This window comes from Oncorhynchus mykiss, chromosome 17 (assembly GCF_057628025.1).
Source record: "Oncorhynchus mykiss isolate SJ-2025 chromosome 17, ASM5762802v1, whole genome shotgun sequence".
Taxonomy (NCBI): Eukaryota; Metazoa; Chordata; class Actinopteri; order Salmoniformes; family Salmonidae; genus Oncorhynchus; species Oncorhynchus mykiss.
This window is the reverse complement of record NC_143038.1, coordinates 35,799,177-35,869,276: the sequence shown is the minus strand read 5'-3', so window position 1 is coordinate 35,869,276 and position 70,100 is coordinate 35,799,177. Positions and strand designations below refer to the sequence as shown.

The 70,100-nt window shown below is 42.8% G+C and overlaps 6 protein-coding genes across 11 annotated transcripts; 1 reads left to right on the top strand and 5 right to left on the bottom strand.

The window, feature by feature from the left end:
• Positions 1-2,504: 2,504 nt before the first annotated feature.
• LOC110494068 (acidic mammalian chitinase) lies at positions 2,505-6,358 on the bottom strand. Its single transcript, XM_021568764.3, has 11 exons — positions 6,324-6,358; positions 5,878-5,907; positions 5,531-5,732; positions 5,090-5,146; positions 4,840-5,005; positions 4,501-4,625; positions 4,239-4,362; positions 3,896-4,081; positions 3,561-3,683; positions 3,090-3,228; positions 2,505-2,932 (listed from the first exon to the last, which is right to left on the bottom strand). Exons 1-11 carry the CDS (start codon positions 6,346-6,348, stop codon positions 2,649-2,651), a joined length of 1,461 nt encoding a protein of 486 aa, XP_021424439.3. The 5' UTR covers positions 6,349-6,358; the 3' UTR covers positions 2,505-2,648.
• An 8,147-nt stretch (positions 6,359-14,505) lies between these two features.
• LOC149975931 (acidic mammalian chitinase-like) lies at positions 14,506-18,499 on the bottom strand. Its single transcript, XM_090205430.1, has 11 exons — positions 18,359-18,499; positions 17,913-17,942; positions 17,565-17,766; positions 17,129-17,185; positions 16,877-17,042; positions 16,500-16,624; positions 16,240-16,363; positions 15,912-16,097; positions 15,577-15,699; positions 15,105-15,243; positions 14,506-14,940 (listed from the first exon to the last, which is right to left on the bottom strand). The coding sequence occupies exons 1-11, from the start codon at positions 18,396-18,398 to the stop codon at positions 14,678-14,680; spliced, it is 1,455 nt and encodes a 484-aa protein (XP_090061556.1). The 5' UTR covers positions 18,399-18,499; the 3' UTR covers positions 14,506-14,677.
• Positions 18,500-27,808: 9,309 nt separating this feature from the next.
• Positions 27,809-31,728, bottom strand: LOC100301636 (gastric chitinase). Its single transcript, NM_001160474.1, is given in 11 exon segments — positions 27,809-28,244; positions 28,409-28,547; positions 28,868-28,990; positions 29,205-29,390; positions 29,533-29,656; positions 29,793-29,917; positions 30,216-30,381; positions 30,470-30,526; positions 30,906-31,107; positions 31,256-31,285; positions 31,691-31,728. Coding segments are annotated over 11 exon segments (1,440 nt in total). The 5' UTR covers positions 31,716-31,728; the 3' UTR covers positions 27,809-27,981.
• Positions 31,729-39,201: 7,473 nt separating this feature from the next.
• Positions 39,202-41,393, top strand: LOC110494065 (uncharacterized). Its single transcript, XM_021568761.3, has 2 exons — positions 39,202-39,495; positions 39,829-41,393. The coding sequence occupies exons 1-2, from the start codon at positions 39,309-39,311 to the stop codon at positions 41,034-41,036; spliced, it is 1,395 nt and encodes a 464-aa protein (XP_021424436.1). The 5' UTR covers positions 39,202-39,308; the 3' UTR covers positions 41,037-41,393.
• Positions 41,394-41,605: 212 nt separating this feature from the next.
• Positions 41,606-45,014, bottom strand: LOC110494066 (uncharacterized). The gene is made up of 2 exons (XM_021568762.3): positions 44,357-45,014; positions 41,606-43,157 (listed from the first exon to the last, which is right to left on the bottom strand). The coding sequence occupies exons 1-2, from the start codon at positions 44,580-44,582 to the stop codon at positions 42,274-42,276; spliced, it is 1,110 nt and encodes a 369-aa protein (XP_021424437.1). The 5' UTR covers positions 44,583-45,014; the 3' UTR covers positions 41,606-42,273.
• A 9-nt stretch (positions 45,015-45,023) lies between these two features.
• Positions 45,024-67,534, bottom strand: zc3h11a (zinc finger CCCH-type containing 11A). Of its 6 annotated transcripts, none has more exons than XM_021568759.3 (19): positions 66,833-67,534; positions 66,074-66,120; positions 64,732-64,802; positions 62,356-62,482; positions 62,118-62,237; positions 61,587-61,710; positions 61,177-61,359; positions 60,718-60,807; positions 54,079-54,159; positions 53,867-53,974; positions 53,669-53,743; positions 53,205-53,303; positions 49,533-49,595; positions 48,825-49,355; positions 48,625-48,692; positions 47,942-48,521; positions 47,656-47,825; positions 46,950-47,134; positions 45,024-46,827 (listed from the first exon to the last, which is right to left on the bottom strand). In XM_021568759.3, exons 4-19 carry the CDS (start codon positions 62,407-62,409, stop codon positions 46,599-46,601), a joined length of 2,760 nt encoding a protein of 919 aa, XP_021424434.3. In that variant the 5' UTR covers positions 62,410-62,482; positions 64,732-64,802; positions 66,074-66,120; positions 66,833-67,534; the 3' UTR covers positions 45,024-46,598. The 6 variants fall into 6 exon arrangements, with proteins under 6 accessions (XP_021424434.3, XP_021424432.3, XP_021424433.3 ...); XM_021568757.3 differs by having other exon boundaries at positions 64,732-65,327; positions 66,833-66,955; XM_021568758.3 differs by having other exon boundaries at positions 64,732-65,290; positions 66,833-66,951.
• Positions 67,535-70,100: the final 2,566 nt, after the last annotated feature.

Here is a 70,100-nt window from a genome sequence, read left to right as displayed (position 1 = left end):
GAGCTTGTTGTCATTGCAGGCAATCTCAACGCTGTGCGTTACAGGGAAGACATCCTCCTTCCTCATGTGGTACCCTTCCTGCAGGCTCATCCTGACATGACCCTCCAGCATGACAATGCCACTAGCCATACTGCTCGTTCTCTGCGTGATTTCCTGCAAGACAGGAATGTCAGTGTTCTGCCATGGCCAGCGAAGAGCCCGGATCTCAATCCCATTGGGCACGTCTGGGACCTGTTGGATCGGAGGGAACTTGCAGGCGCCTTGGTGGAAGACTGGGGTAACATCTCACAGCAAGAACTGGCAAATCTGGTGCAGTCCATGAGGAGGAAATGCACTATAGTACTTAATGCAGCTGGTGGCCACACCAGATACTGACCGTTACTTTTGATTTTGACCCCCACTTTGTTCAGGGACACATTATTTCATTTCTGTTAGTCCCATGTCTGTGGAACTTGTTCAGTTTATGTCTCAGTTGTTGAATCTTGTTGTGTTCATACAAATATTTACACATGCTAAGTTTGCTGAAAATACACGCAGTTAACAGTGAAATAACCTTTTTTTTGCTGAGTTTATAACAAAATATTCCACTCATTATCTGAATTTCATTCATACACATATGATGTTCTTGTCATTTGTTAACAATACAATTAACTATCACTGGCCTAAACCCACTCTAATTCACATACCGCCCCAACAGATCCACAGATCACGTAATCAATCGCACTCCGCACTGCCCTTTCCCACTTGGACAAAAGGTACACCTATGTGAGAATGCTGTTCATTGACTACAACTCAGCGTTCAACACCATAGTGCCCACAAAGCTCATTACTAAGCTAAGGACCCTGGGACTATACACCTTCCTTTGCAACTGGATCCTGGACTTCCAGATTTGCCACCCCAGGTGGTAAGGGTGGTAAGGGAAGCCAAAAACACGTCTTCCATGCTGATCCTCAACACTTGGTCCCCTCAGGGTTGCATGCTTAGTTCCCTCCTGTACTCCCTGTTCACCTACGACTGAGTGGCAAAACACGACTCTAATGCCATCATTAATTTTGCTGACGACACAACAGCGGTAGGCCTGATAACCGACAACGATGAGACAGCCTATAAGTAGGAAGTCAGAGACCTGGCAGTGTGGTGCCAGGACAACACCCTCTCCCTTAATGTGAGTAAGACAAAGGAGCTGATCATGGACTACAGGAAAAGGCAGAGCGAACAGGCCTCCATTAACATTGACGGGGCTGTAGTGGAGCGGGTTGAGAGTTTCAAGTTCCTTGGTGTCCACATCACCAACAAACTATCATGGTCCAAACACACCAAGACAGTCATGAAGAGGGAGCGACAACACATTTTCCCCCTCAGGAGACTGAAAAGATTTGGAATAGGTCCCCAGATCCTCAAAAAGTTCTACAGCTGCACCATCGAGAGCATCTTGACCGATTGCATCACTGCCTGGTATGGCAACTGCTCGGCATTTGACCGTAACGCGCTACTGAGGGTAGTGCATACATCCCAGTACATCACAGGGGTCAAGCTTTCTGCCATCCAGGACCTGCATACTAGGCGGTGTCAGAGAAAAGCCCAAGAAATTGTCGAAGACTCCAGCCACCCTAGTCATAGACTGTTCTCTCTGCTACCGCATGGCAAGCGGTACCGGAGCGCCAAGTCTAGGTCCAAAAGGTTCTTTAACAGCTTCTACCCCCAAGCCATAAGACTGCTAAATAATTAATCAAATGGCCACCATGGACTATTTACATTGACCCCCCTTTACCCCTCCCTACATGAGCAAATTATCTTGACAGTACCAGTAACCAGGAACCCTGCAAATTGACTCGGTACCGGTACCCCTTTTTTATAGCCACGTTATTATTTTATTGTGTTACTTTTAACTTTATAAATATTTTCTTAACTCTTTCTTGAACTGCATTGTTGGTTAAGGGCTTGTAAATGAGCATTTCACTCTAAGGTCTACCTACACCTGTTGTATTCGGCGCATGTAACCAAGAGTTTGATTTGATTTGAAATAAAACAATGTGCATGTCAAGTTATATTCAAATTCTGTAAAGAAAATAACATTTACTATATATTCTTTCTTTTCAGCATTTCAAAAATAACAGTTTTGAAATGTGTGTCTTGTATTTTTGAATTTGGATTAAATGGTAGTTAAAAAGACAAATGGTGAGCATATCATTACGTCATGTTAATGATGAGTCAGTCTAAGCACTGCGCGGTTTATACCGTGTCTGTCAGCCTGGTAAAGTTTGACTGCAGTAAAGGACTTATATTTTACTGCGATTCTCTGTGGTGGAATGAATTGTATAAAAACGAAACTGACAAAAGGTGTTTGAGGGAATCAGTTTGAGAACAGCGAGGAGCAGAATTTCTAATCTTGTTCAGATAATGACTAGCTATGTGGGATACAAGGTGATTCTGCTCAAAGTGCAATGAAGTTGACCTCAAACCCACACAGAGCGGAATAAATACAATTCATGAGACAATAGGATGCATTCATATGTTGGGAGTTTATTGGAGTGGATCTGACATGTTACATGGAGCTGATGTTAGAATAGGACATGACAACAGTGGCCCTAACAAACACATAACCTTCAGACCCAGCTCCTTCATTAATAAGGGGAATTCTGGTTTCTTAGGCCCAGTTGCAGCACTTGCAGCTGGCGTCGAACACCAGGCCGGCAGCACACTGCTGGTCATAGGTCTTGCCCTGGCTACAATTGTAGAAGTGGTTGGAATTGGTGGGGTCAGGGTATATTCCGTCAGCCTTCCCGGCGCAGAAGCCAGATCCGCTGCTACTACTGCCACTGCCACTGCTGCCACCGCTGCTGCTGCCACCTTGACCGCCGGGCTGTGGGGGGTTAAGTGGGTGCTGGGTAGGGGTTACTGGGGCGATGGGGACCGTACGGGCGGCACAAGCTGGGAGAGATGGAGGACATAGGAGTGGGGGAAGGGGGTTGAGAGAATTTTTGATAATTTCAACTACATTTCTACTACTATTTGAGAGAGTGATAGAGAGGATTGCTGTTGAATGTTTGTGTGTGCATGCAGGCATGCATGTGTCTGTGTCACTCACCGGCTCCGGTTCCCAGTCCAGACTTGAGGGTGTTGATCAGTGGGTATCTGCCCTGTCCACAGAAGGTTCCAGAGAAGTCATCCAGATCCAGACTCCACACCATGGCTCCTCCGAAGCCAGTGTTCTTCAGCCACTCGATCTGTAAGGGAGACAGAGAGGGGAGAGGAGGGGAGAGGAGGGTTTACTTAACGGGGTGAAATTGGATAAATATGTATAGGTGATAGAACTTCATCATTTGCCCTATGTTGCTCAGTTGGTAGGGAATGGATCTTTCATTGACAGGATGGTGGATTCGATTCTCACTGGGGTCACCTATAACAAAATGTATGCACTCACTACTGTAAATCACGAAGATAAAAGCTACTGTTTAATTCCTTATATTATTAGGCTTATTGTACAGAGTAGGATGCTACGCCATTACCTGCTAGTTATATCTTTCCTTCAACAGACAAACACCCCACAAACACAGACCTTGTCCTGGTAACTCTTGACGTTGTCATATCCAACCCAGATGTTCTGCTGGGTGTAGGCGTAGGGCACCATCTGGGCAGAGTCCCAGGCCTGGGTAGCTCCCTGCTTCAGTAAGGTGCAGATCTAATGACACACACACAATTACGTTAGGGTTGCAAGTTGCATGATTCAGGAAGCTGCAGATGTAATCACTCAAAAACATACACAAGGTCTGTGTCCAAAATGACACCCTGTTCCCCAGGACAATACCTTTGACAAGAGCACACAAGTAGTGCACTGTGTAGGGATTGGAATAGGGTGTAATTTCGGACCTATCTTAATCCTGTGACAATTACCTCGTAGTAGGCCAGGAAGCCAGACTGTCTGGTGAATGGTCCGGCCGGGCCGGGGCCATTGGCGGGAGCGCCCACTCCAGTGTTAGAGCCACTGGCCAGCTGGAAGGTGTGGCCGTAGGTGGGGAATCCAACCAGGAGCTTCTCAGCGGGGGCACCACTGCTCTTCCAGTACTTCATAGCATAGTCCTGAGAACACACAGAGTATGTTGTAGTGAGAACTGGAGAGAGAATAATTATTATGAAATGTGGAACTCACTCTCAGCTCAAAACTAAATAGGCAGGAAGAGATAAATGAGCCGAGGAAGAGAGAGAGGAAGAGATGGGCACGGAGAGAGAGACTCACCACATCGAAGTAGATGTAATCTCCCTGATCAGCTGGTCCTCTGTAGAGAGGGCTGTTTTCTCCAGTGCTGTGTTCCCAAGATCCATGAAAGTCATAGGTCATCACATGCAGGTAGTCCAACACACTGAGAGGGAGAGAGAAAGAGAGGGAGAAAGAGAGTTTCCAATATAACAAGAAGTATTTGATAGATCATGCATGTTTTAATGTACACATTTTTCCTAAGAAATAATATATGAATGAGATCCAGTGTGTATGTACTGACGATCCAATCTCGGCGATCTGGTATCCGGAGTCGATGGTTCCCTTTCCGGCAGAAACAGCTGCAGTCAGCATCAGACGAGGACGGTTGGTGTTCTTTCCTTCAGCCTCAAAGGCAGCCATCAGCTCCTAGAGGGAGACAGTGCACAGAGGGATGTTTGTGTTCATTTGGGTGTTCAAGCGTTCATTCTTGTCTGTGTGTTCATTTGTGTGTGCATGAGCTATTTTGTGCGTGTGTGTGTGTCTGTATGTGTGATTGTTAATCTGCGTGTGTGGGTGTTTATTCATGTGTTTGTTCATTCGTGTGTGTGTGTGTGTATGTGTATGGGTGTTTGAGTCTAACCTGCAGCAAGGTGGTGAATCTGGCCTTGTCTGCGGGTGGGGAGCCTCTGGATCCGGGATACTCCCAGTCAATGTCCAGGCCGTCAAACTGGTACTGTCTCAGGAACTTGATAACGCTGCTGATGAACGTCTGGCGGTTGGCTGCACTGGACACCATTGCTGTGAACCTGGGTACACACACACAGCTCAGACACAGGGTGTGTGTGTAAATGTGTGTGTGCACTTGCATATTTATACGCATCTCCACTTACGGCTGAGTGCCAAAATTCCATCCTCCAATGGCTAGCAGAGTCTTCAGGTTGCTGTTCCTGTTACCAAATACAAGACTTAGGGTTATTACTGGCTTAGGCGTGCATGTGTGTACCACGGAAGGCTGCTGAGGGGAAGAAAGCTCATAAAAATTTCTGGGATGGTGGAAATGGAATGGCATCAAACACATAGAAACAATGTGTTTCACATATTTGATACCATTCCACTAATTCTGCTCCAGCCCTTACCACGAGCCCGTCCTCCACACTTAAAGTGCCACAAACCTCCTGTGGCGTGTACATGCCTGAATGAGAAAGTGTTTGCCTGCATTTGTCTATGTGTGTGCGTGCCTGCATGCATGCATGCGTATGTGCATGTGTGCATGCCTGCTTGAGTGTGTGTTTGTGTGTGAGTGTTTGTGCATGTGTGTGTCTCTCTCTCACTGGTTCTTGAGAGCCTGGAACTGTCCGTAGAGTTTCTCATCGTCCCATTCGTAGGTCTTGATCTCGTTGTTGGCCATGCCGGCAAAGGCATAGATCAGATGGTCACAGAGACAGGGGTCCACGTTGGTGGGGAAATACTTGCCTGCTCCTGGCCGGTACTGGCCCCAGTTAGTGAAATAGCAGGATAGGATGTAGGAGGATCCTATGGAAGGGTAGTAGTAATGTTAGAGTTTGGAGTTAGGCAGTTTTAGTCATGGTTGTCATGCTCTGTAAGTTGAGTTATTGTTCTCTGATTGGCTATTTAACTAGCTGCTAGCTAAATGTAAATGAAATGTACTTAAACTTACCTAGCTGTGCATGCAGCAGGAGAGCCAGTCCTAGAGAGGGAGAAAAGGAGAATGGTGAGAGAAAGCGAGAGAGACAGAAGTAAAGAAAGGAGAAAGACAAAGGGAGAGATTTTATTTTACTTTTTAAAAAGTCAACATAATTCAGAACTGTAATGATCATGATATAAAGTGCAGTTATTCCCCTCAGACATGAATATAGATGGGTCATGGTGCTGGCAACCTCAGTCCTTAGAAACAGACATTGAACACAGTAGCATTGACAAAATGCATAGCTAGAGGACATTCGTCAGTGGCCAATTCTCTCCACAGGGAGCCAAAGCCTTAGCATAGAGCATAGTCTCTGAATGTTGCTAATTGTCATTACAATGAAAATGTAAATAACATGTTTGAAATAAAGACCAATAGTACAGTTATACGCTAAGTAAGTCAAAATAAATTCCACTTACCAACGCAGATGAGTAGTTTGCCCATGGTTGCTCTGTACATTGCTCCTTGGGCTGCTGAACCCTTTTATACTCTCAACGACCACTCCTATCTCACTCATATATCTATGACTTTCCCATTCCGCAGCAAAACTCAATCAATCTCAGTCACTTGTTTGAACAAGGGTTTCCACTGCCTTAACAAAAACACTGATAAACTTCATATGTCCTTGTTTTAAGAAATGATAAGCTGACAATTATTATATACTTGTGGAGATTGCTTATTGTTCCTCTATATATTTGTATATGTATATATTCTTATTCCAATCCTTTACTTAGATGTATGTGTATTAGGTAGTTGTTGTGGAATTGTTAGATAACTTGTTAGATATTGCTGCACTGTCAGAAATAGAAGCATTTTGCTACACTAATAATAACATATGCTAACTATGTGTATGTGACCAATACATTATAATTTGATTGAGATTGACCTAGATAGATGTAAAGAATATGGTGACCATTCTACCAAGTCAAGCGCAAGGTTGAGATGTCCCCATAATTCATTTCTCTATCTTTTGTTTCAGTTGTACTAGCAGTGGGCTGAAGATTGGGGGAAGTGAGAGATATTGTTATCCACGTCGGCACCAACGATGTTAGGATGAAACAGTCAGAGGTCACCAAACGCAACATAGCTTCAGCGTGTAAATCAGCTAGAAAGATGTGTCAGCATCGAGTAATTGTCTCTGGCCCCCTCCCAGTTAGGGGGAGTGGTGAGCTCCACAGCAGAGTCTCACAACTCAATCGCTGGTTGAAAACAGTTTTCTGCCCCTCCCAAAATATAGAATTTGTAGAGAATTGGCCCTCTTTCTGGGACTCACCCACAAACAGGACCAAGCCTGGCCTGCTGGGGAGTGACGGACTCCATCCTAGCTGGAGGGGTGCTCTCATCTTATCTACGAACAAAGACAGGGCTCTAACTCCTCTAGCTCCACAATGAAATAGGGTGCAGGCCAGGCAGCAAGCTGTTAGCCAGCCTGCTAGCTTAGTGGAGTCTGCCACTAGCAGAGTCAGTGTAGTCAGCTCAGCTATCCCCATTGAGACCGTGTCTGTGCCTCGACCTAGGCTGGGCAAAACTAAACACGGCGGTGTTCGCCTTAGCAATCTCACTAGAATAAAGACCTCCTCCATTCCTGCCATTATTGAAAGAGATCCTGATACCTCACATCTCAAAATAGGGCTACTTAATGTTAGATCCCTCACTTCCAAGGCAGTTATAGTCAATTAACTAATCACTGATCATAATCTTGATGTGATTGGCCTGACTGAAATATGGCTTGAGCCTGATGAATTTACTGTGTTAAATGAGGCCTCACCTCCTGGTTACACTAGTGACCATATCCCCCGTGCATCCCGCAAAGGCATTTACGATAGCAAATTTCAATTTACAAAAAAAAATGAAGTTTCGTCTTTTGAGCTTCTAGTCATGAAATCTATGCAGCCTACTCAATCACTTTAGCTACTGTTTTACAGGCCTCCTGAGCAGGCCTCCATATACAGCGTTCCTCACTGAGTTCCCTGAATTCCTATCGGACCTTGTAGTCATAGCAGATAATATTCTAATTTTTGGTGATTTTAATATTCACATGAAAAAGTCCACAGACCCACTCCAAAAGGCTTTCGGAGCCATCATCGACTCAGTGGGTTTTGTCCAACATGTCTCTGGACCTACTCACTGTCACTCACAGTCATACTTTGGACCTAGTTTTGTCCCATGGAATTAAAGCTGTGGATCTAATTGTTTTTCCTCATAATCCTGGACTATCCGACCAACATTTTATTACATTTGCAATCGCAACAAATAATCTGCTCAGACCCCAACCAAGGAGCATCAAAAGTCGTGCTGTAAAATTTCAGACAACACAAAGATTCCTTGATGCCCTTCCAGACTCCCTCTGCCTACCCAAGGACCTCAGAGGACAAAAATCAGTTAACCACCTAACTGAGGAACTCAATTTAACCTTGCGCAATACCCTAGATGAAGTTGCACCCCTAAAAACTAAAATAATTTGTCCTAAGAAACTAGCTTCCTGGAATACAGATAATGCCCAAGCTCTGAAGCAAGCTTCTAGAAAATTGGAACGGAAATGGCGCCACACAAAACTGGAAGTCTTCCGACTAGCTTGGAAAGACAGTACCGTGCAGTATCGAAGAGCCCTCACTGCTGCTCGATCATCCTATTTTTCCAACCTAATTGAGGGAAATAAGAACAATCCGAAAAGTATTTTTGATACTGTCGCAAAGCAAACTGAAAAGCAGCATTCCCCAAGAGAGGATGGCTTTCACTTCAGTAGTTATAAATTCATGAACTTCTTTAAGGAAAAGATCATGATTATTAGAAAGCAAATTACGGAGTCCTCTTTAAATTTGCGTATTCCTCCAAAGCTCAGTTGTCCTGAGTCTGCACAACTCTGCCAGGACCTAGGATTAAGAGAGACACTCAAGTGTTTTAGCACTATATCTCTTGACACAATGATAAAAATAATCTTTGCCTCTAAACCTTCAAGCTGCATACTGGACCCTATTCTAACTAAACTACTGAAAGAGCTGCTTCCTGTGCTTGGTCCTCCTATGTTGTACATAACAAACGGCTCTCTATCCACTGGATGTGTACCAAACTCACTAAAAGTGGCAGTAATAAAGCCTCTCTTGAAAAAGCCAAACCTTGACACAGAAAATAGAAAAAACTGTCAAAATGTTTTGGAAAAGCTGTTGCGCAGCAACTCACTGCCTTCCTGAAGACAAACAATGTATACGAAATGCTTCAGTCTGGTTTTAGACCCCATCATAGCACTGAGACTGCATTTGTGAAAGTGGTAAATTACCTTTTAATGGCGTCAGACCGAGGCTCTGTATCTGTCCTCATGCTCCTAGACCTTAGTGCTGCTTTTGATAGCATCGATCACCACATTATTTTGGAGAGATTGGAAACCCAAATTGGTCTACAAGGACAAGTTCTGGCCTGGTTTAGATCTTATCTGTCGGAAAGATATCAGTTTGTCTCTGTGAATGGTTTGTCCTCTGACAAATCAACTGTAAATTTGGGGTTCCTCAAGGTTCCATCTTAGGACCACTATTGTTTTCACTATATATTTTACCTCTTGGGGATGTCATTCGAAAACATAATGCTAACTTTCACTGCTATGCGGATGACACACAGCTGTACATTTCAATGAAACATGGTGAAGCCCCCAAATTGCCCTCACTAGAAGCCTGTGTTTCAGACATAAGGAAGTGGATGGCTGCAAACTTTCTACTTTTAAACTCGGACAAAACAGAGATGCTTGTTCTAGGTCCCAATAAACAAAGAGATCTTCTGTTGAATCTGACAATTAATCTTGATGGTTGTACAGTCATTTCAAATAAAACTATGAGGGACCTCGGCATTACTCTGGACCCTGATCTCTCTTTTAATGACCATATCAAGACTGTTTCAAGGACAGCTTTTTTCCATCTATGTAACATTTCAAAACTCCGAAACTTTCTGTCCAAAAATGATGCAGAAAAATGAATCCATGCTTTTGTTACTTCTAGGTTAGATTACTGCAATGCTCTACTTTCCGGCTACCCGGATAAAGCACTAAATAAACTTCAGTTAGTGCTAAATACAGCTGCTAGAATCCTGACTAGAACCCCAAAAATGTGATAATATTACTCCAGTGCTAGCCTCCCTACACTGGCTTCCTGTCAAGGAAAGGGATGATTTCAAGGTTTACTGCTAACGTACAAAGCATTACATGGGCTTGCTCCTACCTATCTTTCCGATTTGGTCCTGCCGTACATATCCACAAGTACGCTACGGTCACAAGACGCAGGCCTCTAATTTTCCCTAGATTTTCTAAGCAAACAGCTGGAGGCAGGGCTTTCTCTAATAGAGCTCAATTTTTATGGAATGGTCTGTCTACCCATGTGGCAGATGCAGACGCAGTCTCAACATTTAAGTCTTTACTGAAGACTCATCTCTTCAGTGGGTCATATGATTGAGTGTAGTCTGGCCCAGGAGTGTGAAGGTGAACGGAAGGGCTCTGCAGCAACGAACCGCCCTTGCTGTCTCTGCCTGGCCTGTTCCCCTCTCTCCACTGGGATTCTCTGCCTTTAACCCTATTACAGGGGCTGAGTCACTGTCTTACTGGTGCTCTTTCATGCCGTCCTTAGGAGGGGTGCGTCATTTGAGTGGGTTGAGTCACTGACGTGATCCCCCCCATCCTTGGGTAGAGATCTTTGTGGACTATACTCGGCCTTGTCTCAAGATGGTAGGTTGGTGGTTGAAGATATCTCTCTAGTGGTATGGGGGCTGTGCTTTGGCAAAGTGGGTGGGGTTATATCCTTCCTGTTTGGCCCTGTCCGGGGGTATCATCGGATTGGGCCACAGTGACTTCTGACCCCTCCTGTCTCAGCCTCCAGTATTTATGCTGCAGTAGATTATGTGTCGGGGGGCTAGGGTCAGTTTGTTATATCTGGAGCTCTTCTCCTGTCTTTTCCGGTGTCCTGTGTGAATGTAAGTATGCTCTCTCTAATTATCTCTTTCTCTCTTTCTTTCTCTCTCTCTTGGAGGACCTGAGCCCTATGACCATGCCTCAGGACTACCTGACATGATGTCTCCTTGCTTTCCCCAGTCCACCTGGCCGTGCTGCTGCTCCAGTTTCAACTGTTCTGCCTGCGGCTATGGAACCCTGACCTGTTCACCGGACGTGCTACCTGTCCCAGATCTACTGTTTTCAACTCTCTAGAGACAGCAGGAGCGGTAGAGATACTGTTAATGATCGGCTATGAAAAGCCAACTGACATTTACTCCTGATGTGCTGACCTGTTGCACCCTCGACAACTACTGTGATTATTATTATTTGACCATGCTGGTCATTTATGAACATTTGAACATCTTGGCCATCATCTGTTCTAATCTCCACCCGGCACAGCCAGAAGAGGACTGGCCACGCCTCATAACTTGGTTCCTCTCTAGGTTTGTTCCTAGGTTTTGGCCTTTCTAGGGAGTTTTTCCTAGCTACTGTGCTTCTACACCTGCATTGCTTGCTGTTTGCGGTTTTAGGCTGGGTTGCTGTACATCACTTTGAGATATCAGCTGATGTAATTTTTTGTTTATTTTAAATGACACTGAAAAAACAACATAATACAAAAACAACCGTAAATCTACATGCAGTGCAGAAAGCAACTACACACAAACATAGTCAAGATCCCACAAACTAAAAGTGGAAAAAAAGGCTGCGTAAGTATGATCCCCAATCAGAGACATCGAGAGACAGCTGCCTCTGATTGGGAACCATACCCGGCCAACAAAGAAATAGAAAAACTAGAATGCCCACCAAAATCACACCCTTATCTAACCAAATAGAGAAATAAAAAGGCTCTCTAAGATCAGGGTGTGACAACTAGAGGGTAAGGGGCAAGGGGTCTATTTAAAATTGAACATCAGGCTTGAGACAAATGTCACGTTCTGACCTTAGTTATTTTGTTATGTCTTTGTTTTAGTATGGTCAGGGAGTGAGTTGGGTGGGTTGTCTATGTTCGTTTTTCTATGATTTGAGATTGCTGTGTTTGGCCTGGTATGGTTCTCAATCAAAGGCAGCTGTCAATCATTGTCCCTGATTGAGAATCATACTTAGGTAGCCTGGTTTCACTTTTGAGTTGTGGGTGTTTGTTTTCAGTGTCAGTGTCAGGTCCACACGGTACTGTTTCGGTTTAGTTATTTCACGTTGTCGTTTATTGTTTTTGTTTCAGTGTTCACGTTTCTTATTAAATATCAAGATGAACATTTACCACGCTGCGCTTTGGTCCTCTCCTTCATCCAACAGCCGTTACAACAGACATGTATAACCTCATGGTCTGCCTAGCAAAAATGTTGGTCCTTGGTGTAGCGTAATTGATAATAGTAATAATGTACTACAATGCAGCCATATAACAAGTAATTATTAAGAAATCAAGTGTACTTTTCAGCATGTTACCATATTTGTTTTAGTGTGTTGGAATCTGTTATTATTACTAATAGTTATGATTTATCGAAAAAAGAAAAAAAAACAATTGTCAGAAAAAAGAAAAAAAAATCATTACAGTCACAATCAGGTGAACTTGTTTGTGCTGGTGTTGCTGTAGCTATACCATGAATTGTTCAAAAGGAGTTAAGTGCTCTGATATCTACCTTATCACATTTAACGCAGTGTATCAGTCCTTATAAGTACCTAGAATCCAATCAATGCCTAAGTTGATATCTTGGTTGAAGGATAGCATGTGCACAGCATACTCTGAGTAAGCGTTTTGCTGTCTGCAAAGTTTTTAACACATACAAACTCTGCCTTCTTTGCCCAACGCAGGAAATGAATCAGGAAATAGTCCATGTCAAAGCATTGCCTGAACAGCGATGTGAAGCCTGAAAAGTCAGATTAAAAGTCTGATGACATACCGAATACACAACAGCTGTCTCTGATTTGTTGGCGAGGGGAATTCTTAGTAATTTATTGGTAGCAAGAAGTGATATGATTGGTTGTCGCAACCCAAAATATTATAGGCTCAACATTGTCAGTGGGTGCCATACGGGCTCTGGATGTGCTGTCACACACCTTTTGTGCCAGGGGGGAAGCTCGTTCCGATGGCGAGGAATTGTCTCATGGATCAGTTCAATTAAATCATGCCTCCCCTGCACATCTGGTGGTCAACCAATAACTCGTGCTGACTACAGATTAGAATGTTGCATATTCAAATATGTTGGGGTGAAGGTTTTTATAACCTCCGCCCTGGCTTAAGCTATGTAGCTTTTATTCCTTTTATTGTATTATTCTTGTTTTTGTTTTATGGTCTTTGCTGTAGCACAGTGTCCTTCAGTTTTTTGAATTGCGGGAGACTTTAAAAACAGCTTCTATCTCAAGGTCATCAGACTGTTAAATAGCCATCACTAGCCGGCTACCACCAGGTTACTCAACCCTGCACCTTAGAGGCTGCTTTCCTATATACATAGACATGGAATCACTGGTCACGTTAATAATGGAACACGAGTCACTTTAATAAGGTTTATATATATATAGATATATATATATATGTACACTGTATTCTATTCTACTGTATTTTAGTCAATGCCACTCCGACATTGCTCAACCTTATATTTTTCTTAATACCATTCTTTAACATTCTTTTACCAGCCGATACGCGGAGCTGATATGTACCGCACCGGGCTATTCACCCGCCCTGGGGACACCGTGCGCTCCACAGCATAACACGGTGCCTGCCAGGTCTCTCTCGCCCCCGGCGAGGAGCTTCGGTATTTAAATATGAATTTCTATTGGGCACAACATTATCCGAAGCTCAACCAAAACAAACTGCAAATGCAGCCTACAAGTTTGTAGAGTCACTAACTTGAAGTAGTCATTGCATGCTTGGAATATGGGACCAAATACTAAACTTTTGACTACTTTAATACACATAAGTGAATTTGTCCAAATACTAGACACATTCAAATGGGTAGACTAGATACATACAGTGCTTTCATTTCTAAGCGGTAAAACAGATACTGTATGTATGAAAATACCCTCAAATAATAAGTGACATTGTGTACTGTCACCTCATTTAAAACATTTGATCTCAAATTGAGTACAGAGCCCAATTAAAAGTTTTAGCTTCACTGTACAAATAGAAATGCAGGAGAGTGTATGTGTGTATTTTATACCAAGGTGTGAACACTACGATTTACAATTATGAATGTTTAGTTGCACTTTGCACCTTGGTCTCACCTTGGAAATCACAGATTTCACATTAAGTTGAAGTACTTTTCTATTTACTGTTGTCTATATGTTGTTTATGTCAGTGCTTTAACTGTCATGGTAATGATGAGTCAGTCTAAGCTCTGTGTGCTTTGTACTGTGTCTGTAAGCCTGGTAAAGTTTGACTGCAACAAAGGACTTAACTTTTACTGCAATTCTCTGTGGTGGAATGAATTGTATGAAACTAAACTGACAAGGGAATAAGTGAGGGAATCAGTTGAGAAGGCAAGGAGCAGAATTGCTTGTCTTGTTCAGATAATGACTAGCTATGTGGGATGCAAGGTGATTTGTAGATTACTGATTTTTTGCAGTCAAAGTGCAATGAAGTTTAATAACTAAAACCCACACAGTGTGGATGAAATAAAGTGACAGAGACAGCAGGATGAATTTATATGGTGGATGTTTATTGGAGTGGATTTTAAATGTTAAGTGGAGCTGATGTTAGAATGGGCCATGACATCAGTGGACCTAACAACCACAAAACCTTTAGACCCAGCTCCTTCATGACATACGAGAGGGGGAAGGAAACATTAATAGGGGGGGACCGTGGTTTTTTTAGGCCCAGTTGCAGCACTTGCAGCTGATGTCGAACACCAGACCGGCAGCACAGTGCTGGTCGTAGGTCTTGCCCTGGCTACAATTGTAGAAGCTGTTCTTATTGGTGGGGTCAGGGTACATGCCGTCAGCCTTGCCGGCGCAGAAGCCAGATCCCCCACTGCTACTGCCACTGCTGCCCCCTTGACCTCCGGGCTGTTGGGGGTTGAGTGGTTGCTGGGCAGGTGTCACTGGGGCAATGGGGCCCGTACGGGCGGCACAACCTGGGAGATATGGAGGAAATAGGAGTTGGGGGAATGTAGAAGAGAAAGGGGGTTGAAATCTGTTCAACTACTATTTGAACCCAGGTCTGGCTGAGATAGTGAGAGAGGGTTGTTGTTGAACGTTTGTGTGTACAAGCAGGCTTGCGTTTGTGTCTGTCTCTCACCAGCTCCGGTTCCCAGTCCAGACTTGAGGGTGTTGATCAGTGGGTATCTGCCCTGTCCACAGAAGGTTCCAGAGAAGTCATCCAGATCCAGACTCCACACCATGGCTCCTCCGAAGCCAGTGTTCTTCAGCCACTCGATCTGTAAGGGAGACAGAGAGGGGAGAGGAGGGGAGAGGAGGGTTTACTTAACGGGGTGAAATTGGATAAATATGTATAGGTGATAGGGCAAATGATGAAGTTCTATGTTGCTCAGTTGGTAGGGAATGGATCTTGCAATGACAGGATGGTGGATTCGATTCTCGCTGGGGTCACCCATTACAAAATGTATCCACTCACTACTGTAAATCACGAAGAAAAAAGCTACTGTTTAATTCCATATATTATAAGGATTATTGTAACAGAGTAGGATGCTACGCCATTACCCCTTAGTTATATCTTTCCTGCAACAGACAAACACCCCACAAACACAGACCTTGTCCTGGTAACTCTTGATGTTGTCATATCCAACCCAGATGTTCTGCTGGGTGTAGGCGTAGGGCACCATCTGGGCAGAGTCCCAGGCCTGGGTAGCGCCCTGCTTCAGTAAGGTGCAGATCTAATGACACACACACAATTACGCTAGGGTTGGAAGTTGTATGATTCAGGAAGCTGCAGATGTAATCACTCAAAAACATACACAAGGTTTGTGTCCAAAATGACACCCTGTTCCCCAGGATGATACCTTTGACAAGAGCACACAAGTAGTGCACTCTGTAGGGATTGGAATAGGTCCGAAATTACACCCTATCTTAATCATGTGTCAATTACCTCGTAGTAGGCCAGGAAGCCAGACTGTCTGGTGAATGGTCCGGCCGGGCCGGGGCCAGTGGCGGGGGCGCCCACTCCAGTGTTAGAGCCACTGGCCAGCTGGAAGGTGTGGCCGTAGGTGGGGAATCCAACCAGGAGCTTCTCAGCGGGGGCACCACTGCTCTTCCAGTACTTCATAGCATAGTCCTGAGAAGACACACATTATGTGGTAGTGAGAATTTTTAAGAAATGTTTTACTCCCTCTCAGCTCAAAACTAAATAGGCAGGAAGAGATAGGTGAGCAGAGGAAGAGAGAGAGGAAGAGATGGGTACAGAGAGAGAGACTCACCACATCGAAGTAGATGTAATCTCCCTGATCAGCTGGTCCTCTGTAGAGAGGGCTGTTTTCTCCAGTGTTGTGTTCCCAAGATCCATGAAAGTCATAGGTCATCACATGCAGGTAGTCCAACACGCTGAGAGGGAGAGAGAAAGAGAGAGAGAAAGAGTTTCCAATATGCCAAGAAGTATTTGATAGATCATGCATGTTTTAATGTACACATTTTTCCTAAGAACTAATATATGAATGAGACCCAGTGTGTATGTACTGACGATCCAATCTCGGCGATCTGGTATCCGGTGTCGATGGTTCCCTTTCCGGCAGCCACAGCTGCAGTCAGCATCAGACGAGGAAGGTTGGTGTTCTTTCCTTCAGCCTCAAAGGCAGCCATCAGCTCCTAGATGGAGACAGTGCACAGAGTGATGTGTGTGTTAATTTGGGAGTTCAGGTGTTCATTCCTGTCTGTGTGTTCATTTGTGTATGCATGAGCTATTTTGTGTGTGTGTGTGTGTGTGTGTGTGTGTGTGTGTGTCTGTATGTGCGATTGTTCATCTGCGTGTGTGTGTGTTTATTCATGTTTGTTCATTTATGTGTGTGTGTGTGTGTGTGTGTGTGTGTGTGTGTGTGTGTGTGTGTGTTTGAGTCTAACCTGCAGCAAGGTGGTGAATCTGGCCTTGTCTGCGGGTGGGGAGCCTCTGGATCCGGGATACTCCCAGTCAATGTCCAGGCCGTCAAACTGGTACTGTCTCAGGAACTTGATAACGCTGCTGATGAACGTCTGGCGGTTGGCTGCACTGGACACCATTGCTGTGAACCTGGGTACACACACACACAGGTCAGACACAGGGTGTGTGTGTAAATGTGTGTGTGCACTTGCATGTTTATATGCATCTCCACTTACGGCTGAGTGCCAAAATTCCATCCTCCAATGGCTAGCAGAGTCTTCAGGTTGCTGTTCCTGTTACCAAATACAAGACTTAGGGTTATTACTGGCTTAGGCGTGCATGTGTGTACCATGGGAGGCTGCTTAGGGGAAGAAAGCTCATAAAAAATATCTGGGATGGCGGAAATGGAATGGCATCAAACACATAGAAACAATGTGTTTCACATATTTGATACCATTCCACTAATTCTGCTCCAGCCCTTACCACGAGCCCGTCCTCCACACTTAAGGTGCCACAAACCTCCTGTGGTATGTACATGCCTGAATGAGAAAGTGTTTGCCTGCATTTGTCTATGTGTGTGCGTGCCTGCATGCATGCATGCGTATGTGCATGTGTGCATGCCTGCTTGAGTGTGTGTTTGTGTGTGTGTGTTTGTGTGTGTCTCTCTCTCACTGGTTCTTGAGAGCCTGGAACTGTCCGTAGAGTTTCTCATCGTCCCATTCGTAGGTCTTGATCTCATTGTTGGCCATGCCGGCAAAGGCATAGATCAGATGGTCACAGAGACAGGGGTCCACGTTGGTGGGGAAATACTTGCCTGCTCCTGGCCGGTACTGGCCCCAGTTAGTGAAATAACAGGATAGGATGTAGGAGGATCCTATGGAAGGGTAGTAGTAATGTTAGAGTTTGGAGTTAGGCAGTTTTAGTCATGGTTGTCATGCTCTGTAAGTTGAGTTATTGTTCTCTGATTGGCTATTTAACTAGCTGCTAGCTAAATGTAAATGAAATGTACTTAAAACTTACCTAGCTGTGCATGCAGCAGGAGAGCCAGTCCTAGAGAGGGAGAAAATGAGAATGGTGAGAGAAAGCGAGAGAGACAGAAGTAAAGAAAGGAGAAAGACAAAGGGAGAGATTTTATTTTACTTTTTAAAAAGTCAACATAATTCAGAACTGTAATGATCATGATATAAAGTGCAGTTCTTCCCCTCAGACATGAATATAGATGGGTCATGGTGCTGGCAACCTCAGTCCTTAGAAACAGACATTGAACACAGTAGCATTGACAAAATGCATAGCTAGAGGACATTCGTCAGTGGCCAATTCTCTCCACAGGGAGCCAAAGCCTTAGCATAGAGCATAGTCTCTGAATGTTGCTAATTGTCATTACAATGAAAATGTAAATAACATGTTTGAAATAAAGACCAATAGTACAGTTATACGCTAAGTAAGTCAAAATAAATTCCACTTACCAACGCAGATGAGTAGTTTGCCCATGGTTGCTCTGTACATTGCTCCTTGGGCTGCTGAACCCTTTTATACTCTCAACGACCACTCCTATCTCACTCATATATCTATGACTTTCCCATTCCGCAGCAAAACTCAATCAATCTCAGTCACTTGTTTGAACAAGGGTTTCCACTGCCTTAACAAAAACACTGATAAACTTCATATGTCCTTGTTTTAAGACATGATAAGCTGACAATTATTATATACTTGTGGAGATTGCTTATTGTTCCTCTATATATTTTTATATGTATATATTCTTATTCCAATCCTTTACTTAGATGTATGTGTATTAGGTAGTTGTTGTGGAATTGTTAGATAACTTGTTAGATATTGCTGCACTGTCAGAAATAGAAGCATTTTGCTACACTAATAATAACATATGCTAACTATGTGTATGTGACCAATACATTATAATTTGATTGAGATTGACCTAGATAGATGTAAAGAATATGGTGACCATTCTACCAAGTCAAGCGCAAGGTTGAGATGTCCCCATAATTCATTTCTCTATACTTTGTTTCAGTTGTACTAGCAGTGGGCTGAAGATTGGGGGAAGTGAGAGATATTGTTATCCACGTCGGCACCAACGATGTTAGGATGAAACAGTCAGAGGTCACCAAACGCAACATAGCTTCAGCGTGTAAATCAGCTAGAAAGATGTGTCAGCATCGAGTAATTGTCTCTGGCCCCCTCCCAGTTAGGGGGAGTGGTGAGCTCCACAGCAGAGTCTCACAACTCAATCGCTGGTTGAAAACAGTTTTCTGCCCCTCCCAAAATATAGAATTTGTAGAGAATTGGCCCTCTTTCTGGGACTCACCCACAAACAGGACCAAGCCTGGCCTGCTGGGGAGTGACGGACTCCATCCTAGCTGGAGGGGTGCTCTCATCTTATCTATGAACAAAGACAGGGCTCTAACTCCTCTAGCTCCACAATGAAATAGGGTGCAGGCCAGGCAGCAAGCTGTTAGCCAGCCTGCTAGCTTAGTGGAGTCTGCCACTAGCAGAGTCAGTGTAGTCAGCTCAGCTATCCCCATTGAGACCGTGTCTGTGCCTCGACCTAGGCTGGGCAAAACTAAACACGGCGGTGTTCGCCTTAGCAATCTCACTAGAATAAAGACCTCCTCCATTCCTGCCATTATTGAAAGAGATCCTGATACCTCACATCTCAAAATAGGGCTACTTAATGTTAGATCCCTCACTTCCAAGGCAGTTATAGTCAATTAACTAATCACTGATCATAATCTTGATGTGATTGGCCTGACTGAAATATGGCTTGAGCCTGATGAATTTACTGTGTTAAATGAGGCCTCACCTCCTGGTTACACTAGTGACCATATCCCCCGTGCATCCCGCAAAGGCAGAGGTGTTGCTCACATTTACGATAGCAAATTTCAATTTACAAAAAAAAATGAAGTTTCGTCTTTTGAGCTTCTAGTCATGAAATCTATGCAGCCTACTCAATCACTTTAGCTACTGTTTTACAGGCCTCCTGAGCAGGCCTCCATATACAGCGTTCCTCACTGAGTTCCCTGAATTCCTATCGGACCTTGTAGTCATAGCAGATAATATTCTAATTTTTGGTGATTTTAATATTCACATGAAAAAGTCCACAGACCCACTCCAAAAGGCTTTCGGAGCCATCATCGATGTCCAACATGTCTCTGGACCTACTCACTGTCACTCACAGTCATACTTTGGACCTAGTTTTGTCCCATGGAATTAAAGCTGTGGATCTAATTGTTTTTCCTCATAATCCTGGACTATCCGACCAACATTTTATTACATTTGCAATCGCAACAAATAATCTGCTCAGACCCCAACCAAGGAGCATCAAAAGTCGTGCTGTAAATTTTCAGACAACACAAAGATTCCTTGATGCCCTTCCAGACCCCCTCTGCCTACCCAAGGACCTCAGAGGACAAAAATCAGTTAACCACCTAACTGAGGAACTCAATTTAACCTTGCGCAATACCCTAGATGAAGTTGCACCCCTAAAAACTAAAATAATTTGTCCTAAGAAAATAGCTTCCTGGAATACAGATAATGCCCAAGCTCTGAAGCAAGCTTCTAGAAAATTGGAACGGAAATGGCGCCACACAACACTGGAAGTCTTCCGACTAGCTTGGAAAGACAGTACCGTGCAGTATCGAAGAGCCCTCACTGCTGCTCGATCATCCTATTTTTCCAACCTAATTGAGGGAAATAAGAACAATCCGAAAAGTATTTTTGATACTGTCGCAAAGCAAACTGAAAAGCAGCATTCCCCAAGAGAGGATGGCTTTCACTTCAGTAGTTATAAATTCATGAACTTCTTTAAGGAAAAGATCATGATTATTAGAAAGCAAATTACGGAGTCCTCTTTAAATTTGCGTATTCCTCCAAAGCTCAGTTGTCCTGAGTCTGCACAACTCTGCCAGGACCTAGGATTAAGAGAGACACTCAAGTGTTTTAGCACTATATCTCTTGACACAATGATAAAAATAATCTTTGCCTCTAAACCTTCAAGCTGCATACTGGACCCTATTCTAACTAAACTACTGAAAGAGCTGCTTCCTGTGCTTGGTCCTCCTATGTTGTACATAACAAACGGCTCTCTATCCACTGGATGTGTACCAAACTCACTAAAAGTGGCAGTAATAAAGCCTATCTTGAAAAAGCCAAACCTTGACACAGAAAATAGAAAAAACTGTCAAAATGTTTTGGAAAAGCTGTTGCGCAGCAACTCACTGCCTTCCTGAAGACAAACAATGTATACGAAATGCTTCAGTCTGGTTTTAGACCCCATCATAGCACTGAGACTGCATTTGTGAAAGTGGTAAATTACCTTTTAATGGCGTCAGACCAAGGCTCTGCATCTGTCCTCATGCTCCTAGACCTTAGTGCTGCTTTTGATAGCATCGATCACCACATTCTTTTGGAGAGATTGGAAACCCAAGGACAAGTTCTGGCCTGGTTTAGATCTTATCTGTCGGAAAGATATCAGTTTGTCTCTGTGAATGGTTTGTCCTCTGACAAATCAACTGTAAATTTGGGGTTCCTCAAGGATCCATCTTAGGACTACTATTGTTTTCACTATATATTTTACCTCTTGGGGATGTCATTCGAAAACATAATGTTAACTTTCACTGCTATGTGGATGACACACAGCTGTACATTTCAATGAAACATGGTGAAGCCCCCAAATTGCCCTCACTAGAAGCCTGTGTTTCAGACATAAGGAAGTGGATGGCTGCAAACTTTCTACTTTTAAACTCGGACAAAACAGAGATGCTTGTTCTAGGTCCCAATAAACAAAGAGATCTTCTGTTGAATCTGACAATTAATCTTGATGGTTGTACAGTCGTTTCAAATAAAACTATGAAGGACCTCAGCATTACTCTGGACCCTGATCTCTCTTTTAATGACCATATCAAGACTGTTTCAAGGACAGCTTTTTTCCATCTATGTAACATTTCAAAACTCCGAAACTTTCTGTCCAAAAATGATGCAGAAAAATGAATCCATGCTTTTGTTACTTCTAGGTTAGATTACTGCAATGCTCTACTTTCCGGCTACCCGGATAAAGCACTAAATAAACTTCAGTTAGTGCTAAATACAGCTGCTAGAATCCTGACTAGAACCCCAAAAATGTGATAATATTACTCCAGTGCTAGCCTCCCTACACTGGCTTCCTGTCAAGGAAAGGGATGATTTCAAGGTTTACTGCTAACCTACAAAGCATTACATGGGCTTGCTCCTACCTATCTTTCCGATTTGGTCCTGCCGTACATATCCACAAGTACGCTACGGTCACAAGACGCAGGCCTCTAATTTTCCCTAGATTTTCTAAGCAAACAGCTGGAGGCAGGGCTTTCTCTAATAGAGCTCCATTTTTATGGAATGGTCTGTCTACCCATGTGGCAGATGCAGACGCAGTCTCAACATTTAAGTCTTTACTGAAGACTCATCTCTTCAGTGGGTCATATGATTGAGTGTAGTCTGGCCCAGGAGTGTGAAGGTGAACGGAAGGGCTCTGCAGCAACGAACCGCCCTTGCTGTCTCTGCCTGGCCTGTTCCCCTCTCTCCACTGGGATTCTCTGCCTTTAACCCTATTACAGGGGCTGAGTCACTGTCTTACTGGTGCTCTTTCATGCCGTCCTTAGGAGGGGTGCGTCATTTGAGTGGGTTGAGTCACTGACGTGATCCCCCCCATCCTTGGGTAGAGATCTTTGTGGACTATACTCGGCCTTGTCTCAAGATGGTAGGTTGGTGGTTGAAGATATCTCTCTAGTGATATGGGGGATGTGCTTTTTGACAAAGTGGGTGGGGTTATATCCTTCCTGTTTGGCCCTGTCCGGGGGTATCATCGGAATGGGCCACAGTGACTCCTGACCCCTCCTGTCTCAGCCTCCAGTATTTATGCTGCAGTAGATTATGTGTCGGGGGGCTAGGGTCAGTTTGTTATATCTGGAGCTATTCTCCTGTCTTTTCCGGTGTCCTGTGTGAATGTAAGTATGCTCTCTCTAATTATCTCTTTCTCTCTTTCTTTCTCTCTCTCTTGGAGGACCTGAGCCCTATGACCATTCCTCAGGACTACCTGACATGATGTCTCCTTGCTTTCCCCAGTCCACCTGGCCGTGCTTCTGCTCCAGTTTCAACTGTTCTGCCTGCGGCTATGGAACCCTGACCTGTTCACCGGACGTGCTACCTGTCCCAGATCTGCTGTTTTCAACTCTCTAGAGACAGCAGGAGCGGTAGAGATACTGTTAATGATCGGCTATGAAAAGCCAACTGACATTTACTCCTGATGTGCTGACCTGTTGCACCCTCGACAACTACTGTGATTATTATTATTTGACCATGCTGGTCATTTATGAACATTTGAACATCTTGGCCATCATCTGTTCTAATCTCCACCCGGCACAGCCAGAAGAGGACTGGCCACGCCTCATAACTTGGTTCCTCTCTAGGTTTGTTCCTAGGTTTTGGCCTTTCTAGGGAGTTTTTCCTAGCTACTGTGCTTCTACACCTGCATTGCTTGCTGTTTGCGGTTTTAGGCTGGGTTGCTGTACATCACTTTGAGATATCAGCTGATGTAATTTTTTGTTTATTTTAAATGACACTGAAAAAACAACATAATACAAAAACAACCGTAAATCTACATGCAGTGCAGAAAGCAACTACACACAAACATAGTCAAGATCCCACAAACTAAAAGTGGAAAAAAAGGCTGCGTAAGTACATCGAGAGACAGCTGCCTCTGATTGGGAACCATACCCGGCCAACAAAGAAATAGAAAAACTAGAATGCCCACCAAAATCACACCCTGATCTAACCAAATAGAGAAATAAAAAGGCTCTCTAAGATCAGGGTGTGACAACTAGAGGGTAAGGGGCAAGGGGTCTATTTAAAATTGAACATCAGGCTTGAGACAGATGTCACGTTCTGACCTTAGTTATTTTGTTATGTCTTTGTTTTAGTATGGTCAGGGAGTGAGTTGGGTGGGTTGTCTATGTTCGTTTTTCTATGATTTGAGATTGCTGTGTTTGGCCTGGTATGGTTCTCAATCAAAGGCAGCTGTCAATCATTGTCCCTGATTGAGAATCATACTTAGGTAGCCTGGTTTCACTTTTGAGTTGTGGGTGTTTGTTTTCAGTGTCAGTGTTTGGTCCACACGGTACTGTTTCGGTTTAGTTATTTCACGTTGTCGTTTATTGTTTTTGTTTCAGTGTTCACGTTTCTTATTAAATATCAAGATGAACATTTACCACGCTGCGCTTTGGTCCTCTCCTTCATCCAACAGCCGTTACAACAGACATGTATAACCTCATGGTCTGCCTAGCAAAAATGTTGGTCCTTGGTGTAGCGTAATTGATAATAGTAATAATGTACTACAATGCAGCCATATAACAAGTAATTATTAAGAAATCAAGTGTACTTTTCAGCATGTTACCATATTTGTTTTAGTGTGTTGGAATCTGTTATTATTACTAATAGTTATGATTTATCGAAAAAAGAAAAAAAAACAATTGTCAGAAAAAAGAAAAAAAAATCATTACAGTCACAATCAGGTGAACTTGTTTGTGCTGGTGTTGCTGTAGCTATACCATGAATTGTTCAAAAGGAGTTAAGTGCTCTGATATCTACCTTATCACATTTAACGCAGTGTATCAGTCCTTATAAGTACCTAGAATCCAATCAATGCCTAAGTTGATATCTTGGTTGAAGGATAGCATGTGCACAGCATACTCTGAGTAAGCGTTTTGCTGTCTGCAAAGTTTTTAACACATACAAACTCTGCCTTCTTTGCCCAACGCAGGAAATTAATCAGGAAATAGTCAATGTCAAAACATTGCCTGAACAGCGATGTGAAGCCTGAAAAGTCAGATTAAAAGTCTGATGACATACAGATTACACAACAGCTGTCTCTGATTCGTTGGCGAGGGGAATTCTTAGTAATGTATTGGTAGCAAGAAGTGATATGATTGGTTGTCGCAACCCAAAATATTATAGGCTCAACATTGTCAGTGGGTGCCATACGGGCTCTGGATGTGCTGTCACATACCTTTTGTGCCAGGGGGGAAGCACGTTCCGATGGCGAGGAATTGTCTCATGGATCAGTTCAATTAAATCATGCCTCCCCTGCACATCTGGTGGTCAACCAATAACTCGTGCTGACTACAGATTAGAAGGTTGCATATTCAAATATGTTGGGGTGAAGGTTTTTATGCCCTCAACCCTGGCTTAAGCTCTGTAGCTTTTATTCCTTTTATTGTATTATTCTTGTTTTTGTTTTATGGTCTTTGCTGTAGGACAGTGTCCTTCAGTTTTTTGAATTGCGGGAGACTTAAAAAACAGCTTCCATCTCAAGGTCATCAGACTGTTAAATAGCCATCACTAGCCGGCTACCACCAGGTTACTCAACCCTGCACCTTAGAGGCTGCTTTCCTATATACATAGACATGGAATCACTGGTCACGTTAATAATGGAACACGAGTCACTTTAATAAGGTTTATATATATATATATATATGTACACTGTATTCTATTCTACTGTATTTTAGTCAATGCCACTCCGACATTGCTCGACCTTATATTTTTCTTAATACCATCCTTTAACTTTAGATGTGTGTGTATTGTTGTGAATTGTTAGATACTACTGCACTGTTGGAGCTAGGAACACAAGCATTTCGCTACACCCGCAATAACATCTGCTAAATATGTGTATGTGACCAATAAAATTGGATTTGATTTGATGGCACTGTAAATCCCATGTATTGTTTTTATTAATCTTACTATTATTTAGGAGTTAGGGACATTAGATCACAGGTGTGGAGGACAGCACATATGTGGAGGACAGTACAGGTGTGAAGGACAGCATAGGTGTGGAGGACAGCACAGGTGTGGAGGACAGCACAGGTGTGGAGGAAAGCACAGGTGTGGAGGACAGCACATGTTTGGAGTACTGCACAGGTGTGGAGGACAGAGGTCTAGGTGGTGGAGTAGAACGTAGAGGAACGGAGGACAGCAGACTGACTGATGCGTGTTGAGGTGTGGACTGGATGCTGGCAGATGGGGTGGGAGCTCCAGGTGCTCCTTGAAAGTAATATTATTGGCAGAATGTTTTTTTGTGTTACTCCTAGCTGGCTGAGAGACAGATTCTCAAGTTTTTTTCATGTTTTTCATGCTTTTGTATTGCGGAGCGCTGTCCTCAGATAAGAAGTTAACTTCATTAGGGTAGGGTGCACTATTTTCACCGGATGAAAAGCGTGCCCAAAGTAAACAGCCTGCTACTCAGACCCAGAAGCTAGGATATGCATAATTTGTAGATGTGGGTAGAAAACACTCTAATATTTCTAAAACTGTTAAAATGATGTCTGTGAGTATAACAGAACTGATTTGGCAGGCGAAAACCTGAGAAAGATCCATCCAGAAAGTGGGATTTTTTTAGCGCTGGCAGCGCTGGACTAAGGAGCTCTGGCGCCTCTGGAATGAGGGGCTCTTGCGTCTTTGGACTGAGGGGCGGGAGCTCTGGCAGCGCCGAACAGGCGGGAGACTCCGGCTGCGCTGGAGAGGAGGGAGCACCTGTAGGGATGAGACGGAGAGACAGCCTGGTGCGGGGGGGGGGGGGGGGGCTGCCACCGGAGGGCTGGTGCGTGGAGGTGGTGACGGATAGACCGGACCGTGCAGGCGCACTGGAGCTCTTGAGCACCGAGCCTGCCCAACCTTACCCGGTTGAATGCTCCCGGTCGCCCTGCCAGTGCGGCGAGGTGGAATAGCCTGCACTGGGCTATGCAGGCGAACCGGGGACACCGTGCGCAAGGCTGGTGCCATGTAAGCCGGCCCAAGGAGACGCACTGGGGACCAGATGCGTAGAGCCGGCTTCATGGCACTTGGCTCAATGCTCACTCTAGCCCAGCCGATATGCGGAGCTGGTATGTACCGCACCGGGCTATGCACCCGCACTGGGGACACCGTGCGCTCCACAGCATAACACGGTGCCTGCCAGGTCTCTCTCGCCCCCCGGCGAGGAGCTTCGGTATTTAAATATGAATTTCTATTGGGCACAACATTATCCGAAGCTCGACCAAAACAAACTGCAAATGCAGCCTACAAGTTTGTAGAGTCACTAACTTGAAGTAGTCATTGCATGCTTGGAATATGGGACCAAATACTAAACTTTTGACTACTTTAATACACATAAGTGAATTTGTCCAAATACTAGACACATTCAAATGGGTAGACTAGATACATACAGTGCTTTCATTTCTAAGCGGTAAAACAGATACTGTATGTATGAAAATACCCTCAAATAATAAGTGACATTGTGTACTGTCCCTCATTTAAAACATTTGATCTCAAATTGAGTACAGAGCCCAATTAAAAGTTTTAGCTTCACTGTACAAATAGAAATGCAGGAGAGTGTATGTGTGTATTTTATACCAAGGTGTGAACACTACGATTTACAATTATGAATGTTTAGTTGCACTTTGCACCTTGGTCTTGTCTGTTGTTTTACATTTTTGGAAATCACAGATTTCACATTAAGTTGAAGTACTTTTCTATTTACTGTTGTCTATATGTTGTTTATGTCAGTGCTTTAACTGTCATGGTAATGATGAGTCAGTCTAAGCTCTGTGTGCTTTGTACTGTGTCTGTAAGCCTGGTAAAGTTTGACTGCAACAAAGGACTTAACTTTTACTGCAATTCTCTGTGGTGGAATGAATTGTATGAAACTAAACTGACAAGGGAATAAGTGAGGGAATCAGTTGAGAAGGCAAGGAGCAGAATTGCTTGTCTTGTTCAGATAATGACTAGCTATGTGGGATGCAAGGTGATTTGTAGATTACTGATTTTTTGCAGTCAAAGTGCAATGAAGTTTAATAACTAAAACCCACACAGTGTGGATGAAGTAAAGTGACAGAGACAGCAGGATGAATTTATATGGTGGATGTTTATTGGAGTGGATTTTAAATGTTAAGTGGAGCTGATGTTAGAATGGGCCATGACATCAGTGGACCTAACAACCACAAAACCTTTAGACCCAGCTCCTTCATGACATACGAGAGGGGGAAGGAAACATTAATAGGGGGGAACCGTGGTTTTTTTAGGCCCAGTTGCAGCACTTGCAGCTGATGTCGAACACCAGACCGGCAGCACAGTGCTGGTCGTAGGTCTTGCCCTGGCTACAATTGTAGAAGCTGTTCTTATTGGTGGGGTCAGGGTACATGCCGTCAGCCTTGCCGGCGCAGAAGCCAGATCCCCCACTGCTACTGCCACTGCTGCCCCCTTGACCTCCGGGCTGTTGGGGGTTGAGTGGTTGCTGGGCAGGTGTCACTGGGGCAATGGGGCCCGTACGGGCGGCACAACCTGGGAGATATGGAGGAAATAGGAGTTGGGGGAATGTAGAAGAGAAAGGGGGTTGAAATCTGTTCAACTACTATTTGAACCCAGGTCTGGCTGAGATAGTGAGAGAGGGTTGTTGTTGAACGTTTGTGTGTACAAGCAGGCTTGCGTTTGTGTCTGTCTCTCACCAGCTCCGGTTCCCAGTCCAGACTTGAGGGTGTTGATCAGTGGGTATCTGCCCTGTCCACAGAAGGTTCCAGAGAAGTCATCCAGATCCAGACTCCACACCATGGCTCCTCCGAAGCCAGTGTTCTTCAGCCACTCGATCTGTAGGGGAGAAAGAGAGGGGAGAGGGTTTACATAACAGGGTGAAATTGGATAAATATGTATAGGTGATAGGGCAAATGATGAAGTTCTATGTTGCTCAGTTGGTAGGGAATGGATCTTGCAATGACAGGATGGTGGATTCGATTCTCGCTGGGGTCACCCATTACAAAATGTATGCACTCACTACTGTAAATCACGAAGAAAAAAGCTACTGTTTAATTCCATATATTATAAGGATTATTGTAACAGAGTAGGATGCTACGCCATTACCACCTAGTTATATATTTCCTCCAACAGACAAACACCCCACAAACACAGACCTTGTCCTGGTAACTCTTGACGTTGTCATATCCAACCCAGATGTTCTGCTGGGTGTAGGCGTAGGGCACCATCTGGGCAGAGTCCCAGGCCTGGGTAGCGCCCTGCTTCAGTAAGGTGCAGATCTAATGACACACACACACAATTACGTTAGGGTTGGAAGTTGTATGATTCAGGAAGCTGCAGATGTAATCACTCAAAAACATACACTGGGTTTGCGTCCAAAATGACACCCTGTTCCCCAGGATGATACCTTTGACAAGAGCACACAAGTAGTGCACTCTGTAGGGATTGGAATAGGTCCGAAATTACACCCTATCTTAATCCTGTGTCAATTACCTCGTAGTAGGCCAGGAAGCCAGACTGTCTGGTGAATGGTCCGGCCGGGCCGGGGCCAGTGGCGGGGGCGCCCACTCCAGTGTTAGAGCCACTGGCCAGCTGGAAGGTGTGGCCGTAGGTGGGGAATCCAACCAGGAGCTTCTCAGCGGGGGCACCACTGCTCTTCCAGTACTTCATAGCATAGTCCTGAGAAGACACACATTATGTGGTAGTGAGAATTTTTAAGAAATGTTTTACTCCCTCTCAGCTCAAAACTAAATAGGCAGGAAGAGATAGGTGAGCAGAGGAAGAGAGAGAGGAAGAGATGGGTACAGAGAGAGAGACTCACCACATCGAAGTAGATGTAATCTCCCTGATCAGCTGGTCCTCTGTAGAGAGGGCTGTTTTCTCCAGTGTTGTGTTCCCAAGATCCATGAAAGTCATAGGTCATCACATGCAGGTAGTCCAACACGCTGAGAGGGAGAGAGAAAGAGAGAGAGAAAGAGTTTCCAATATGCCAAGAAGTATTTGATAGATCATGCATGTTTTAATGTACACATTTTTCCTAAGAACTAATATATGAATGAGACCCAGTGTGTATGTACTGACGATCCAATCTCGGCGATCTGGTATCCGGTGTCGATGGTTCCCTTTCCGGCAGCCACAGCTGCAGTCAGCATCAGACGAGGAAGGTTGGTGTTCTTTCCTTCAGCCTCAAAGGCAGCCATCAGCTCCTAGATGGAGACAGTGCACAGAGTGATGTGTGTGTTAATTTGGGAGTTCAGGTGTTCATTCTTGTCTGTGTGTTCATTTGTGTATGCATGAGCTATTTTGTGTGTGTGTGTGTGTGTGTGTGTGTGTCTGTATGTGCGATTGTTCATCTGCGTGTGTGTGTGTTTATTCATGTTTGTTCATTTATGTGTGTGTGTGTGTGTGTGTGTGTGTGTGTGTGTGTGTGTGTGTGTGTGTGTGTGTGTGTGTGTGTGTGTGTGTGTGTGTGTGTGTGTATGTGTATGGGTGTTTGAGTCTAACCTGCAGCAAGGTGGTGAATCTGGCCTTGTCTGCGGGTGGGGAGCCTCTGGATCCGGGATACTCCCAGTCAATGTCCAGGCCGTCAAACTGGTACTGTCTCAGGAACTTGATAACGCTGCTGATGAACGTCTGGCGGTTGGCTGCACTGGACACCATTGCTGTGAACCTGGGTACACACACACACACAGGTCAGACACAGGGTGTGTGTGTAAATGTGTGTGTGCACTTGCATGTTTATATGCATCTCCACTTACGGCTGAGTGCCAAAATTCCATCCTCCAATGGCTAGCAGAGTCTTCAGGTTGCTGTTCCTGTTACCAAATACAAGACTTAGGGTTATTACTGGCTTAGGCGTGTATGTGTGTACCATGGGAGGCTGCTTAGGGGAAGAAAGCTCATAAAAAATATCTGGGATGGCGGAAATGGAATGGCATCAAACACATAGAAACAATGTGTTTCACATATTTGATACCATTCCACTAATTCTGCTCCAGCCCTTACCACGAGCCCGTCCTCCACACTTAAGGTGCCACAAACCTCCTGTGGTATGTACATGCCTGAATGAGAAAGTGTTTGCCTGCATTTGTCTATGTGTGTGCGTGCCTGCATGCATGCATGCGTATGTGCATGTGTGCATGCCTGCTTGAGTGTGTGTTTGTGTGTGTGTGTTTGTGTGTGTCTCTCTCTCACTGGTTCTTGAGAGCCTGGAACTGTCCGTAGAGTTTCTCATCGTCCCATTCGTAGGTCTTGATCTCGTTGTTGGCCATGCCGGCAAAGGCATAGATCAGATGGTCACAGAGACAGGGGTCCACGTTGGTGGGGAAATACTTGCCTGCTCCTGGCCGGTACTGGCCCCAGTTAGTGAAATAACAGGATAGGATGTAGGAGGATCCTATGGAAGGGTAGTAGTAATGTTAGAGTTTGGAGTTTGGCGGTTTTAGAGTCAGGGTTGGCATGTTCTGTAAATCGAGTTATTGTTCTCTGATTGGCTACTTACCTAGATGCTGGCTACATTTAAATGAAATGAACTTTAAACGTACCTAGCTGTGCATGCAGCAGGAGAGCCAGTCCTAGAGAGAGAGAAAAGGAGAATAGTGTGAGAGAAAGCCAGAGAAATAAAGAAGGGAGGAAGAGAAAGGCAGAGGTTTTGTGTTATATTAAACTTTTTTTAAAGTCAACATAATTCAGAACTGTAATGATAATGATATAAAGTGCAGTTCTTCCCCTCTGACATGAATATAGGTGGGTCATGGTGCTGTCAACCTCAGTCCTTAGAAACAGAATTTGACCACAGAAGCATAGACAAAATGACAGTCGTCAGTGGCCAATTCTCTCCACAGGGAGCCAAAGCCTTAGCATGGAGCATAGTATGTCTGAATGTTGCTAATTGTTATTACAATGAAAATGTAAATAACATGTTTGAAATAAAGACCAATAGTAAATAAGCTAAATAAGCCAAAATAAATTCCACTTACCAACGCAGATGAGTAGTTTGCCCATGGTTGCTCTGTACATTGCTCCTTGGGCTGCTGAACCTTTTTATACTCTCAACGACCACTCCTATCTCACTCATATCTCTATGACTTTCCCATTCCGCAGCAAAACTCAATCAGCCTCAGTCACTTGTTTGAACAAGGGTTTCCACTGCCTTAACAAAAACACTGATAAACTTCATATGTCCTTGTTTTAAGACATGATAAGCTGACGATAAAAAAAAGCAGGTCTGTTTTCGGTGAAATTGACAACCATAAAGATGGGTCCATTAGCCACCCCTTAGACTCTTCAGTATATCCTCTACGACTATCCCCTGCACCCTAGCTAGCACCTTTCTCCTACCACCAAACCCCCTATATACTTGTGGAGATTGACCTTGAAATGGGATAGATGTACAGAATCTGGTGACCATTCTACCAACTCAAGCTCAAGGTTGAGATGTCACCATAATTAATTGATCTTATGTTTCAGTTCTTCATGCAGTGAGTTGAAGGTTCGGGGGAAGTGCCTAGGGGATAGGAATAAAAGGTGTGACTTGAGGGTAAGGGGCAAGGGGTCTATTAAAAAATCAAGCATCAGGCTTGAGACAGACCTGTTTCACCTCATGGTCTGCCAAGCATAAGTTTTGCTACTTGCCGTAGCGTAATTGATAATCGTTATAATGTATCACAATGCAGCCATATAACAAGTAATTGTTAAGAAATCAAGTGCACTTTTCAGTGTGTTACCATATTTGTTTGAGTTTATTGGAATCTGTTATTATTACTGATAGTTGTGAGTTATCCACAATGTGGATAAATCAGTCTGATAGCCTTGAGATAAAAGCTGTTTTTTCAGTATCTTGCCATTAAAAAAAAGACACTGTACAGCAAACTAGAAAACAAGAATGATACAATAAAAGGAATAAAAGCTACATAGCTTAAGACAGGTGTGAGAGCACAATGTCAAAAAAACTATTGTGAACAAATAAAAATATTTTTACATTACAGAGTCACAATCAGGTTAACTTTTTGTACTGGTGTTGCTGTAGCTATACCATGAATTGTTCAAAAGGAGTTAATTGCTCTGATATCTACCTTATCACATTAACACAGTGTATCAGTCCTTATAAGTACCTTGAATACAATCACTGCCAAAGTGGATATCTTGGTTGAAGGACGGCATGTGCACAGCATACTCTGAGTAAGCGTTTTGCTGTCTGCAAAGTTAACGCATGCAAACTCTGCCTTCTTTGCCCAGCGCAGGAAATGAATCAGGAGCTAGTAGATGACAAAGCAATGCCCGAACAGCGACAAAAAGCCTGGGAAGTCAGATTAAAACTCTGATGCCATACCGATTACAGCTGTCTCTGATTTGTTGGCGAGGAGAATTCTTAGTAATATTTTGGTAGTAAAATTGTTATTTGATTGTCACACACCTTTTGTGCCAGGGAGGAAGCACGTTCCCACGGCGAGGAATCATCTTATGGAACAGTTCCATTAAACCATGCCCCCCCTGCAGATTTGGAGGTCAACCTAGACCTTGTCTTGCAACAGTAGTGGGCCTGACTCAAGATTAGAAAGTTGCATGTTCAAATCATGATGGGGTCAAGGTTTTTATGCTCTCACACCTGGCTTAAGCTATGTAGCTTTTATTCCTTTTATTGTATCATTCTTGTTTTATAGTTTGCTGTACAGTGTCTTTTTTTTTTAATGGCAAGATACTGAAAAAAACAGCTTTTATCTCAAGGCTATCAGGCTGTTAAATATCCATTACTAGCCGGCTACCACACGTTTACTCAACACTGCACCTTAGAGGCTGCTAAACTCAGCAAAAAAAGAAATATCCTATAACTGTCAATTGCTTTTATTTCAGCAAACTTACTAGATTTGCAAGTTCTGGAAGTGAGATGTTACCCCACTCTTCCAACAAGGCACCTGCAAGTTCCCGGACATTTCTGGGGGGAGTGGCCCAAGCCCTCCCCCTCCAATCCAACAGGTCCCAGACGTGCTGAATGGGATTGAGATACGGGCTCTTCGCTGGCCATAGCAGAATACTGACATTCCTGTCTTGTGTCGTGGAAATTTCCTGTATTACCAAATCATGAGAGAGCAAACCACACACAAGTCAGAGTTATCATAAAGTCCATCTTTAATTATATGAGCTTCACCATAGCCCTGTGACTCTGAGATCAATTCAGTGTCTATAAATGAATTCTCTGAGAGTGTCAACATAATGGCAACAGATCCTTTATAGCAAAGACACACCCAGCTAAACTCACATGACAAATAACAGATCTTAGGAACATTACACAAAGAAAGATTTTACTTCAGAGAGGAGTATCCCATAGCCAGACAGCATTGGCTATAAATTATCGTTCAGTTTGCCCTCTTAGACGAAGTTCTTATCTCGTTCTTGGTACCACTTAGGACCAAAACATTACTTCGTCCAATGGCATACAGTGGGGCAAAAAGGTATTTAGTCAGCCACCAATTATGCAAGTTCTCCCACTTAAAAATTTGAGAGAGGCCTGTAATTTTCATCATAGGTACACTTCAACTATGACAGAAGATTTTTTTTTTAAATCCAGAAAATCACATTGTTAACCTAACCAGGAAAACTTTGGACACTATAAGGTATGACTGATTAATCAGTTGTAAAAAGGTTTTATGAGGGCTATGATGGGACCAATTTTTCCTAATCAGGTCACATGTTTTTTGTTAAAAATGAAACAATGTCCTATACTTGTGGGGATGAAAACCCTGTCAAACTGCAGCAACCTTATACTTGTTCATATGAATTAAATTTAGACTAGAATAGGAGGGTGGATTTCCTCTACCCAGACACAGAGACAATAGAACTCACAGGGCTGAGCTTGATTTATGTATGTTTGCATCATGCAGGCCTATACAACTGTAGGCCTCATAAAACATTAACACATATGTCATCACTATTATGTTGATTAATTAATTCCAGTTCATCATTTTGGATTGAAAACATATAGGCAGCCTAGCCAGCACAATTTTGAATATAAACCAAATTTGATCACATTCACATTTTCTCCTGACACACAAATGGAATATAAATACATAACACGACCAATTACTTACCCTGACCAAATGGACAGCGCGCATTGGATGTATGCAGCTGCTCTTATTAGTAGCCTACAGTTGATCAGACTGAAAAATTGTCTCGTTTTCATCCCATCCCATGTCAGATCTCTAATGTTTAGGTGTAGCCTAGGCTGCTGTAACGTTCATGTAATGAGTGCTTGCTTGTGTCTGTCTGTGATTATGTGTTATAATCTTTGCAAAATAAATAGTGGTGTGAAAAGCCTCAAGTAGAGCGCACGTGAATAAATGCGCTGCGTCAGAGTCTTTCGGTTACTGGCCAACGCTCTAACCTGTCTTTCAATTACTGGCCCAACGCTCTAACCTGTCTTTCAATTACTGGCCCAATACTCTAACCTGTCTTTCAATTACTACCCAACGCTTTAACCTGTCTTTCAATTACTGGCCCAATGCTCTAACCTGTCTTTCAATTACTGGCCCAACGCTCTAACCTGTCTTTCAATTACTGGCCCAATGCTCTAACCTGTCTTTCAATTACTGCCCAACGCTCTAACCTGCCTTTCAATTACTGGCCCAACGCTCTAACCTGTCTTTCAATTACTGGCCCAATGCTCTAACCTGTCTTTCAATTACTGGCCCAACGCTCTAACCTGTCTTTCAATTACTGGCCCAATGCTCTAACCTGCTGCCCCAAATAAGCATCTTGAAAATATCCCTGTTTCTCCTTACTTTCTTGTTGTGTTAAGCAGTTTGAATAACCAGACTTTTGCCATGATCGATGCGGCGTTTTCCCAGAAGCTTGAATCTGATGTGGGCATTTATATCCTCCCTGCTTTGTTTTGCCATTTAGCTGAACGATCACTGTACCCCCATTTCGCCCAAGACTTTCCAAGAAACAGACAAGGCCTGCAATACAAGCAGATTGATGAACTGCTCCATGTTAACCAGCTATACTTTTGATAACAATTGTTATTGAATGTCCTAACCTTTGCATCATTCTTCATGAATCTGATCTCAGGCAGAGGTCAACCCTCGGTTTTAATTCACACTTTTTCCATGTACCCCAGAGAGTGAAAGGGGTTCTTCAACAAAAAAGTCAACAAAATTTGCGGTAGTGTTGGCGACGAAAACAGCACACTTGAGCAGCTAGATAGCTAGCTACTGAAGTTAGCAAGGCACATTTTAATAAATTACACTAACTGGACGCAAAATTAAAGTTCTAAAACCAAGAAAACTATTTATAATCTACCTCCTCCATCTCCTGTAATTTGAAGAAACTAATTTGAATTGAATAGTGTCCCAAAAATGCTCAACTATCAATTTTCAATCTCTATCCAATAATGTAATCCCCCATAATGCTCGGTGGTACAACCCCAATTCAACACACTAGGTTAATTCTCTGATCCTAATACTATGATTGGATGAACAACATATCAGTTCATACTGATTGGTTGTTTGGAGGTCATCCTCTGGAAGTGGTCATAATTACCATGTAGGTCCATGGAAGGGGCTGAGGCCTATGAGCCTCCTAGGTTTTATATTGAAGTCATTGTACCCAGAGGAGAACAGAAAATCGCTGTCCTCCGGCTACACCATGGTGCTACCCCAGAGAGTGCTATTGAAGTTACTATAGACCTTCATTACAAAACAGTGTGTTTTAATCAATTATTTTGTGACATTTGAATCAATATAGTTTTATCTAAAAAGGATAGCTTTTTAGTGTTTCGCTATTTTATTTTTATAAAATTTCACAGAGGATGATGGTCCTCCCTTCCTCTTCTGATGAGCCTCCACTGTATTGGCATGGGGTCTGGGGTTCCGTGAGTAGCTTTTGACAATTGTTTTGGGTTCTTCATGTCTTACTCATTGATTTGAAGAAGTTTGGGCCGGATGCTGGGTACTATATTTACTGAATATAATATTATGTGTCGCTCAGAGTGAAAACAATGAATGTGTCGATGATGTGGAGAGTGGAGTGCTACTGTCAGGGTCAGAGCCGCTAATTGACAAGGAGAGCACGGACAAGGAAAAGCAAAAGACATGACAACCACAAATTTGCTCCCCCTGAAATCACCCAGTCAAAGCCATGCTCCTTATTGTTGCAAGGCATGTGGGAGGTATTTTCATGTTTAAAAAAACAAATTTAATATGAGGAAACATTGTGGGTATTGCATCAACTCTGAGAAAGCATTCTGACAAAATGTTTAAAATCCCACACCTTGGAGAAACCACATAGCTGTCATGTGTGCAGTAAATGTTTCCTTACAGAGGAATACCTTCAAAGACATACAGTATGCCAATACATACAGGGGAGAAATAATTTCATTGCCATGTGTGTGGCACTCACTTTACCTGGAAGGGACACTTGGCAGAGCATTTCAGGAAGTTACACCCAGAAGAGAAACCATTCCACTGCACGGTAGGTAGTAAATGTTTCAAACATGCTAGTATTTTGAAGGATCATATGAAATTACACAAGGGGATACACCATATACATGCTCCCAGTGGGCTGCAGCTTCATATCTCAGAGTCAACTAAACATCCACCAGCTAGTTCACACAGGGGAGAAGCCTTTTTGCTGCAATGTGTGCAGCAAATATTTCCCTATGATGGGATACATTAACATACACTACATATGAGGATACACACAGGAGGGAAACATTTTGTTGCCATGTTTGCCATAAAGGCTTCCATCCAAAGGCACACCTGACAGAGCATATGAAGAAGACAAGACACAAGGGTGGAAGTGCTCTATGAGGGGAACATAGTTCAGGCAGAATATCTGAAGAAACAGTTTAGCAATGTAGGACATTCCCCTCATGTCACTTCTGTTAGTCGAATGAATCGAATGTATTGATATATGTGGGCAATTGATATGTGTTAGAGTATTTCTTGACTTCTATTTGACACTATATCAATTTATCACAAAGCATAGTACATTTGTACTGTTTTGGCATATCCAAGGAAGACAATATCAAACAGGGTAAACGTCCATGGTTGAACTATTGGTGTCATTCATAAGAAAACTGCAAATATTGACACTCCTGTCCATATATAAATAAATAGGCCTAGATATGTTCTTCTGCAACTATCTTTTAACAGATGACTTTATCCAACAAGGAGAAGGCTGCACAACACAGGGCACAGATAAATGCTGATCCAAAAGAGGAATACTTTGCCAAGAGAACAGCATGGTATTATTTTCATGAATTTCATTGTACACTGAGTGTACAAAACATTGGGAGCACCTTCCTAATATTGCGTTGCAACCCCCTTTGCACTCAGAACATCCTCAATTCGTCAGGACATGGACTACAAGGTGTTGAAAGTTTTCCACAGGGATGCTGGTCCTTGTTGACTCCAATGCTTCCCACAGTTGTATCAAGTTGGCTGGATGTCCTTTGGGTGGTGGACCATTCTTGGGACACATGGGGAAATTGTTGAGCGTGAAAAACGCAGCATTGTTGCAGTTCTTAACACACTCAAACAGGTGCCCCTGGCACCTACCATACCCTGTTCAAAAGGCACTTAAATATTTTGTCTTGCCCATTCACCCTCGAAATGGCACACATACACAAACCATTTTTCAGTTGTCTCAATGTTTAAAAATCATTTTTTAAACATGATTGCCCTAGATTTAACAAGTGACATCAATAAAGAATCATAGCTTCCACCTGGATTCACCTGGTCAGTCTGTCATGGAAAGAGCAGGTGTTCCAAATGATTTGTACACTCTTATGCCTGATCATGAACTACCACGGCTATCTTCAGCACCAGTGAGAGACAGAGACATCAGTTAGCTACAGAGGGTCAAACAGCAATTGCAACAAAACAAAAGAAAGGGAGGGACATTACCAAAATGTTGAGAGGTAAAATAAAATGAAAGCAAGTGAGCGAGCGAGCGAACATAAGAGTAGAGGGGGGAAACTATTTTGAGAGAAAAAACGTCAATAAGTTCTTATGAAAACATGAAAATTGTGGGATTGAATTCTACTGTATGTTATAAACCACAATGCGTTTATGGTGCAAAAACTAACCTTGGGAATATGAACTTGACATGGCCAGAAAAGGTGAGGAATGTATCTGCAATGGTTATGATATATTCGAGAAATTTGACATTACAGTATTCAGACGTGCAATACTTCAACCACTTAAAACGGTGCTTAGGCATGGTCTAACGTTTGCAGGAGGATAAGCACATTCTCACCTCAAGTTTTTATAAATTCCAACTTTTGCGTGAAAACTGGCGCACGCATGTTTTGTGCGTATGTATGGCGTTTATAAAAATAGGCACCTGGGTAGAAAATGTGTTGTTCAGTCTCATCCATAGATCAGATCACACGAACCTAACAGTGCAGAGGCCTGGCATGCCTGCACAGTAGGTGGCGGTAATACAAATACTTTCAACGTCGTGTAGGCTACATCACTGACTGACTCAAAGGGAGCAAATATACAGCCATTGGAGCAAACCCTTATCGCTTCTCTGTATGATATCAATGGTATACACTTTACTGTATCGGACATAAGAGGTCAACTGCTTCTTTAGAAAATGTCTAGACTACAGTTGTTACACCTATTTGTCAGTGAGCGGCTAAGAGCGGCTGCTGCTGAAATATTTGGGGCCGTGGAAAAAACAATAACGGATTACCAGGAAGAAATCTCCCGTTCAAAGGAGGACAACGACCGTTTACGATCGCTGTTCGATATCGCTTTCCAACCTCAGTTACCGAAAGCAGGTTTGCAGTTTATTGATTTTATTTTCTTTAACTAAAGCCACATTCCGTCTATCTATGTCTGATGTGCCTTCCAAAGGGCTTAGCAGTGGAGAGAGTGTGTATTCAAATTTAATTTAGGATTGCTATGGCAAAGACATTTTCTTTTAAAGCTATACATCAAGTCTCATACACAAAAACAAATGTTTATTTTTGTGATGATTTGGTCACAGAAATCAAGGGAAATTACCAATAAGCATCTGGAACTTGTGTCAGGGCATATAGTCTAATGATATTTAGATTGTATGTCTCATGTCAGCATATGTGAGTTAGCTATGTTTTTGTTCTTCCCTCCAGACCCACTCCATCTCACTCTCTCCAAAGAGCTTCTCCCTGAGCATCAGCACCATGAGCAGGAGTGGAGCCCCAGTCTGGACCAGGGGGACCCAGAACCCACGCAGGTTAAAGAGGAACCAGGGGAGTTTGGGACCAGTCAGAGGGAGGAGTTAATAACCAAAGACTCGATTTTGAGGGACTGTAATCAGAAACCACCTGAGCCACATCTTTACCACATCCAAATAGTGGAGAACAGAGAAAGGGACTCACTATCGATCAACACAACAGGAGAGATCAAAACAGAACCTGGTGAAGAGTGTTATGGAGGGTCTCACTGGGAACCAACCAGTGACTCTCAGTCCCTCTCTGCAGTAAATCCTGACAGTTCTGCAGCTCAGACTGAAAACAGTGAAAGTGACGATGGGGTGGACAGTGGAGGACTACCATCAGGGCTACAACCATTACAATCAAACAACACCCAAACCACTTCTCAAGATAATAAGATGTTTCCATGCCGTACGAAATCACGCCGCCAAAGACTAGCCACACCGTGTTTTTGCAAAGTGTGTGAAAAGTCTTTTGACTTCATAAATCATTTAATCAATCATGTGCGAATGCATGCAAAGGATAAAGATCATGTCTGTGGTGTATGTGGAAATGGCTTTGAGTCCACAGACAGCATGCTGGATCACCTGCTAACACACATTGGAGCCAAACCTTTTTGCCAGATGTGTGGTAAATGTTTCACTAATAAGGCGAACCTGAAAGTGCATATTGTGAGGGCTCATGCCGGTGAGAGACCATTTGAGTGTCCTGTGTGTGGAAAACGCTTTCAAACATCATTCATTTTAAAAACACACCAAGTCATTCATACTGGGGAGAAACCATTTCAGTGTCAAGATTGCGGTAAACATTTCAGTCGAAAAGGAAGCTTGCAGATGCACCTGAGGACACACACAAAGGAGAAGCCGCATCGTTGCCATGTTTGTGGAAAGGGCTTCCCTGTGAAGAGATCCCTGACCACACATATGACAAGTCACACAGGGTTGAAACCGCATCGCTGTGAAGAATGTGGCAAGGCCTTCGCTGTGAGTGAAGCCCTGACAGTGCACATGAAGACTCACCTAGAGGAGAAACCGCATCCATGCCATGAATGCAGCAAACGCTTCAATCGGATGGGATCCCTTAGAAGGCATATGAGCTTGATTCACAAACCGGAGAAATCGTGATATGCGTGGGGAAAATGTATCGGTTTAAACTAGATTTGAAAAGTACTAACTGATATCTAGAATTATACACATACTGTATCGCAGAAGTCACTGCTTTAGGTTGAAAAAGGTAGACAATAATGAATGCATGAACTTGCATAACATCGTGGGGAGCCACAGAGTGGTGTGTCTAACAAAGACCTGTTACTGGATTAATTCAAATTGCATGTTTTGAAAATGTGTATGTGACTGCTTGAACTGAAAGACCTTCCATGTGTGGTTTGAGAAGGAGGCTCTTTGTTGAAATATTGAAATATGTCAAATCTATTTTGACTGTGTTGCACAAAATGTGATAGTTTAATAAAACAGATGTTGACATTTTTGTTTTTGAACAAAGGTCATTTTGGGAAAGCCTTTTTCCCTTGCCGTTTTATAAATGAAATTGGGTAGGACTTTTGGTAATAGTACAAATAGTGTAACAGTGAGATTCTTATCTACAGAAGACGCCACCACAGTACACACTTGACATAATACTAAACCCACACATATTGCTGCTGCCTGGTGGTAGAAGATTGCACAAATAGTCATCCTGACTTGAAACAGACCAATTATTTATTAAAACCGTTAAAGATGCACTATGTAGAAATCGCTCCGCCATTTCCTGGTTGCTAAAAAAAGAGCATTTAGCACCGCTGCCCCCAAACTCTGGAAGTCTCTCCCCCCCAAGCCACCTGCAATTCAGACTCCATCGCCATTTTCAAAAACAATATCAAAGCCTACTTGTTTAGTCTCGCATTCCCCTAAGCTTAGCTCACCCTTACTCAGCCCTAGCCTAAGATAAGTAGCTTTTATTCATTTTATTGTCTTGTTTCATACTCTTCGGTGTGCAGTGTTCTTATGGTTTCTGAAAGGTGCTTAAAGTCCCATGTATTATTATCATTAGGGATAAGGATAACTGTGGCAAGACCCTAATAGGCTAGTCATACAGCCCAGCAGTCAGGTCCAAGTCCTAAAGGGAAATAGATAAGGATGATCTAATTAATTGATTGATTGCATCTAGTTAGGCTGAATAAGATGGATTTTCTACCCTCTGCATCTAATATAATTACAAAAGAATAACAGCACCAGTCCTCAATGTATTGTAATGCATTGTTCAAACATCAATCACGGGTTCTTCTAGTGTCTTAAATCCTGAACAATAGTTCTACTGCCCAGATGTACATGTTACTCTCCCTTCTGAGTGTAGATGTCTCTGCTGTTAACGTTTTGACTGAGCCATTTTCCAGCTGTGTGGTCTCTCCCCTGGGTGAATTTTAAAGTGGGTGTTCAGGTGAGCCGACTGATTGAAACATTTCCCACAGATGTGACAGCGGTAGGGTTTCTCTCCAGTGTGAATGCGGTGGTGTCTCCTCAACAGGCTGATGGTGGTGAAGCTTTTTCGACACACAGAGCAGCTGAATGGTCTTTCTTTGCTGTGCCATCGCATGTGGACTTCTAACTGACAAGAGAAATTGAAGCACTTCCCACACTCCCGGCAAGGATACACTCTCTGTATGCCTTGGGCTTGATAGGGGGATCTCTGTTGAGGAAGCTTGGTGGTGTTCTGGTCTCTAACATGTATGTGTAGACCAATACTTTCTCTTTCATATGTTGCCTGTGGCTGTGGGGCCTCATATTCTGAGAGTCCTCTCTGAATTATATTGTTGATATTGGGTTGGGCACTGTTTTCACTCCGAGCTGCAAGACAGTCTGAATTCACGGTGAAGACGTGCTGTAAGTCACTGGTTGGTTCTGATGTGCTGTAGCCTTCTCCTTCATTCTCTATTTTGATATGATTATTAGATATGGTTCTGGCTAAAGAGTCTCCTTCTCTGTTGTTCACAGTTTGGGGAAGATGTGAAGGTGGAGGTGGGTCCTGATCACAGTTACTTTTCACAAAAGAAGGCGTATATATGGATTCTCCTTCGGTTTCAGACTCCAGCCCTTGAAGCTGCTCTTCCTCTGGACTGTTTCTGAGCTCCTGTTCCTCTTTAATCTGTGTGGGCTCTGGGTCCTCCTGGCCTAGACCGGGGGTCCACTCCTGCTCACGATGCTGCTGCTCAGGTGAAGATGCATCTTCGGTGAGATGGATAGTATGACAGTCTAGAGGAAAAAGAAATTAAGAAAGTATTTTAAAGGCAATTCTATTTCAGCAAACAACACAGCATACACAATCAATTCTAACTGAAGCTGGAAAGACAGTAAACTACCAGTTTTCTATTGATAGTTCTTTGTATATATATCCATAACAATTATTCTGATATATGGCTGAGAAAAGCTGCCTGCCTGTCTGTCTCATCCCGACACGTTCATTATTATGGGACATCTGGAGATCGAATTTAAATATTGAAACAATGTTGCAAATGTCAGACACAGACAGCAAGGTTTATACAAGTCTCTGCTGTTGAAAACGAAATGTTAGTCTAAATTAAATGTGAGATAATATCTAGATGCTTTTTATAGTGGAGACCAAGTTAATAAATTGTCTGGCTGGGCTGATGAGACAGTGGATTGTGCCATCAGATGGAATAGAGTAAATAGGCATTTTAACGTAATAGCGTTAGCTGGTGAGAACTTGTGGAATAAAAGACACCGGCTGGAATGCGGGTTTAACCAATCAGCATTCAGGATTAGACCCACCCGTTGTATAAGGTGTCTTAAGAGTGTGTTAGTCAATTTAAACTGGAGTGCCAGAGTGCGCTCGTAAATTTAGCTCACTGAGCATTCAGAGCGCACACTGGACGCTCTGGCCGGGGAGGAAGGTTGAGCCGAGCTCTCGGACCTCAACTCAGACAAGCACCCAAGCTAACTGGCTAACATTGGCTAGCTACATCCAGACACACAATGAGAGAACACCCCAGTCTGACCATTTTACTCACCCTAGCAGAGTTGGTTTGGCTGTTTTCGTGTTATACAGAGCATTGGTGACTAACTGTGCTGCTGGCAACAATTTAAATTACGCGTTCGTAAATTCATCAGTTATTCTGCCCTCTGGCACACTCTGACGCGAGTGCCCTTAAATCAGTAGCGAGATTGAATTTACGAACGCATCCTTAATGTAACGATGAATGCGTTCAGACCCCAGTGCAGCTCAGTGTAAACAAGCGTAATGGCAGGGTCGGTATCTAACGTTAGTAGGCTTTTCATTTTCTCAAATACTTAGCAATATCGTATAAACAAATTCTTGTAATGTATTTTCAATAGATAAATTCATGGAGTCCAACAACAACCAATTCCCTCATTTTGAGAAATAAAAATAGGTTGGTTGGCCTAGCGTTCATTTAGCTAACTAGCTAATATACCTGTTTGAAGTAGAACGCGCTGAACAGCGATATCCAGCAGCTTTCGGAGATGATTGTTCTCCTCCTTGGAGCGAACGATTTCTGTCTGGTACTCAACTATAGTACCCTTCACAGCCCCAAATATCTCATTGGCAGCCGTGGTTAATTTCTCGGTGAGAAATATATTCAACAATTCCAATTTTTTCATTTTGTTTTCTGTGTGAGTAGTATTTTCACAATCCACCATCTTTGTTTACGTTTAGTTTCACGGAAGTGACGATGATTGTGATCTTTGTTTCCGCTCTGATAGCACTGACGGAACTAAAGAGCACCATCTGTGTATTGAAAAACTAATAAAATCAAATAGGGCAATTCTCCAGATTTGTCTAGTAAGGGTTCTCAAACCGCTCAAGAAATCCTAGCTATTCCATATATTTTAACTATTCCACAGCTAGCACACCGGATTCAAATAGTCAAGCCCTTGAGTTAGTTCAGGGCTACAACAAAATTGTAGGGTGTCCCCAAGGAGAGGTTTGAGAACCTTCGACATAATGAACTGAAACATGACCTCCACGGCACTCAGTTTTACAAATGTAGCTGTAAAGGAAACACGTTCTCAGTAAGATCAACATGTCTTTGAATGTCTATTTGTGGGACATCTGGAATAAACAGCCTGGATGAAAGCACATTTTCATAAAAGCATTTTTATTTAGTTTCAACGCCCTTTAGAGATTTAGATCATGAATATCAGGACAGGCCCAAGCAGGTACAGATACACAACAGGCTCTTCGCTCCAGATCGTAAAACTGATTAGCATATATAATCTGATCACAGTCAACATGGAACAGGAGGTACTCAAACAACGAAATGTCACATGCTAGCAGAGAAAAATGGAAATTGTCTGTTGAATTATAACATTGTGTATGAACAGTACAAATAGGTTCAAACTCGGACAGCAAATAAGTACTCCCTGAGAAGCTGCTTTTCACATTTTAAGAGCAAAAAAACATTTGTAACAAAAGTTAAATATCGAACAAGCTGGATGTTGAACAGTGAAAGGAGTAATGTTTCATATTCAACTGTTTTGAGTGGGTCATGGTCAGATAAATTGGATAGGTTAAAATGTGGTCCAAACACATTTCTTTGGACCAAAAATACACGGAGCAGAAACAGAGGAACATGGGTGTATTTTAAAAAACTGACATATTTCAGTGAGTTAGCTTTTCTGTTTTGTCTTACAGAAGCTAAGTTTGACAGCCAAAAATGGTACACACCTTAATTTCATACTTCAAACCATCGTTCCATGCTTATTCAATTAACCTCAAATCCAACTTAGTCCGTTCCAACAGTTCCACATTTACCGTGATCAGTCCAAAACTAGGAGAACAAAAACTTTGTACATTAGTTTGAGTCAGTAGATGTGGGACATGACAGATACAGGAGGCAAAGCAGGTTAACTATTTTAAGTGCAGTAGAATGTGTAGTTACTGTTACTCCATTTAAAGCAGTCTAGGCATACACAGTACACAAATTCACTCTTTCTGCAACAATGATTTAACATCCATAGGTGACAGGCAAAACATGCTTTTGTCCTTACAATGCAAGATGGGGAATTACCTGAGGATGTTAGATTTTTTTTTGTTTTAATGTAATTCTCCAAACGGTTGCTTTTTCATGTTCTCTTTCAGGACAAAGAAAAGGGCATAAAAGGAAAATGAACAAAGATAGAATCCTTACGAGTATATCACTAGCACTGTAAATCAAATAATAATAAAAGGTGCAGAAATTAAAACACATGAAGGATTGTTTCGCCAGGACAAAAAAAAAGGTAATCATGAATTAAAAAGAGTAAAAACAACACCATCTAAAACACAAAATACAATGTGTTTTAATTGAAGAAAAATAAAATAAGCCCACCAGTCCCCTCTGACATATTGTAGCAACCTTAGTCTACTCCGATGACATGGGCTGATAGACAGTGGTTGGGAATCAGTAACAAATACATATATCCTCCCCAAATCAATGAAGACATGTCAAATCAACCCTCTATGGCAGTGATAGGTGATACCCAGCCAGTTGCGCTGGTAATAGGTTGACGTTCAACTGGTGTTTAGTTCTGGTGATCATTTGAAATTATATTGGTGTTGATGAATGTAGGAGTTACTGTAGGTCAAGGGTCGGTCAGGGGTCGTGAACAGGGTATCAGGTGACATTAACATAGGCGTTGGTCAAGGGTCACGTACGGGGTATCAGGTAGGCCAGTCTAGCTGTCAATCATCTCAGACAGCTCCAGCAGGTAGTCATCCTCTCCCTTGCCTGGATCCAGCTCCAAGTCATCGTCCAGACGGTCATCTGTGAACTCGTTCATCAACTCGTCGAATTCATCCATGGCGGAGGTTGAGGAGCTAGCGGAAGGGGCTGTTGCGGCCGAGCGAGACATCGCAACGCTGGGCCGCCGGGGCTTGGGCTGGATGGGTGTATTCACCACAGAGCTAGAGAGGAGAGAGGGGAACAGAGTTCAAGCTCATTTAGCCATTGTTTGGCTTTATGCTAGGTTTAACCATATGACAGTATATGGGTGAGTTGTAACCGCAGAGCAGTTTGCAAGTGTTACCTCTGTGGGACTATGCAGGTCTCTGGGGCTGCTGTGGTGATGGCTGGGCTGTGTTGGTTGACAGGGACTGCCTGGAACTCCTCTCTCAGGGGGCTGGAGCTGAGGCCAGGGCCCGGGATGGTGGGGGGTCTCCTGGAGACCACAGGGCTTATCTGCACCTTCACACTGGAGGAAGTAGAGGACACCTGGAGAGAACAAAGTTAACACAGGTTACAATAACAGTGGTTGTTCAAAGTACATCTCCATAACATCACAAAAGGAAACCCTACTATGCTGAGAGAGCAACTTACTCTGTTTCACTTCGGAATTTGACGAAATTGGACAATCGGCTACTTTTGACCAATTAATTTAACGTGGTTACAGGGTTAATTATGCATGGTTACAGGCTTAAAACAGAAACAAAGGAGTTTAGGTATTTATTCAGAGTGGTTAAGGTTAGGGCTATGGTTTAGGGAAAGCATAAAACTAAATTAATGAAGTACTCTCCCTGTTTGCTGGACAATTTTGAATTGTTGAGGTGCAGTGGTCTGAGCAGAGTACTCTGGTTCTGAACGTTGTGAGTTTGAGCCCAGTGTGTGTATAAATATATGCATTTTGTTGTGAGCGTTGACGACTGCATATATATTGACGTTCTCAGGACCTTTTCAAACATCCAAAATCGACGTGTTTTCTAGTGACCAGCCTGAGAGTGAGCTTTGAGACATACCTCTCTCCGTTTGCAGGGAAGTTCCTGCAGTGGCTCCTCCTGCACTGCATAGGTGCTATTGAGGGGTTTGACTGCAGCGACAGCAGATCTAGCGGATGTTCTCTTCTGGCCTGGTTTCACCTGGGCAGCCAGCTTCATAACAGAAGGCCTCACGTTCAGCTTGGGCCTCACTGCAACAACAGCACACAGGATGTCAGACTAATACTTTGGAGTTGATCTTTGCATAGGCTTTCTAGATAAGTGTAGAAAAGAGCTTGCGAGAGGATTTCTCTCTGGAGGCATATACCTTTAGCTTCAGTAGCTTGCCCTGGGGACTTCTTCTGGGCTCCATCCTGAGCCTTCTCAACCGGAGAACCTTTCACAGAGGGCCCAGGGGAGGCCGCTGCTGCGGCAGCCTGCTTTGGGGGACTGGCACCGCCTGGGGAGCCTCTCTTCCTCTTGCCTGGGGCAGTGCTGGAACTCCTGGGGCTGAGTGAGGGGGAGTCTGCCTCTGCCTGCCTCAGTGGAGACCCCTGGTTGGGGGAGGTGGCGCAGGGCAAAGGAGAGGCAACCTTGGGTTTGAGGGTGATGCGCTGGCGAACGGGGGCTTTGGGTGCCTGGGCATGTGCCTCCAGGGTGATTGAGGGGGGAGAGGAGGCGGCAGGGGTGCTCACACACACCCTCTTCTCCCGCTGGTGGGCGGGGCCTGTGGCCTGTTTTGGGAAAGAGTCTGCCTCGGCAGAGCCCTCTGGTTGGCTGGAGGACGAGGCCTGCTCTTCCTGCAGCTGTTGCCTGCGGAGCCTCTTCTCACGCATGATCTCCTCAAAGGTCTTCACCTTCACACTGTCACCAGACACAGCATCACTCCTACCGTTAGCAGGGCTCGCCTAAGGACCAGAGGAATAGTGACATTAAGTGACTAACAGAGCTGATTGAGTATAACTACATATTTGGATGTACAGTATTCATACAGAAGGACACAATTCTTACCTCAGTAGCAACAGAAGACTCCCTCTTCTCGGTCACCTCAGATGTCTTCTGGGTGGTAGTGCTGGCAGCTGTCAGGACAACAAAAGAATGTCTTAGAATTATACAAGACACTACAGCTAGTTGGGTCAAGCCACCTTACAACGTAAATTACTATGAGCAATTCTAAAAGGTTTATATCAAATCAATAATAAACTCCTTACCAGAAGAAGCTGCTTTGTTGATGCGCAGTCCCAGGGGCTTCTTGGTGCCTCCCTCTCCAGAGGCTGAGCCTGGGATTTTTCTGTTGGACGCCTCCTGTCCCCTGGCCTGCATCTTGGCTGCCTTCTCCCTGCGGATCTCCTCCAGGGTCTTTACCTTAACTCCACCTCCAGGAGGTGCGCCCCGGCTGGGCATGGCTGGCTCAGTGGGTCCCTGGGCCTGGGAGTTCCCTGGAGATGCTTCCATAGCCTCCTGCATGGCCTTTCTGAGGCTGGGTCCTTGCTGCTGGTCCTGCTCCAGCTTTCTCTTGGCGTGGAGGATCTCTGAGAAGGTCTTCACGTGGAGGCTGACTGCAGGTTTGCCAGTGGTGCCTCTCTTTGGGGCCTTGCTGGTACTGGTGGTATCAGGAGTTGAAGGGAGAGGGTGGTCCCCCAGAGCTTGTCCTTGGGACTTAGCCAACTTCTCCCCCCTGATTTCCTCCAGGGTTTTGATGCGGATTATTTCCGGTGCTGTATTCTCACTGTTGTTCTCAGCTGAGGGAGAGGTTAGAGATTAAAATACAAACAATAATACATTTCATTCAACATTTACAAACAAAAATAATTGTATACTGTTAAAAGATACCCATTTCTAATGAAGATTGTACGAGCCACCCAAAGCACTTTTTGAAAGACATTTGTTAATTGTGAGAGGCAAATTAATGATTTTACCTGATTCAGAGGCAGAAGTGGGTTCAACAGGTAATCCCAATCTATCCCTGACAGGTTTCAGAGCTAAGGGTTGAAAAAACAAACATGAGATGAATTCAAATGATCAATGACAATTTCTTTAAACACCACTTTTACTTAGTATCTAACAATTATGCATCTCCTGTGGCACAGATGGTCCTAGAGGGAATCTAACGTGGATTCCTTTGTTCCAGAACAGACACCGGATTCTGCTTAACCACTAATCAGGGACTTTAACCAATGATGGGATTCAATTCACACCCTGGGCATGCCCCAGGTGAACCTGGTTGGTGTTGATTGCATTCAATTTGGAAGCAGGCTGCCTCCCAGGTGTGAGCCAGGGGTGTAATCATTAGTCCAAACAGTAGAACAAGTTTGTTTGACAAATTCAGGTAGGTCCCTCCCTATTTAGTTTACTTCCATTTAAAAAACATTTTGCAACAGAATTGGCATAATGAATACACCACAGGTGCCCCATTCTAAAAGTGACCTAGGTTGAAGGGCCACTGCCCCTAAAAAAACAACTAATCCCTTTGAAAATGGCATCAATACGAGTCAAACATTTAATCTCATCTCAAAATTGACTACAAAGTGTAAATGGGATGATTTGTCAGTCTCACCTAAAACAAAGGTAAGGTTGGGTTTGAATTACGTCAACAATTCATGGCCCCCTTTGCCATGCTCCACATACAAATCGCCCCTTCACCTACCTTCATTGAATGGGACTCTGTTTCATCGCCCCAAGCACATTAAAAGGATCACTGCCGTTTGAGAATGAATAGCCCTATACAGATTGACTATGGCGCTCCAGTTTGCATGCCCTGCTGAAGGACCCTAGTACCATACCATGCGGAATAAATGGTTGAAGCTTGTTGGTCCCCAATGATGGTGAGTATAATGCTAGCTAGACCATACTGCTGGTTATGTATATTTTGACAATCATTATCATCGCTAGCATAGCTGACGTTACCTAGCTACCTAGCCAGAAACAGACTAGACCTTCATTACATTCTCTCTAGTCGGAACGTAGCTATGCCACGACCAGAACAGTGCGGAGCTGGCGTGAGATATGACTTGGAAAAACCTGCCTCAATTCAGGTATAGGAGATTATCCCATTACCCGAACTGACAAATCAAGAAGCTTGAAAGACTGCAAGTTTTTAATGACTGCTAGTTTTTGTCAGCATGCTAGGCTAGCTAATGCTATAACAGCCCATTGGATTCAACAACAGTTCTGGTAGCTACTCACCTCAATGCTAGACGTCACATTTTAATGGAATCCAATGGGCTGCTATAGCATTATCTAGCCTGGCATGCTGACAAAGCTAGTAGAAAAACCTTTGTCATGATTGTGATGTTGCCAGATTAACTTTAGATGCACTATAAATTCAGCCAGCTAACTAAGATTGAGAGGACCACAGTATTTCAGCTAGCTAACATCAATCAAATTTGATTTGAAGCATTGCTATTTTTTGACAAACTTAAGTCATATAATGGCAACATTGCCATTTCTCTCAAGTAAATTTGACATATGGCAAAGTTGTTTCCTACTAACTATTTGCCTACTTTAGCAATGTCATCATTTCTATGCCACTTTAAATTAGTGGAATTTATACTAAACAGTCAGCCTCCGAGGTGCAGGGCACAAATTAATTGAATGCAGCTATGGCTAATACAATATTTTCTTGTGTTAAATCATTATAGTGAATAAATTGCATATAGGCTGTGATTTACTTAGAATTAAATAAACAAAAAGCCTCGGTCTTCAGTGCCTTTGAATTCACTTTTAGAAACACGTTTAGCCAGTCTGTGGTTTCAGGCTCATGGGAGAGCAGGCCAGCAGTGGAGAATACCATCTCCACAGTTGCAGAGCTACTGGGGATGCTAGAAATCCTTCTGGCCACTCTTGCCAGGCTGGGCAGGGATGCAGAGTTGTTTTTAAAAAAAATTATAGGTAGGCCTAAAGGTTTTTAGGCAAATTAACCCTATCAAATCAGAAAGCTCCTTGAAAAGAGGTGATGTCAGGCCTAATGAGCCAAAATCCAGAATAGCCTTTTGTATAGATAATAGAATGAAAATTAATGCAAGAGATCAGATTATTTATAAATACTTTTCTACAATGACACAGCTAGCAAAACACCTCGTTACTTTCTGTTAACATGTGCACGTAGTACACTATCATGCTTTTGGGATTTGGGTCTTTTCAGATTGCACAATGATTTTTTTTTAGTTGTGGACACTAGATCACTACACTCCCTCTCTTGCTTTTGATCCTCACCTTGACTTAGTACCTGTATGTTTAATCACTTCCTTTATGAAAATATTTAGCAAACTCAATGCCAGTAGCTATAGCAGCACACAAGTAGCCTACAAATGCATACTGGGGCGGGCATGCCCTGAGCTCCTGAAGTGAGCACTACTGGAACTCTCCAGTCAAATTGGGCACGCTCTGCTCCAGCTCCGCTCACATACTATGGTCCAGGGCATAGCCTAGCCCAGTGGAACCAGCCTGATCACTGTGTTAGGTAGGTTTAGTCTGACCTGTTCAGACTTCAACTTTAACATAGGTGGTATCTGATGCACAAACATATACTCTCTCTGCCATTGGTAATAGAATATTCAAAGCATCCGCCGGCATTTCCCCATACATCTGCTTGTAGTTATTGAACTCAACCTGCAGGAAGTTTGTTTGTTGTGATTGAGTGGGAGGAAACAGCTGAAGGCAAGGTTCTGACAGATCGGTGCGACTTGGTGGTGGCAAAGACACATCAAACGATACCCCCAAGCCAACTCATGTTTGGCTTCTGTCATGGCCCCTAGCATTTCTATAGGAGCAAGTCAAAAAACGAGGCCAAATCAGCGGGTGCAGTTCACCTTTAAGCGCGTGGAGTAATGAATAGGATTCTGTGATTGCTTTTGTTTAAAACACTATCTGCCTTCCAAATGAAAACCAGACTGAAGAAAAATAAACGCAACATGTAGTGTTGGTCCCATGTTTCATAAGATGAAATAAAAGATCCCAGAAATGCTCCATATGCACAAAAATCTTATTTTTCTAAAATGTTGAGTATTTCTGTCTTTGTGCCCCCCAAGGCCGCTTCCATTGCAGTCATGTGAAATCAATAAATTAGGGCCTAATTTATTTATTTTTAACTGACTGATTTCCTTCTATGAACTAACTCAGTAAAATCTTAGAAATTGTTGCATGTTGTGTTTATATTTTTATTCAGTATAGTTGGAAAAGTCTAACATGTTTTATTGGAAAGAGTTGTTTCTGAACAATACGACAGACTGGCACAGATTACCGTTCCATTCGAGCAGGCAGTGTGCCTCCCTCACTGGTTTCGCTTGGTCATGTGATGAGCCATAGCCTGGTTCAACCCAGTTCCATCTTAATGTAACTCAATTAGTACAACCAGGGTCATTTTCATCAGGCACAGAAGACAAACCGGGAGGGACCACTAATACCTGTCCAATAAACGCACATTTTTGTTTTCCATTGCCAAAAATGTCTAAATGTTTTCTACAGCAAACAAAGAACAAAGGCAAACATGCCATTTCAATTATATTTTCTAAATTAAGAACTAGTATTCCTGATAGTCTGAGGTAAATCAATCCATTGGGGATATTTGATTGTCATTTCCCTTCGCATACCTTTCTGAGGCGGCAGGTCCATTTCACCCTCGTCCATTTTCCTCCCGAGGCGCTCGGCCAGACAGCGTTTCATTGGCAGGTCACCCCCGGCAGGAACTTCTAAAAGGTCAGAGATCATGGAAGCTTAGTGTTGGTGACCAATGGTACCACCAATAACGAGTGTAATTTTGTAGTTAATTTAACACTGTACATCTACCTCTAACAATTATTATTATTATTTGGGGGTCCTTACATTTTTCCACTTAGACTTGACAAATATGTCATGGAAATGTGTTTTTTGCATGTCACAGCCAGCATCAATTGAGGTTAAGTGCCTTGCTCAGGGGCACAGCGACAGATTTTTCACCTTGTCAGCTCCGGTATTCGAACCAGCAACATTTTGGTTACTGGCCCGACACTAACCTCGAGGCTACCATTGACTTCCTTACATTTTATAGATAAACAAGATAATTGAAAACATTTACCTTTGACTATTATTCTCTTCCCAAGCCTGTCTGCAACATTGCGTCTCACGGTCTCTTCACCAAAGACCACAGTGTCTGAGGGGGCAGCAAGTGTGTGTTCATATGTACTTGTGCGATTCACTTCAACAACATAAAATCTGGGATCTTGTGTTAATCTATACACAAGGCTCAGTTAGATCAGTGTTCAATGATTCTTACCATCCTTGGCTGTAAAGAGAGATGGCCGGATGAAGGATCTCATGTTCTCCTTCTCTCCGCTGGCACCATTGTTCCGCTGATCTGAGCCCTGGCCAGGAACTGGATAACCTGACAAAGTACAGTTGATAAACTCACACCTCATCATTTACACCATAATAACACAAAAGGCAATAGTAAATGTATTTGGGAGGTAAGAGGAAGGATGAACTCACCAGCTCTCCTCATACTGGCTTTCAGCGCTTTCCTCAGTCTGATCTCCTCCAAGGTTCTGACACCAAAGTCCAGTGAATCATCTGTGCCAAAGAAACACGGTTAGCCAATCAGTCATAGAGGCCGCTCAAAGAACATGGGGTCACTCCAGTCTCCTTTTCACCTCATTTAACACCTGATTTACTTAACAAAAGGAACACCTCAATATGTGGTCCAGGTACAGTGTCTTCAGAAAGTATTCACACCCCTTGACTTTTCCCACATTTTGTTGTCTTACATCCTGAATTTAAAATAGATTCATTCAGGGTTCGTACAGACAGTGGCAAGTCAAATTCAAGGACTTAAGTACTTTTTAAAGCAGTAATATTTATTTTTAAAGACCATTAATTTGGCCAGGTCGCAGTTGTAATTGAGAACTTTGTAATAGTTAATATTATGCAATTGTTTCTAGTCGCCACCAGATGGCAGTATATAGCTACAACCTCATGAAAAAATGAACTTCATATTCTTCACTACCTTGCAAGTTCTACTCAATAATACATTTTCACCACTTATTTAATACATATGAGTGTTAGCACTGATAAGAAGAGAATTGGGACATGTCCACTGGTGAACACACTTCCTATTTGCATTACTAGACAATTCCAGCTCAATGACGACTTTATAATTGGGCATTTGGGAAGATACTACTTAACTTCTTGGTGACAGGGGGGCAGTATTGAGTAGCTTGGATGAATAAGGTGCCCAGAGTAAACTGCCTGCTACTCTGTCCCAGATGTTAATATATGCATATTAGTAGTATTGGATAGAAAACACTGAAGTTTCTAAAACTGTTTGAATGATGTCTGAGTATAACAGAACTCATATGGCAAGAGTGGGAAGTGGGAAATCTGAGGTTTGTAGTTTCATTTAAGTGATTGCCTATCCAATATGCTGTGTCTGAGGCCAGATTGCACTTCCCAAGGCTTCCAGCAGATGTCAAGTCTTTAGAAAGTTGATTGAGGCTTCTATTGTGGAAGGATGTCGAATAAGAGTTGTATCAACAAGTGGACAAGGCTGAGGCCAATCAGTTGTTTACTGCGCGTTCCTTCTTTTTCCTCTAATGAATACGCTATTGTCCGCTTGGAATATTATTGAAGATTTATTATAAAAAGACTAAGGATTGATTGTAAACATCTATAAACTAATGGAACTCTTGACTTTGTCTGGATTTTGCGTTCGTGCATTGTGCCTTTGGAATAGTGAACTAAACGCGAACAAAACGAAGGAATTTGGACATAAATATGGACGTAATTGAACAAAACAAACATTTCTTGTGGAAGTGGGAGTCCTGGGAGTTCATTCCCGACAAAGATCAGCAAAGATTTATAATGCTATTTATGACTTTTGTTGACTCCACAATTTGGCGGGTAACTGTATGGCTTGCTTTTGTGGCTGAACGCGGTTCGGAGATTGAATATTGTGCTTTTGCCATAAAGCTTTTTTGAAATCTGACACAGCGCTTGCATTAAGAACAAGTTTATCTTTAATTCTATGTAAAACATGTATCTTTCATCAAAGATTATGATGAGTATTTCTGTTATTTGACATGGCTCTCTGCAATTTCTCTGGATGTTTTGGAGGCATTTCTGAACATGGCGCCAATGTAAACTGAGGTTTTTGGATATAAATATGAACTTGCTCGAACAAAACATACACGTATTGTGTAACATTGAGTCCTGGGAGTGTCATCTGATGAAGATCGTCAAAGGTTAGTGATTCATTTGATCTATTTCTGCTTTGTGAGACACCTCTCTTTGGTTGGAAAATGGCTGAATGCTTTCTGTGACTAGTTGGTGACCTAACATAATGACATGTTCTGCTTTTGCCGAAAAGCCTTTTTGAAATCGGACACTGTGGTTGGAGGATAACGAGAAGTGTATCTTTAAAATGGTGTAAAATACTTGTTATGGTTGAGGAATTTTAATTATGAGATTTCTGTTGTTTTGAATTTGGCACCCTGCAATTTCACTGGCTGTTGGCGAGGTGGGACGCTAGCGTCTCGAACGATTCCAGAGAGGTTAATAGCATCTTGCTTCCGACTGGCAGTAATAATTCAAGCATCAATGTAATATATTCTATATGCAATTGTTTCTAGTCACCACCAGACAACAGTACATCTCCACAGCCTCAAAAATAACTGACTATTCATTACCTTAAACCTTCTACTCAATAATACGTGTTTCACTACATAGCATAAGTGGTAAGTCAGTACTGATGATGTTGACTGATTTCCTTATGAATTGTAAGTCTTTCAAAAATCTTTGAAATTGTTGCATGTTTCGTTTATATTTTTGTTCAGTGTACATATTAAATTGTCTTTATTTAAAATGTTCTTTATTTCACAATTTTAGGTCCCACAGGCTTTCCCAACACATGACATGAATGTGAATTCTGACAGTGTAAAATGCCTTTAGTTGACTCTAAAATGTATTCTATACCCATTTGAAGAAATGTTGATAAGATTAGAGAATCTATCAGGGGGACCCTATTTAAATTTTAGGGGACCCCACATGGGTCCTGGACCGCAGGTTTGGGAACCCCTGTACTTCCCTGCGTCCTCTCTATTTGCAGCCTCACTCACCACTGTCTCTAACTAATCTCTATAAAATAAAATAAATTGTTATGAGAACTTATAGTAACCCATCTTTTGATTATAGCCAGCTTAATTTCAGTCAAATGCTGCTTTCGAGGTCAGGCTCCATTCAACGTTAGCTTCTAACTTCATCCTTCTAGCAAGCTAGCTACCTACAGTGGGGCAAAAAAGTATTTAGTCAGCCACCAATTGTGCAAGTTCTCCTACTTCAAAAGGTGAGTGAGGCCTGTAATTTATCATAGGTACACTTCAACTATGACAGACAAAATTAGCAAAAAAAAATAAAGAAAATAACATTGTAGGATTTTAAATGAATTTATTTGCAAATTATGGTGGAAAATAAGTATTTGGTCACCTACAAACAAGCAACATTTCTGGCTCTCACAGACCTGTAACTTCTTCTTTAAGAGGCTCCTCTGTCCTCCACTCATTACCTGTATTAATGGCACCGGTTTAAACTTATCAGTATAAAATACCTGTCCACAACCTAAAACAGTCACACTCCAAACTCCACTATGGCCAATACCAAAGAGCTGTCAAAGGACACCAGAAACAAAATTGTAGACCTGCACCAGGCTGGGAAGACTGAATCTGCAATAGGTAAGCAGCTTGGTTTGAAGAAATCAACTGTGGGAGCAATTATTAGGAAATGGAAGACATACAAGACCATTGACAAATCTCCCTCGATCTGGGGCTCCACGCAAGATCTCACCACGTGGGGTCAAAATGATCACAAGAACGGTGAGCAAAAATCCCAGAACCACACGGGGGGACCTAGTGAATGACCTGCAGAGAGCTGGGACCAAAGTAACAAAGCCTACCATCAGTAACACACTACGCCGCCAGGGACTCAAATCCTGCAGTGCCAGACGTGTCCCCCTGCTTAAGCCAGTACATGTCCAGGCCCGTCTGAAGTTTGCTAGAGAGCATTTGGATGATCCAGAAGACGATTGGGAGAATGTCAGATGAAACCAAAATATAACTTTTTGGTAAAAACTCAACTCGTCATGTTTGGAGGACAAAGAATGCCGAGATGCATCCAAAGAACACCATACCTACTGTGAAGCATGGGGGTGGAAACATCATGCTTTGGGGCTGTTTTTCTGCAAAGGGACCAGGACAACTGATCCGTGTAAAGGAAAGAATGAATGGGGCCATGTATCGTGAGATTTTGAGTGAAAACCTCCTTCCATCAGCAAGGGCATTGAAGATGAAACGTGGCTGGGTCTTTCAGCATGACAATGATCCCAAACCCACCGCCCGGGCAACAAAGGAGTGGCTTCGTAAGAAGCATTTCAAGGTCCTGGAGTGGCCTAGCCAGTCTCCAGACTTACAGAAAACGTTTGACCTCTGTCATTGCCAACAAAGGGTATATAACAAAGTATTGAGGAACTTTTGTTATTGACCAAATACTTATTTTCCACCATAATTTGCAAATAAATTCATTAAAAATCCTACAATGTAATTTTCTGGATTTTTTTTCCTCATTGTCTGTCATAGTTGAAGTGTACCTATGATCAAAATTACAGGCCTCATCTTTTCAAGTGGGAGAACTTGCACAATTGGTGGCTGACTAAATACTTTTTTGCCCCACTGTAGCTAATAGCCAGAGCCCTTGAACTACATTGAAATTGGACTTAAATATAAGCAACTATTTGCCAGTTGTATACTCATTCTACGACTGAATCTACATTTGCCCAGCATTTTAGCTATCGATGTGACATTTGGAGGCACTTAGTCAGTTCTGCACCTGGCTGGCTGAGTGGCAGTGTTGGTGGAATGAGCGAGTTCGCCTGGTAACCAGAGAGCAAAACACGTAAAAAAAACATCTGCAGTCTGCCTGGAAATTATTTTACAAGACCAATATATTTTTCATAAACAATTGTTCTCTCATTTTAATTCAAGTACTAACTAACTTGAGAAAATGTTATTTAAGGTATTCCAGTACTTAATTTCAGAGCGCCAAATTTAAGTAATTTAAGCACCTCAAGCACCTTGTGCGAACCAAGTGTGTTCAAGTGGCTCTTCATGGCCGACTGAAAAAATATATAAAACGCAACATGTAAAGTGTTGGTCCGTGTTTTATGAGCTGTAAGAAAGTGAAACACGTGAGAAAATACAACTAAGTAGTCTGCCTGGAAATTCATTTGTAAGACCAATACAGATATGAGGTGGTCATTCTAAAACCATGTTAAACCCTATTATTGACAGTGAGTGAGTCCATGCAACTTCTTACGTAACACCCAATAATGTCAAAGTGGACTTATGTTTTCATTAAAAGAATTACACAAATTATTTAAATAAAGCTGATTGGTCTTGAGTCATTAAATATACAACCCCTTTGTTATGGGAAGCCTAAATAAGTTAAGGAGTAAAAATGTGCTTAACGAGTTACATAAGAAATTGCATTGACTATGTGCAATAATAGGATTTAACATGTTTTTTAAATGACTACCTCATCTCTGTACCCCACATAGAATTATCTTTAAGGTCCCTCAATCGAGCAGTGGATTTCAAACACAGAATCAACCAAACACCAGGGAGGTGCCTTGCAAACAGTTGTATGAGAGGAAGAAATCCGCTCAGGGATTTCACCATGAGGCCAATGGTGACAAACAGTTAGTTTACTGTGATAGGGGAAAACTAAGGATGGATCAACAACATTGAAGTTACTCCACATTTATAACCTAATTGACAGAGTGAAAAGGAAGCCTGTTTACAAGGTACTAACATAATACTGCAAAAAAAATGGCAAAGCAATTCACATGTCCTGAATGCACCATGTTATGTTTGGGGCAAATCCAATACAAAACCGAGTACCACTCTCCATATTTTCAAGCATAGTTTTTGGCGGCATCTTGTTATGGGTATGCTTTTAATCGTTAAGGACTGTGGAGTTTCAGGATAAAAAATAAACGGAATGGAGCTAAGCATAGGCATAATCCTAAAGGAAAAACTGATCTTGTCTGCTGAAACTTGTTATCTAGTAATTATCAATTTGACAGAACTTGAAGAATTTTGAAAATAATAAAATGGGTAAATGTTGCACAATCTAGGTGTGGAAATCTCTTAGACTTGCCCAGAAAAACTAAACTCTTATCTCTGCCAAAGGTGCTTCTACAAAGTACTGACTCAGGGGTGTGAATACTTATGTAAATGAGATATCTGTATTTTATTTTCAATGCATTTGCAAACATTTATAAAACACATTGGTTCACTTTGTCATTATGGCGTATTGTGAGTAGATGGGTGAGAATCTATTTAATCGATTTTGAATTCAGGCTGTAACAAAATGTGGAATAAATCAAGGGGTATGAATACTTTGAAGGCACTGTATGTCATGACATAGAACAAGTGGTGGGATGAGCCTTTCCTCTTGTTCTCTATTGCTCCTTAATTTTTGTATTTATTATTATTTAACTTTAACTCAGTTAAGAACAAATTCTTATTTACAATGACGGCCTATCCCGGCCAAACCCTAACGACGCAGGGCCAATTGTGCACCTCACTTTGAGACTCCCAATCATGGCCGGTTGTGATACATCCTGGAATCGAACCAGGATCTGTAGTGATGCCTCTAGCACTGAGATGCAGTGCCTTAGACCGTTGCGCCACTTGGGAGCCCTTAAGGGGGAGGCCAATGACATACCGGATTCCCACCAGAACAACTCCTTGAATGCTCAACTCTTTGAAGTTAACAAAAAAATACTACTTTACTCAAAACATATTTTTATTACACCTTAGTATGTGTACTTTTATGAATTTATACTTGGGATATCACTTTTCAACAGTAAAAATAAAAAATAGCTGGCGGATGTCTTTTAAAGGGATTGTTCCATTCGAAGGTCTTTCAATTACAACACTTATCAATGAAGCACTGAAAAGCGAAGCCGTCAACTGAAGTTTGAGCCTACCCTTGTAGCGTTTCAAACTAAATCTGTGTTAAAACAGGCATTGTTTAAGATGTTAATCTATTCTATGTGTTGTGTCTTTGTCCTCTTCTTACCTGAGGTGGAGCCCACGGCCATCTTCCTGGGAGAGACCACTCTGGATCCGTCTGAGCCAGACCTGCTGTCCTCCCCCTCTGACAACTGATCTGCACGCACGCACGCACACACAAAAAATACCCTTTAAATGGTATTTCTCAAATTATTCTGGAAAAAAACTATTGTACTGTACCCAAAAATATCCATATCATTTTCACCTAGCACTTTAATCACCTTAAAGGTCTGCTCCACTGTCTCTGCGCAAATGCCCTTTTAAGAGCTCCTTTCTGTGACTGCGCTGTCTATCTTTCCACTGTGTATCTTTCCATTGCCGAGCTCCTTCTTGCCCTACATGCTGTTCAAATTTTATATTGCTTTTTATTGTTTCTTTTTACATTGTTTGCTCTTCCTTTCTAGTGGTAAAGTGTGTTGTGACCTTTGTAAATTGCACTTTAAATAAACTTGATGACGTTTCTCACCATCTTCATCCTCATCTTCGTCATCTGCCGGGTTAATAACCACAGGCGGGTGAGTGGGGCTGGGAACATTCTCCTGAGTCTCAGCCTTAATGACCCCACGGAGCTGGGGATTGGCTGGGCTGGGGATGGGTACAGGAGGCAAAGAATCCTCATGAGGCTCCTCCTCTTCTTTCAGGACCGAACCTGAGTGACAAGACAATCAAGCTCAGAAACTATGGATAAACTCTGGTTGTGGTGAAGAATAGGTTCATAAGTGAATCCAAATATGTTATTCATCTCAATCATAATTTATCTGCTGATACACAATCATGTCAATAATGTGTTCATGAGCCATGCGATGCTAAGGAGATAAAGATCAGTAAGCTAATGGTGGCTTGGTCAGGATCGACCTCTTCAGAGCGACTACTCACTTTTGTTGGGCGGTACGTATTGGCCGTCTATTAAGCGTGGTTTCTCGTGGTGGAAGGCACAGTGCGGCTTCTGGCAGCCAGCAGGCTGGTTCTCCCAGTAACAAGCAATCTCCTTCCTGTTTTTCTGTAAGAGGGGAAGAGAGCAGGTCAGAAAATATAGCATAATGTCTTGCAACATAGGAGTCTTTATGAAAGCTCACTTTAAAAAACAAAGTGAAATTCATCCCTTAAAAGCTATAACCGAGTGCCTCAAAATGGCCAGGTTAAAAACTAGGGAATATGGTATTACTGCGAGGAGACCCCCAAAAAGGTTTAAATGTCCCCCCGACAAGTCCAGAGGCACACAACCCCTGACCCAGGTTAAGAGAGGATATTTCTCTACACTTCCATAATGGCAACTCAAGACACACACAGCCTTGAGTATGCAAAGCTTTAAGGGGATATTCCTGAAATACTTTTTTGGTTTGTTTGACAAAATTGAGGCAAGAATGAGCAAAAATGGTCTACTGAAAAAGAGAGCACTATCCTAACCTTGATCTCCATGTGGCGGAACTTGCAGACCTGTCGGAAACAGCGGCTCTCCTGCCACAGGCTGCAAACGACCTCACTGCCCATTGCGGCTTCACAGTGTCTGAAGGGGCAACTGTCACCCTGCACCAGGAGACAAAAACACAACCATGTTAATACTTACTTCTGAGAGCTGCATTTACACCACAAACACAGCAACACAGAAAATGCTACAGTGCTAGTTTCTCTTTATGACCCATACCTTAGCGCAGTTGGAGTAGTAAAAGAAATAGCAGTCATCTCCATGGTTAGTCATGTTCAGGATGGTGGACTGGATTCACGTCCGGGTCAGGGATGTTCTCTTCGGGGCCAACAGGACTCTCCCTAGGCTGGCAACAGTGAAACAGAAGCCATGGTCATTTCTCTGCCATTAGTGGACTTTATTGCTTCACTGTGGTGGCAACAGAACTCCACAGAGTTGAATTTGAATTTCTTTGAGGACTATATAAAGGAAACACCAACATAAGTGCGCCTTAATTAATAGGGTGTTGGTCCACCACGAGCCGCCGGAACAGCGTCAATGCTACTTGGTATAGATTCTACAAGTGTCTGGAACTCTACTGGAGGGATAAAACGGCACTCTTCCACAAGGAATTCCATCATTTGGTGTTTTGTTGGTGGTTAGTGCTGAGCGATTAACCCAAAAAAATGTTAAAGCACAAATTGACTGACATCGGTTCAATTATTTGAATTCCACTTCGTTACATCTTTTTCTTCCTGTGAGCTCAATGTGCAGTTCTTGTCAAGATAAATCAGATGAAGCCTGAACTATGCGATGTAGAAGGGAGTTGTAGTTTCCAGTAGGCCAACATTCTACATAGTTTAGCTCAGAAAACATGGTAATTAACTACAATGATCATAATCCATTGTACGTTCACTTAAACCCAGAAATCTGCTCCTTTTATTCTCTGTTCCCAATGCACTAGACGACTAGTTCTTACAGCCTTTAGCTGTACCCTCATCCTACTCCTCCTCTGGTGATATAGAGGTTAACTCAGGCCCTGCAGACCCCAGTATCACACCTATTTCCCCAGGGACTATCATTTGTTGACTTCTGTAACCGTAAAATCATGTTAACATCAGAAGCCTTCTCCCTAAGTTTGTTTTATTCACTGCTTTAGCACACTCCGCCAACCCTGATGTGCTAGCCGTGTCTGAATCCTGGCCTAGGAAGGCCATCAAATTCTGAAGTCTACATCCCCAACTACAACATTTACCACCAAGATAGAACTGCTAAAGGGGGCAGGGTCGCAATCTACTGCAGAGATTGACAAAACTCTGCAGGCTCTCTATCCAGGTCTGTGCCCAAACAGTTTGAGCTTCTACTTCTCAAAATCCACCTTTCCAGAAATAAGTCTCTCACTGTTGCCGCTTGCTATAGACCCCCCTAAGCCCCCAGTTGTGCCCTGGACTCCATTCGCGAATTGATTGCCCCTTATTTATCTTCAGAATTTGTACTGTCAGGTGACCTAAACTGGGATATGCTTAACATCCCTGCCGTCCTACAATCTAAGCTAGATGCCCCCAATCTCTCACAAATGATCAAGGAACCTACCAGGTACAACCCCAAAACCGTAAACATGGGCACCCTCATAGATATCATCCTGACCAACCTGCCCTTAAAATACACCTCTGCCGTCTTCAACCAGGATCTCAGCGATCACTGCCTCGTTGCCTGTGTCCGTAATTGGTCCGCGGTCAAACAACCACCCCGCATCACTGTGAAATGCTCCCTAAAACACTTAAACTCATTCTTTCCTTACAGTTCTCTGCTGCCAATGACTGGAACGAATTGCAAAAATCACTGAAGCTGGAGACTGATATCTCCCTCACTTAATTCAAGCATCAGCTGTCAGAGCAGCTTACCGATCACTGTACCTGTACACAGCCAATCTGTAAATAGCCCACCCAACTACGTCATTCCACAAATTGTTATTTATTTTTGCACCCCAGTATCTCTACTTGCACATCATCATCTGCACATCTATCACTCCAGTGTTAATGCTAAATTGTAATTACTTCACTACTACGGCTTATTTATTGCCTTACCTCCCTAATCTTACTACATTTGCACACACTGTATATAGATTTTTCATTGTGTTTTCCCCCCATTGTGTTATTGACTGTACGTTTGTTTATCCCATGTGTAACTCTGTGGTGTTGTTTTTGTCGCACCGCTTTGCTTTATCTTGGCCAGGTCGCAGTTGTAAATGAGAACTTGTTCTCAACTGGCCTACCTGGTTAAAAAAATAATTATAATTTAAGTAAAAAAATTGGGGTGGGATCTGGTGACTGACACAAACACACCCTTTAAACCCTACGCTCCTTTGAGACCCCCTTTCAAAGTCACAGCTCTTTTCTCCTAGCCACGGTAGCCAAAATAATGGACAACTGGCCCTAACCATGATGTGATGCTAATTGCTTAATTCATTCAGGAACCACGCCTGTGTAGAAGCACCTGCTTTCAATATATTTTGTATCACTCGTTTACTCATATGTCCACGACAGGAATATGACCCAGAGTAGAAGTTGCAGAGAAACTAAACTCTGCTTGAAAGGGTTGTGAGGCTAAACTCACCTGTAGTGGCTAAGAAGATTCCTCCTTTCCTCACACACTTCTGATAGGGTGTCTCCGTGGCAACAAAGGTCCTGAAGGAACACTTGATCCGTGAGATAAAAGGAAAAAGGGATTGTCCAGAGACACTCGTCGTCCTATGACCTCCCTTATGACTCCTTCCAGCCAGACTGCTAAGATTTACAGATGGATGGTGCAAGAATGTCCATTCTTTTGTAGATTATTTTTTGTTAATGGGGGGAATGTGAGATAGAAGCGAATCCAAAAAGACAGCCAGAGGAAAAAAGGAGAGGTTTTGAAAGAGAAAAAAAAAATGGGGTGAAGAGAGGGGGGGGGGGAAGAAAAATCTTCGACTTCTTCTTAAACTTGATGGCATAAAGGATGCTGTAGAAAAATATAAGTAAGGGTGGGGCTTCTAGGGATTCCAGCAGGCAAAAAGTTTGGAGTGGAAAAAAAGTGGTGGGAATTTTGCATAAAATCTTCTGGGAATCTACTTTCTTTATAATGAACTCTATCCCACATCCAAAGATCTTCAGGAACGGACAAGAAGCTGCTTCTTAACCTAGATTTAAATCAAACAAAAACACTCCCCTGGAGAACTGAATAGAAATTGGTTAGAGTACAGGACAGAGAAAGACTTGCACACAAACACAGTATCTGAACTGCAGTTTCTCACCAAAGTGTAGTTAACATCAAGAGAGAAAATGTATAACATGACAAGGATGTGTCAACACCATCCACAATAGCGTATGATTAACCATTGTTTCCCAACTCCGGTCCTGGAGTATCCCCAACAGCACACATTTTTGTTGTAGCCCCTGACAAAAACATCTGTTCCAACTTAGCAATGGCTGGATGATTAGTTGACAAGTAATATCAGGTGTGCTTGTCCAGGGCCACAACATAAATATGTACTGTTGGAGATATTAGAGGAAAAGAGTTGGGAAACATTGTAGAGCATGGGTCAAACTGAACTTGACTATAACAGACTACACAACTGGGTATTGTGTAATCCATTATTGGGAGCTCAATCAGATCATACTACTTGATATGTTTGGATATCAACCCATTGCTTCAATTTTGTGTATTTCATTTGGAATAATAAAATGTTAAACTGTATGTAGTTTGTAACATTTGACACATCTGTCCAGAGGCCCCCAAAACATCTTAACTTGGAGGGCCTCGATGTAGGTTTGCAATTTCGATGAGTAACATACCGCACTGTTATCGTACAATCCAGGACAGACATTTCGAATAATGTAATTAGGTAATTAAACAGCTAAAAAAACACGTTATTTAAAACGTAAAATTATAAAACATTAAATATATTGGCAAGACGAATTACCAGAATTACTGGGCGAATGCGAGTTTCATCTTCATACGTGGTAGTTACTGAAAACACAAAATGCATTGCAACATTTAGATAGCTAACGTTACTCATGTTATATAGGACTGATTTAGAAAAATAACGTTCCAAATTACGATACACGCGTTTGTAACTTTTGCCCCACATCAAAATACAAAATATCTAACGTTAGCTAAGGTAACTAGAAACAAATCGTTCTGGTTGTATTTATATTGGCGTGTGTATTATGTAAATTGTTCCCATTCAGGGTTCCCTGACATAAGACTACCTGATCAAATAAAGGCTGAATAAACTCCAAAGCCAAGTTACCTGACTAACGTTAACTAGTTACAGTAACAGTTAGCTAAACAATAGAAACAGTCACTTGCTATTGTAGGTACGTTATTACAAATTAAATGTCTAACCTTCCTTAGCTAGCTAACGTTAAACTCAGTCACCGTTATGTCATTGGCAAAATGAACTGGGTGGTAATTGTATTCAACAAACGTTAGCTAGTTACCAGCTATGTATAGACTCTGGTTACAAGGCCTCGATGCTAGCAACTAATATTATACTTCTTGGCCTAGCCAAACTCTGTGGCCTAGTTAATAGCGACGAGGCTCGAGCTAACTCGTTGTTGCTAACATTAGCTAGCTAACTCGGACGTTTTACACCTCGCTTCCAAGTAAAGATCTACTCTTAAATAGTAATACAATGACATCAAGACAAAACAATGATTTAATAAAGCGAGTTAGTTACCAGTATTACAAAAAAGGTTAAAATGTTTGTCCCACTACAAGAGAACAACACGTCCGCCGGGTTCCTTGCTGCGCAGCACTGGAGCCTGGAACAAAATGGCGACGACTCACACAAAGAATAGACATAGAAAATCAATGCTAGATCAGAGATGAATGATTCAAAGTGAACTTTTTGGAGCTTTACAGACATAACTATAACGCACGTGCCTATTTTAATATACGATCTCAAACTTTATGGATTTAAAAAATAAGTTGACTTATTTTAAGTTTCCTTATTTTTTTTATCCTTAAAGTCTTAGATCTTATTGGAAAATGCATGCACATTCTATTTACTTTTTGTCTATGGTCAATAGTCACCACAGACAAAAGGGAAATCAGTATCTTCAACGTCACTTACTGTATATTACGTCATGATTTATGTCAGTCTACCTACTAGTTGAACAATTCAAAGTGAACTTGTTAGACCTTTACAGACAACTATCACATGTGTATTTTAATAACTATTATATGTTATTGTAGCCGGTGCTATTCTGCACCACTGTAACTCTGCGTTGTGTGTGGTTGATAGAGACTATGAACGTGGACTTTGGAGATCAGGTAGTTTTAATCAAGCAGAACTGACTCTCTGGATCCTGCATCTGCATCCAAAAGGAAATAAAACATTTGTAGAGCACATATGTTCTGAGAATCGTCACCTCTTTCTCTCTCAGTGCATCAAAATGATTTTCGAATACAAAAATGAATACACTCTCTCCTTATTATACATAACATATTTTACATAGATAAAACCACATACCTGCATCCAAAAGGAAATAAAACATTTGTAGAGCACATATGTTCTGAGAATCGTTGCCTCTTTCTACAACAGATGCACAATAGGAGGGATTGGGATCATTCGAGGAGCTAGCATCGTTCACACATACAATAGCCTGCTAATACCTTAGCTATTAACCACATGTTGAATTCAGAATATTGACATCATCCTAAAAAGTACAATTACAAGTGCATCTTAACAATACCATCCACTTATGAGTAACCTCTAAATATACATCATTATTCATGAACAAAACACTGTGTGTATGACGTTGTACTTAAAAGAATCAAACTTTTCTGAAGACAGAAAAAGCGTGCCTACCTCTCTCAGTGCATCAAAATGATTTGAGCACGAGCACGCCGGGCAAAATATAAGTACACACTCCCCTTCTCCCAGGATGCAGGCATGCATAACAAATCAACACAACATATTGATATATGAACCTGGTGAAATTCACATAGTACTTTAACAACTGTTACATTCACCCCTCCTGAATTTCACCAACCTTGTAAAACAACAAAATAACCTACCAAGCTCAAGGCTTAATTCTGAATTCAGCTCAAAGCTACCCATAGGGTTCAGGGCAAGTGAAAGTTGGTCAGGCCTTCAACTGCCCCTAGATGCATAGTGCCTCTTACACTATATCTACATTATTTTCCTTTAAAAAAAATCCAGTACTAAATCATCTCTGTACTATGTTAAACTTACACCTTCTGGTGGATTGACTCTATTAGTCTCTTTACTGGTTTAACTACCCTCCCCGCCCTTGTGCGACCTGCCACTGGGCTAGGGGCCATAGTAACTAACGGTGGCTCTGGCCTTGGATCATTGATCAGAGGTGGGTTTGAAGGAATCAGCTCCAGAATCTCAGAGGTGCTTCCCCGGTCATTTTCCTCAAGAAAACAAGGTTCTTCTGGCTCTGACTTTCCATCCAATGTCCAGAGCTCGGAGTAATCGCTTGAATCCTCCGCCAGCCAGGATGCACTTTCCTCCCCAGAGTCCTCCATGTCTTCCCTGTCCAGTCCATCGCCGGAGTGGGTGACCTCTCCTGCATCTACATTGATTGAAGGCCCAGCAGCATCACTGTCATTGAAGTGCACTGAATCATCAATTTCAAATGGCAGGAAATTCACCTGCAGCAGTAGATTCCTGTGAACCACTTTCTCTCTGCCGTAACGGTCTTGGATTATGTACGTGTGAGTTTGTGGATTGACTGAAGTCACTGTGAAAAGCTTGGGGTTCCACTTGTCAGCCAACTTGCGGCGGCCCCTTTCACCCTTGTTGGCGATGAGGACACGATCCCCCATGGACAAACCGATGCCTTTAACCCGCTTGTCATACTCCCGATCTTGTCGTCTCTGTTGCTTGTCAGTGTGCCTTTGGGCAACACTCATAGCTTCCTTCAGCCCAGTGATCAGAGTCTCGACATACTTGTTGCAATCCACAACACTGGAGTCGTCCAAAACATTGCGGAACATAACATCCACTGGTAGCCGAGGAACTCTACCAAACATGAGAAAGAATGGAGCATAGCCCGTAGTCTTGTGAACAGTGGCATTGTAGGCAAGTGTTAATGACTAGATTTGTTCAGGCCAATGTTCTTTGGTTTTCAAGGGCAGACTCCTGAGCATGCTACCTAAAGTCCTGTTGAAGCGTTCAGTTTCTCCATTCCCCATTGGGTGATATGCTGTGGTTCTTGACTTTTGGACACCGGAGAGCTTAAGCAGTTCTGCTATTAGCTCACTCTCAAAATTTGCGCCTTGATCAGTATGGATCCTTGATGCAAAGCCGTAGACACAGAAGACATGATCCCACAGTTTACAAGCTACTTGCTTGGCTGTCTGGTTTCTGCATGGCCATGCATGGGCCAGTTTAGTGAGGTGGTAAGTCACCACCAGAACATCAACTGAGTTCTTCTTACTGTCTTCCGCTGTCCAAAATTCCAAACACTCCAACTCCATGGGAGAGCAAGTTTTGATGCTCTCTAACGGGGCTCTAGCCGCTGGCTCTGGAGTCTTTGCTAGAACGCATCTCTGGCAGCAGCGCACATACTCCTTGATGTCTCTCTCCATTGCAGGCCAGAAAAATCTCTGTCTGGCCAGAACTAGCGTTCTAGCTTGGCCTTGATGTCCTGCAAGGTCGTGAATGCCAGTCATCGCTTTGAGTCTCAACACCTCTGGCAAGACATACTGGAACCTTCTCCGGTTTGTGTGACTCTCCTTAATGACACGATACAGAACTCCCTCTCTTAGGATCAAGCGATCCCACTGTTTCATCAGCAACAACACTTTAGAAGAAACATTGTATCGATCTCGTCTGGTGGGCTGTTTCTTACTGAAGACGAAAGGGATGACCTTGGAAGTCACAGAGTCTTGCAGCTGGAGATCTCGAAGTTCCTCGTGCGAGAGTTCAGGCAAAGTGTCAATACCAGGAGAAAGCAGTCGTTGGGTGTTGG

Excerpts from the sequence above, each read along its gene's own strand:
- LOC110494066 (XM_021568762.3), bottom strand. The coding sequence starts at position 44,582 with ATGGTGGATTGTGAAAATACTACTCACACAGAAAACAAAATGAAAAAA. Across the intron at positions 43,158-44,356 it reads GCGCGTTCTACTTCAAACAG|ACTGTCATACTATCCATCTC; the intron begins GTATATTAGCTA and ends TTTTTCCTCTAG.
- LOC110494065 (XM_021568761.3), top strand. The coding sequence starts at position 39,309 with ATGTCTAGACTACAGTTGTTACACCTATTTGTCAGTGAGCGGCTAAGA. Across the intron at positions 39,496-39,828 it reads ACCTCAGTTACCGAAAGCAG|ACCCACTCCATCTCACTCTC; the intron begins GTTTGCAGTTTA and ends TCTTCCCTCCAG.
- LOC110494068 (XM_021568764.3), bottom strand. The coding sequence starts at position 6,348 with ATGGGCAAACTACTCATCTGCGTTG. Across the intron at positions 5,006-5,089 it reads TGGAATTTTGGCACTCAGCC|GTTCACAGCAATGGTGTCCA; the intron begins GTAAGTGGAGAT and ends GTGTGTACCCAG. Across the intron at positions 3,229-3,560 it reads TCAAGAGTTACCAGGACAAG|ATCGAGTGGCTGAAGAACAC; the intron begins GTCTGTGTTTGT and ends TCTCCCTTACAG.
- zc3h11a (XM_021568759.3), bottom strand. The coding sequence starts at position 62,409 with ATGACTAACCATGGAGATGACTGCTATTTCTTTTACTACTCCAACTGC. Across the intron at positions 61,360-61,586 it reads ATACGTACCGCCCAACAAAA|GTTCGGTCCTGAAAGAAGAG; the intron begins GTGAGTAGTCGC and ends CTTGTCACTCAG. Across the intron at positions 48,693-48,824 it reads CAACAAAGCAGCTTCTTCTG|CTGCCAGCACTACCACCCAG; the intron begins GTAAGGAGTTTA and ends TTGTCCTGACAG.
- LOC149975931 (XM_090205430.1), bottom strand. The coding sequence starts at position 18,398 with ATGTACAGAGCAACCATGGGCAAACTACTCATCTGCGTTG. Across the intron at positions 16,364-16,499 it reads CAGATCGCCGAGATTGGATC|CGTGTTGGACTACCTGCATG; the intron begins GTCAGTACATAC and ends TCTCCCTCTCAG. Across the intron at positions 14,941-15,104 it reads TGGACTGGGAACCGGAGCTG|GTTGTGCCGCCCGTACGGGC; the intron begins GTGAGAGACAGA and ends CATATCTCCCAG.